Source organism: Eleutherodactylus coqui, chromosome 7, assembly GCF_035609145.1.
Source record: "Eleutherodactylus coqui strain aEleCoq1 chromosome 7, aEleCoq1.hap1, whole genome shotgun sequence".
In the NCBI taxonomy this organism is placed as follows: Eukaryota; Metazoa; Chordata; class Amphibia; order Anura; family Eleutherodactylidae; genus Eleutherodactylus; species Eleutherodactylus coqui.
In genome coordinates, this window is record NC_089843.1 from 165,019,789 (window position 1) to 165,075,122 (window position 55,334).

General features: G+C 44.9%; 1 pseudogene; it reads left to right on the top strand.

Annotated features, from left to right (window-relative positions):
* Positions 1-1,121: 1,121 nt before the first annotated feature.
* On the top strand, positions 1,122-48,878 carry LOC136572920 (centromere-associated protein E-like; annotated as a pseudogene).
* The last annotated feature ends 6,456 nt before the right edge of the window (positions 48,879-55,334 follow it).

The window sequence follows — 55,334 nt, forward strand, 5'->3', positions numbered from 1 at the left end:
CGTACATTTAATTCACACGTCACTATTTGCCTCCTGTGGCCCCCACGAGCATCACACAGCCCTACGTGTATTTAAAGGGGGATTCTGGGCTTTTACAACCAATGACCTATTCTCTCGGTAGTTCATCAGTAGTTGATTGGTGGAGATCCAATGCTTGGGATCCCCTGCGATCATCCGGCCTGTGCAGCGGAGCCGGATGTGGGTATCAGGGGTTAAGGGGGTATGTGTACAAGCCCATTACAATAAGCGCGAGCACCAGAGGGCTAGTCCTGACAAGCAGGAAGTGTAAGGCCACTCTCACACAGCCTGCTTCTTACCGTGATTAGTGCGTGTTTCAGGCGCCGTGCTGGACACAGTGCAACACCTTTCTAACGACACGATTTTTGAGCGCTGCTTATTTTCAGGCGTTTTAGCGCTTTTTAACGCACCTCAGCACAATGCATGGGTGCGTTACAAAACGCTGTCAGACACAGTAGAATGCGTTCAAAACTATGTGCAAAAAGCACTGTAAACCGCTGCGATTCCGAATGCGGTGTTTTGGCAACGCAGTGTGAGAGTGGCCCAATAGGGGTGCAGTGCGATGAGAGTGATGCTGGCTAGTACACTTACCCCCCTGACCCCTAGACGTCCGGCCCCGCTGCACTGATAGGGGGATGATCAGCTGATCAATGGGTATCCTGAGTGGCAGACCCCTGACAATCTACCAAAGGATAGGTCATCGGCTGTACATGCCTGGAATCCCCCCTGTAGTATCACACAGCTCCCCCTTCACCTCCAGATACTCATCATATGCCCCATAACCCCTACGATATGCATCTGCTGGAAAGCCCAGCGCTGCTAGTCATGTGACTGCAGAAAAGTCACCTGACCTTCTGACGTCAGCAGGTCCTTACGGAATATATGATGGAGCCGTTACTGCTTTTCAATATGGTCGTAACGTTGACCGCTTCGTCCTCCTCACACACTACTTCCGTTGCCCTCCTTCCCCTCTTGATCCCTCTGCAACAGCAGCTTATAATAGGATCTTTCTCTTCTTTCCCTTCCATAGAACGGAATTCGTATTAAGCTCCTCCCCTCTAGTCCGGCCATGTGACCTCAAGACCACGTGACGGTTACGTCGTCAGATCTTTCTTCAAAAATCAGGAGCCAATCCATCCTCGCCTCTACGTGACGTCACTAGGAGGTTGACCAATCTGCGTGTTGGACGAGGGAAAGTCAAATTTGTAGCTGAAGCCGGTGGACAGAGAAGCAGGCGGAGGAGAATCGGCAGGGACATGGCGGAGGGAGACGCCGTCAAAGTGTGTGTGCGGGTCCGCCCGCTCATCCACAGGTAATGTCTCCGGCACAGAGACGTGTGTAATATACTGCGAGGCTCCAACGGTGATTGCGGCTCCCACTACAGGGCCCCCAGTAGTAATGGTACAGCAGGGCACTAGAGCCTCTATGCCCGCCCGTATCACATCTTGTATCCAAGCTAGAGGTGGTACAGCAGGGCACTAGAGCCTCTATGCCCGCCCGTATCACATCTTGTATCCAAGCTAGAGGTGGTACAACAGGGTACTAGAGCCTCCATACCTGCCTGTATCACATCTTGTATCCAAGCTAGAGGCGGTACAACAAGGTACTGGAGCCTCCATGCCCACCTGTATCACATCTTGTATCCAAGCTAGAGGTGGTACAACAGGGTACTGGAGCCTCCATGCCCACCTGTATCACATCTTGTATCCAAGCTAGAGGTGGTACAACAGGGTACTGGAGCCTCCATGCCCACCCGTATCACATCTTGTATCCAAGCTAGAGGTGGTACAACAGGGTACTAGAGCCTCCATGCCCGCCCGTATCACATCTTGTATCCAAGCTAGAGGTGGTACAACAGGGTACTAGAGCATCCATGCCCACCTGTATCACATCTTGTATACAAGCTAGAGGTGGTACAACAGGGTACTAGAGCCTCCATGCCCGCCCGTATCACATCTTGTATCCAAGCTAGAGGTGGTACAACAGGGTACTAGAGCATCCATGCCCGCCCGTATCACATCTTGTATCCCAAGCTAGAGGTGGTACAACAGGGTACTGGAGCCTCCATGCCCGCCCGTATCACATCTTGTATCCAAGCTAGAGGTGGTACAACAGGGTACTAGAGCATCCATGCCCGCCCGTATCACATCTTGTATCCCAAGCTAGAGGTGGTACAACAGGGTACTAGAGCCTCCATGCCAGCCTGTATCACATCTTGTATCCAGGATAAAGGCAGCCCAACAGGGTTTGCTGGGACGTAAGCTTACATTATGGGGTGCGAGGGAAGTGAAGTCCTCTTACTCTGGCGGGTCACCAGGCACAAGTGTCCCTACGAATGCCCGTTCACCTGAACACCGGGCTGTGGAATAGGAGGACTGGTCAGCCGACTAACCAACGCTCATTCGTTGGCTGATTTTGTCATTTGGGTGAGTATGAAGATTCTGGCTGCTCGGCTGTGTATCCCCCTATGTAAATGAACGGGATGATGACAGCTGGATGGGGTCTAATAGTGGGTGGTCCTCCGATCAGTGCCAGTGCTGGCCGACATGCCTGTCAGTCAGTGGTCTTCAGCACAGACAGGTTATAATCTAGGTGGTCACGGCGTATGCATGGGACTTGGGTGACTGGTGTGGGAGATCTCCTCCACCTCAGGGATGGGGTGGCTGGATGTGGCAGGGACTTCTGAATGCTTTTACTTCACCCACTGATTGAGGCTTATTTGGCTGCTGGTGAATATTTGTCGCTGCGTCTTTTATGTTTAATAGAAAAAAATCTAGAGAGAATTTTGAATAATTAACCCTTTCCAATCCACTGTCTGACGTCTGAAGACATTCTGATTGAAGGCTGTACAGCTCCGATGTCGAAAGACGTCCGGCAGGGTATTCTTACTGTAGATTACTGGCCCCTCTGTTGTCAGCTGTCTCTCCAGCATGTCCAATACCGCAGTACTGGCTCTATCCAGCAGATGGCGTCATTCTGTAATGGCAAAAAGAGAAAGCCTTCTAGGAAACTCTGAATCCAAAATTGGATTGTAAAGGGTTAACATTTTAAACTACATTTTCTGTTTTTAAGACAGTTGTATCACAAAAAGTCAATAAGTAACATTTTACCCTGTGTGTACTTTGTTAGTAGTTCTTGTTGTTGTTTTTTTGTTTGTTTCCTTTAAAGACGTTTGAAAACTAATAAGTTGAGCAGCAGTTCTACAAATCTTGAAGAAAACTTCCATAATTCACTTTAATAGGAACCAGCTTTGTCGTGGCTTTCAAAGGAACCTGTACCTCCCAAGGGCACCATAAACTAAGCTATGCTGCCGTTGGGGGAGCTGACTGAGTCCGGTGATGGACTGTTTAATCTTAAAGGGGTTGTCCCGCGCCTAAACGGTTTTTTTTTTTTGCATAGGCCCCCCGTTCAGCGCAGGACAAACCCAAGGGATGTGTTGAAATAAAAAAAAAAAATTTTTTTACTTACCCGAATCCCCTCTCTGCAACTTCTTCCTTCTTTTCCTCCAAGATGGCCACCGGGATCTTCACCCACGATGCACCGTGGGTCTTCTTCCATGGTGCATCGTGGGCTCTGTGCGGTCCATTGCCGATTCCAGCCTCCTGATTGGCTGGAATCGGCACACGTGATGGGGTGGAGCTACGCGATGACGCGTAGAAGGGGGCGGAGCCAGAACACCGCTCGTGCCCGTACCGACCAGAAGGGAGAAGACCCTTCTGCGCAAGCGTGTCCAATCGGGCGATTAGACGCTGAAATTAGCCGGCACCATGGAGACGGGGACGCCAGCGCAGGGAAGGTGAGTGAATAACTTCTGTATGGCACATATTTAATGCACGATGTACATTACAAAGTGCATTAATATGGCCATACAGAAGTGCTGAACCCCACTTGCTTTCGCGGGACAACCCCTTTAACCCCCTGACTCCTGCGCGGTCACCTGCTGAAGATTGCACGGCAGCCGGAAAGCTGACTTTTTTTTTTCTGCTGTCCACAAGCGCTCTCATAGACTTGAAAAATAGTATTTAAGAAGTAAAATCTGTCTTCACTAATGCCGACTCCTCTAACCTGCAGGGAACAAGGAGAACAAGTAAATGTCTTGTGGCAGGCCAACAATAACGTTATATCTCAAGTTGACGGCTCAAGATCTTTCACTTTCGGTAAGCATTCATAACTCCTTACATCTGGTTACTTGGTGCTTCCGAGGCGGCTGTACGCGTGCAGATAGATCGCAGCGGGTGAACGCGGTCGGCCCTCCGACTCAGTTTGTGCCACTGTTGGAGCAAAGCGGGTCAAATCTTTAATATTGAGTCGCTGCAACAAGATGTCAGCTACATGGTTATGTATTGGGGACTCTTTATTCTTCTTGAGCTGACCGTATAAGGCATGGATGGGCCGTGTTCTACCATAGTCTTGGTAACCGGATGGCACCTTGTAATCTCATCGCTGGGGGTTCAGGACCCCCGAACAACAATGTGTGCATTTAGATGCTGCCATCAGAATTGACGGTTGTATTTAGAGCTTTAACAGCCGTGGCGACATCAGCGCTGATCGCAGGTGTTGTGGACGGTGTCCATTGCTATCAGCCAGCACCTGCCTTCTGTGGAGTCTGATTTGGCTTATGATCCCACGCCACATAAACCCCACACAACCAGGATGTAACTGGGGGTCCGATGGTGTTATGGGTTAATAATCACTGTGTACGACCCACATAAGTGATGCTGTCAGATGAGAAGCGAAGCTCTATAATATGTTTATAACACACTAGGTCATGTATCCGTGCAGCTGTTATACGATACTAGGGGATATAACTGTGTGTAATATGTTATTAAGGGATATATCTGTGTTATATGATACTAGGGGATAAATCTGTGCTTTATGATACTAGGGGGTATATCAGTGCGTTGTTTTATGATACTAGGGGGTATATCAGTGCGTTGTTTTATGATACTAGGGGGTATATCAGTGCGTTGTTTTATGATACTAGGGGGTATATCAGTGCGTTGTTTTATGATACTAGGGGGTATATCTCGGTGCGTTGTTTTATGATACTAGGGGGTATATCTCGGCGCGTTGTTTTATGATACTAGGGGGTATATCTCGGCGCGTTGTTTTATGATACTAGGGGGTATATCTCGGCGCGTTGTTTTATGATACTAGGGGGTATATCTCGGCACGTTGTTTTATGATACTAGGGGGTATATCTCGGCGCGTTGTTTTATGATACTAGGGGGTATATCAGTGCGTTGTTTTATGATACTAGGGGGTATATCTCGGTGCGTTGTTTTATGATACTAGGGGATATATCTCGGCGCGTTGTTTTATGATACTAGGGGGTATATCTCGGCGCGTTGTTTTATGATACTAGGGGGTATATCTCGGCGCGTTGTTTTATGATACTAGGGGGTATATCTCGGCGCGTTGTTTTATGATACTAGGGGGTATATCTCGGCGCGTTGTTTTATGATACTAGGGGGTATATCTCGGCGCGTTGTTTTATGATACTAGGGGGTATATCTCGGCACGTTGTTTTATGATACTAGGGGGTATATCTCGGCGCGTTGTTTTATGATACTAGGGGGTATATCTCGGCGCGTTGTTTTATGATACTAGGGGGTATATCTCGGCACGTTGTTTTATGATACTAGGGGGTATATCTCGGCGCGTTGTTTTATGATACTAGGGGGTATATCTCGGCGCGTTGTTTTATGATACTAGGGGGTATATCTCGGCGCGTTGTTTTATGATACTAGGGGGTATATCTCGGCGCGTTGTTTTATGATACTAGGGGGTATATCTCGGCGCGTTGTTTTATGATACTAGGGGGTATATCTCGGCGCGTTGTTTTATGATACTAGGGGGTATATCTCGGCGCGTTGTTTTATGATACTAGGGGGTATATCTCGGCGCGTTGTTTTATGATACTAGGGGGTATATCTCGGCGCGTTGTTTTATGATACTAGGGGGTATATCTCGGCGCGTTGTTTTATGATACTAGGGGGTATATCTCGGTGCGTTGTTTTATGATACTAGGGGGTATATCTCGGCGCGTTGTTTTATGATACTAGGGGGTATATCTCGGCGCGTTGTTTTATGATACTAGGGGGTATATCTCGGCGCGTTGTTTTATGATACTAGGGGGTATATCTCGGCGCGGCTGTTGGGTGATACTAGGGGGTATATCTCGGCGCGGCTGTTGAGTGATACTAGGGGGTATATCTCGGCGCGGCTGTTGGGTGATACTAGGGGGTATATCTCGGCGCGGCTGTTGGGTGATACTAGGGGTATATCTCGGCACGGCTGTTGGGTGATACCAGGGGTTAGATCTGTGCAATTTTGTGATTAGCAGTCCTGGAATCTACAAAGTGGGCTACAAAAATGAGCCCAGCACCGCACTGTTAGGAAAGATGTCCAAAAGAGAATCTGTGTTGCCCATAGCAACCAATCACAGCACAGCCTTCATGGTACCTCAGCTGTGTAAGAAATGAAAGCTGCGCTGTGATTGGTTGCTATTGGTAATAAAATTACCAAAAGTCTGAGGGGTTTTTTTTTTTTTTTTTTTTTTTTTTTATTCTGCCAGTATTCATTGCCTGGTGCTGGAGAACGCTCATGCAAAATTTTACTCAAATCGGACCAGAACTAAGGATTTGTGTACAACACAGGTTTCACGTTTTCCATATAAGATTAAGGACTGGTTTTGGACGGGCCCACTTTATACCCTAATGACCGTCTCATTCCAGGAGCCAGAACTTTTAAACATGTTTCTGTTGACATGGCGTATGGGGGCTCGTTGTTGTTTTTCCCTGGATGAGTTGTATCTCTTAATGGCATCATTTTGGGGCGCATTTAATGTATTGTAATGGAGGCTCAGTACAGCGGTTTTAGCTGGCGATCTAAACGCTCTAGAAACCGCCTGTGAGAGCGGCCTTAGGGGTACTGCCGCTGGCTAGGCAGGAAAATGACACAATGGCCCCTACGTACAGCTGCCGGAGCAGCGGGAATCGGCAGTAGGTGAGTTACAGGCTGTTTTGTGCGGTTTTTCTACATGGCCAGCTGGTTTAAAACTTGTATTAACTTTTTAAAGTTTCTTCCTTTTTATTTGTACCTGTCTTTTATAGATCGTGTCTTTCCGTTGCATGAAACAACGGCTGAAGTTTACCGAGATGCAGCCGTTCCCATCATTCGTTCTGTTCTCCAGGGGTACAACGGTGAGGGTCTTGGGAATTCGCCAGCAATGAGTTAACTTTCAGTAACTTTCAGTATGTTGGAACTTTGTGTTTGAGGCTTTATTTTCACCATTAGGCACAATCTTTGCATACGGGCAGACGTCATCTGGGAAAACCTTCACTATGATGGGTACGAAAGACAACCCGGGAATCATTTCTCTAGCAATTCAGGAGGTGTTCAGAATCATTCAGGAGGTAGGTTTATGTACCTGCTATGTTATACACTCTGGCCAATACAGGGGCATCCAAAGAGCAGTCACATCTATTACCTCCATATTCCCCACGTCCCTCTTCCCACACGGACTTCAAATCCCATGCTGGATATTGATTCAAACTAATAGCTTGCTTGAAGGTTTTGGAATCTATTGAGTTCACCGTGAGAATATACCCTCAGGCTGCATGCACTTTGTGGTGTGTTTAAAGTTGTACCCGAGAGGCTTGGGTGCAGCTCTCATTAGACACCGCACGGATAAAAGCCCACGTGCTGTTCGATGATCGTAGAGGCAACTCATTGATGTACATTGGCATGTCCTATTTCACGTCCATAGTACAGACAGGAATAGGACCTGCCATGAGGGTTTTTAAAAGAAAACAAAAATCCACCTATGTCATTGGGGACATGGCTGAGGACCATGTGTACAGCTACTGCTACTAGAGGTGGACACTAAGCAAAAGTGTTGGCTCCTCCTACCAGCTATACTTCTCCTGCAAACACCGAGCTAATTGATTTTAGGTTGGTGTCTGTGGGAGGCGGATCTCTTCCTTCGTCGGTTTTTAACTGGCGCTTTTTTTCTGGATTGGCAATGCAGGTCTGGCAAGAGACCCTCTCAAAACCAGAAAAAGTCCAACACTTGTTACAATAAAGAGGAGTTGTGACGATTCTATAAAAGTATGACAGTTCCCATCAGCACAGTAAGATGCCATTGCATTTCAAAGCGACTAAAGTGTTCTTAATCACAAGCCATAAATAAAGGCACCCTCTCAGGCTATCATGTCTGCCCAGGACTGGGGAGGGGCTTCTCTTCCTCCCCTCCAATCAGGGCCTTGAGCACCTTATCGCTGCGGTCCTCCACCTTACCTCCCTGTTCCTTTTCGTTCCTGTGCTCGCCCTATGCCGTGCCCACCTCCAGTTGAGGTGTATGTCCTGGTAGGCATATAATTGGTTGTGTGCTGTCTGGATTGGAGGGCTCCAAGGTCTCCTGCACAAATATGCTAGTGTGCAGAGGGCCTTAGAGAGCGCAGAGTGTAGCGCATTGATGACTTTATGTATGTAACATTATATAATCTTTACTTTCTTAAGGACCCTACTAGAGAGTTCTTGTTGCGTGTCTCTTATATGGAAATTTACAATGAAACGGTCACAGATCTTCTGTGTGATGACCGACGAAGGAAACCTTTGGACGTAAGAGAAGATATTAATGTAAGTGGAAACTTAAAATCTTTTGCCTACCCTTCTAGAAGCTAAACTTTTGGATGTATTTAACTCCTTAGGGACATGGCCTATTTTGACTGTTTTTTGGCGGGGGATTTTCATCTCCGCTTTTCAAAAGCCATTATTTTTTTATTTTTCTGTCGATATGGCCGTATATAAGGGCTTGTTTTTTTGCATGGCAAACTATAGTTTTTATTGGTAGCATTTTTGGGTGCATATAATGTATTATAAAAAGTGCGAGAAAACATTAATTATGCCATTATGTTTTTTATTTCTACTTTTCTCTACAGCCGCAATCGCACAGCATAAATGACACTACATTTTTTTTTTCTGCGGGTCAGTACGATTGCGATACTAAAAATATAATTTCTTTTAGGTTTCTCCACTTTTGCCCAATAAAACTTTTTTTTTGGAAACTATAATTATTATTACATCGTTCCATTCAAAGTTGCATGCCTTTTTCTTTTTTTTTTCCTCTTTTGGGTCACGAGCTGTAAGAATTTCACCTTTTTTTGCATAGTTTGTTGTGCAGGATTTTCTTAGATTTGGAAAAAAAATTCATACAAATATGGGAAAATTAGCAAAAGTTTTTTTTCTAAACGTGTTTTTTACACTTTTTTTTTCTTGTTTCTTACACTCTGTCTCTGTAGGGGAATTGATGCTTAACCACTATGATCGTTCTAGTAAGGCATTGCAGGACTTCTGTACTGTAATGCCTTATCGCTTGTAATAGCAATCATGGGCAATGGGAAAGCAGGACGCCAGTATCTCACGCCCTGTTACCATGACAGCCCATATGTGTTCCACGATTACATCGCAGAGGTTCGATGACAACACAGAGGGAGTGCCCTCCCTATGTGAATCCTTTACATACCGTGATCTACATAGTCATTGTCCTTGTGTACCCCTGCTGTTGTAGCGGGAGGCCAGCTATCTGTAACTCCTGATCCCGCACCATCTATAGGCTTACGTCCTGTTGCGTTAAGGGGTTAAAACCAGTCTACTTAGTGTTGTGTCCATAAAATTGCTAAAACCTTTTTTTTTTTGTTTTCTTTGCAGCGTAATGTATACGTCGCCGACTTGACTGACGAACTCGTCATGACTCCAGAGCATGTTATGCAATGGATCAAAAGAGGCGAGAGTAAGTCTTTCATTGCTTGTTAGTATTGCGGTGCATGGCACCATGGGTATAGAGCCTTCCACAATGAGGCTGACACTGGGTAGAGAAGCGGTTTGCCCCTTGTATGCAGGTTTATATCCCCCCTACAGGACCAGGCTAGTTGGCTTTTATCTCTTACTTGGTGCATCTTAACCAAACACTGAACGTCATGTTGTACGTGGGCTTTTAAAGGGAGTTTGTCATCTACTTTTAGCCCTATAAGCTAAGTTTATGGACTTAAAGTTGGTCAGCCGTGGGGTCCGGGGATGTAAGTTTTAGACCTTACTCCCTGGCTGTGAGTGCTGAATGTATTACATTGCTAAGTAGTCCGCCCATCTTTAAAGGGGTTGTCCCGCAGCAGCAAGTGGGTCTATACACTTCTGTATGGCCATAATAATGCACTTTGTAATGTACATTGTGCATTAATTATGAGCCATACAGAAGTTATCAAAAGTTTTATACTTACCTGCTCCGTTGCTGGCGTCCTCGTCTCCATGGTGCCGACTAATTTTCGGCCTCCGATGGCCAAATTAGCCGCGCTTGCGCAGTCCGGGTCTTCTGCTGTCTTCAATGGGGCCGCTCGTGCAGAATGCCGGCTCCGTGTAGCTCCGCCCCGTCACGTGCCGATTCCAGCCAATCAGGAGGCTGGAATCGGCAATGGACCGCACAGAAGCCCTGCGGTCCACAGAGAGACAGGATCCCGGCAGCCATCTTCAGCAGGTGAGTATGAAGACGCCGGGATTCGGGTAAGTACTACCCGGTGTGTTTTTTTAACCCCTGCATCGGGGTTGTCTCGCGCCGAACGGGGGGGGGGGGGGGGGGTTAAAAAAAAAAAAAACCGTTTCGGCGCGGGACAACCCCTTTAAGTTAAAGCGCACTGCTCAATGCATTCAGCGGTGGCTTTCAGTGCTCACACCGGGGAAGATAAAACTTTACATCCCCAGACTCAACGGGTCAGTTACTTCAGGCCCATAAACTAAACTTATAGGGCTAATACTAGGGAACACTCCCTTTTTAAATGACCATTGCATATTAAGAACTGGGAACACCAGTGATACCCTCATAAACACACGGGGATACAAATCACATGGTCCTGTCTGTGGGCAGTAGAACACTGCAGACTTTGAATTTACCATGAAGAGTAGTAGAATATTCTATGTTAACCATATTCATCACTTTCCAAGCAGTTCGGTAGGTTTCAAAATATTCACTGTTCCCTTCTATGTTGCAGAAAACCGGCATTACGGAGAGACAAAAATGAATGATCGCAGCAACCGCTCTCATGCTATATTCAGAATGGTAAGTGATTTTGTATTTTTATTTTTTTTTTGGTGGGGGCGGGGTCGTTCTTTTTTTAGTGTGTCTTAACAAACATTTGTCTGAGTAGATTATTGAAAGCCGTGAGAGGATTGAATCAGGAAATGCAGAGAACTGTGATGGAGCCGTTATGGTATCTCATCTGGTAAGTAATATCCCCATTTTTAAACCTAATATGATAAGGATGTTTCTGGAAAGTCTAAAAATCTAATCTGTTTTTAGACACATTTAAAATGTTTTATTTCGTTTTTCTTGCCTCTCCCCTCTTCAGAATCTTGTTGATTTGGCTGGCAGTGAAAGAGCAAGCCAGACCGCCGCAGAGGGTGTGAGACTTAAAGAAGGATGTAATATCAACCGCAGTTTGTTTGTCCTTGGCCAAGTTATTAAAAAACTTAGTGATGGCCAAGTTGGGTAAGTGTGTATTAGCTTAAAATATTTTCTTTTTCTTTGTTTATTTTGAGTTCTTTAACCCCTTAAAACTGCAGGCTGTACAGTTGCATCCTGCAGGTTCGGTATGGAGGGGAATCGTGGGTTGTTCCCGCTCCATACAACATGTGTGCCTGCTGTTTCTTACAGCCGACACCCACCAGCAACAGCTCCGATAAGCCGCACTGCTCATCGGAGCTGTTAAGCTTCTAAATGCTGCCGTCAATTCTGAGAGCGGCATTTAAATGCTATGATCAACGTTGGGGAAGGATGGGGGGGGATTCTCACACTGCCCCCTGCAATAAGATCGCAGGTTTCTGTGCAGTTGCCATGGCAACTGGGGACCTTCTAAAAGGCAGATTGCCTATCAAGCCATGCCCCCCCCCCCCCCTCCCAACTGTCGACGTATACGCCGGGAATACGGTGTTCAAAAAAAAAAAAAAATACGCCCCTCCCGCGGTGCTGCTGCAGGCTGTCGCTCCCTCCTCCGCGCCGCCACAGCATTGCTTTCGGGATGCGGGGCTTGAATGAAAGCCAGCGCTGCGTTAGCCAATCAGTCATTCAATGATGTCACTAAAAATCCTGTTATGGCTGTCAGAAGATAGCGGAAGAAAGTTTAAAAAAAACTAAATTTCTCGTCTGTTACCGTTGGGGGACACAGCAAAGACCTTGGGTATAGCTTCTGCCACTAGGAGGCGACACTAAGCATGAAAGTGTTAACTCCTTCCACTAGCCCAACCCCCCACCCCCCCACCCCCCGCAAGCATCGTGCTAGCTCAGTTTTTTGCTTAGTGTCCAGGAGGCAGGACTGTCTCTCCTACAGAGACTAATACCAGGGAATAACGGAGAGGCAGGACTCTCCCCGTTAACCCCCCGAGGACAGCAAACAGAGGTGAACCCAACCCTCTGTTGTCGGCCGGGTCCCTGAGAAGACAAAGAGGCACACTGTGACCCGCCAGCCATAGAGCCCCCCCCCCCCCCCCCCCACACTCTTTCTAATGGTCCGGCATCCCCTGCCCCATCAAAGGCAGGCGATGGTGGGGAGAAGCTCTGCTGGAGCCGGGAAGCGACCCTATCTTGGTCAAGAGGTAAGTATGTGAGTTTATTTTGTTAGTCTGCCGCTGTGCAGACCATAATGGTTGTCGCCAGGCTTGTTTTTGCCAACCCCTCCGCTGCTAGTTGTGCCGCCTGCAGTGCTGCTTCGCCTGCTGCGATTTGTTACTGCCCCCGTGGCGCTGCTGGGTCGGCTCTAACTGATAGGCCGGCCGCGGCTTGTGTACTTGCTGCCCGGGGCGGGTTAATGCCGCCCGTGGCTGATTTGTGTTGCCGCAGTGTGCGCGCCTAGTTCTGCCATGCATCTACTGCCGAAGCCTGTGGCTCGTTTTGAGGCCCGCGATGGGGCTGCCTCGGCTGGTCACCTGGAGACAGCTTGCCCTCGGCAGGGCATGCGAACAAGTGCTGCCGTGCGGGCACTGTGATTTTCCCGCCGTGCGGGCACTGTGATTTTCCCGCCGTGCGGGCACTGTGATTTTCCCGCCGTGCGGGCACTGTCATTTTCCCGCCGTGCGGGCACTGTGATTTTCCCGCCGTGCGGGCACTGTGATTTTCCCGCCGTGCGGGCACTGTGATTTTCCCGCCGTGCGGGCACTGTGATTTTCCCGCCGTGCGGGCACTGTGATTTTCCCGCCGTGCGGGCACTGTGATTTTCCCGCCGTGCGGGCACTGTGATTTTCCCGCCGTGCGGGCACTGTGATTTTCCCGCCGTGCGGGCACTGTGATTTTCCCGCCGTGCGGGCACTGTGATTTATTGCTTCGCTGCCGCGCGGGCAGCACGATCACGTGCTTCACGAACTCCCTCCCTTTTCCTTGAAGACGCCCCGGCCATGTAAAATTGCGGCCACGGGTGTTTGCAGGGAGATGCAGTTCCTCTTGCTGCAAGCACTGAATGTTGCTGCCATGCGACCATTGATTGACCAGTGCACGGCTACGTGTCATGGGTGCGGTCGCAGTTAGAAGGCGCCCGCAGTTTTCTATCGTTACGCGGCTACAGTCTCTGGTGGTGCAGCTGGCCAGCGTGCAGATCACACCGGGTACTCAGCTATACTGTGCTCCAGACCGGCTTGAGCCTTGCTTGGTAGCTCCCCTATTGCTCTCCTGCAGTTCCCTGCAGCCAAGCGGACCGCAACGTCTCTGCCCAGGATGACACGGGGACGACCAGAGCCACTGCCAAGTGTGCTCTCGCTGCAGTACAACATACTTCCAGCAAAGGATAATCTCGTCTTACTGACAACAGCGTTCAAACCGATTATCAGCATTTCCCAGGCATGTTGAGTCCTGTAGCACCTTCCATACCCAAGGAGTGCTCATACAGGGAGTCCCTGGACTCATGGCTCCTCTTGTCTGCCCCGCCTGGGTTGAACATTGGCTGCCTACTAGCCCCCCGGTTATTGCAGCCTACAACAGTGTCCGCATCCAGGATGACATGCGGACGGATCTGTCAGGGCCACATATTATATGCACTCTCGCTACAGCACGAGAGTACAGCCAACAGACAAAATCTCGTCCTACTGACAGCAGTATTCAAACTGGTTGTCAGCACTATCCCGGGCGTGCTGAGTCCTGTAGTACCTTCCATACAGAAGGAGCACTTACACAGGGACTCGCTGGACGCAGCGCCCCTGCCTGTCCGCCCCACACCGGGTTGAGTCTTCACTAACTGTAGTTCCCCGGTGCTCCTCCTGCAATCCAGGATGACACGCAGACAGGACCGGCCAGAGCTACGTACGAGATTACACCCAGTCGTACAATATCTCATCTGCGACAACAGTGCCAAACTCTTGTCAGCATTATTCCGGGCTCCTGAGACCTGTGGTACCTCTCTGCGGAAGGAATACTGTGATCAGGGAATTATCCGAACTCGTCGCTCCTCGTGTATGTGCTTGGTTGAGCCATCCCTATTGTCAGGCTCTCCAGGTGCCCCCTGCAGTTCCCTGCAGCCAGACGTGCCGCGGTGTCTGAGTCCAGGGGCGTCCAGAGCCACGTTCCATGTGCGCTCTTGCTACATTACGAGAGTCCCATTCAGCCGGAGGATATATCGTCCTATGAAGGGCTCGAACTGATAGTCAGCATGCTCCAGGCTTGCTGACACATGTGGTACCTTCCATCTGAAAGGAGCTCTCCTACTCAGGGATCCTCCGGACACATCCCCTCATGTCTGGTCCGGACCCGGTCGAGACCTCCCTAGCGGCAGCTCTCTGCACCCTCCTGCACTCCCCTGCAGGCAACATATTGCAGTATCCGTGACCAGGATGACACGTGGACAGGGGGTGACCAGAGTCACTGGCTATGTGTGCGGTCCCTGCAATTCGAGTTTTACCTCCAGCGGAAAATATCTTGCTCACAGGCAATGACTCTATTTGACGGTCAGCTGTATTCTGACCTCGATGGGACCTGGGGTACCTTCCTTATGGAAGAAGTACCGGCACGGGAATACCCTGCAGGCATCACTCATCATGCCGGTCCGGGATGGGCCGGTCCTAACGGCTAGCTACCCGGTTGTTGCCGCCGGCGGTTTCCTGCAGCACAGCCAAGTATTATGGGCGCTCACTACAGTGGGGAGACGCCCAGAATACGTCCTATGAACAAGGTCAACGGCCTGTTGGCGTCCTCCAACCTGCTGAGACCGGCGGTACCTTCCAGATGGAAAGAGTACTATTCATAGGAACTCGTCAAACGCATTGCGCCTCCTCTTTGCCCTGCAGCCAGTGAGCCTTTGTGATTCAGCCGCGTACGTTCGGACGTGGATAGCCTACAGCCATGATACCCTGCTGCCCCCTGATGGGTGCAGAACAGCCCACGTTTCCCCTATATTGTGACTGGGCAGATGCGGGACATAAGGTGAACTGTAAGTCAGAGTAGTCTCTAATTTAGCTGCTCGAGCATTCACCACAGATCGCATAAGGAGGTTAACACGTCCAACGGAGTTAAGTTGGACGGATCCAGGAGCAAGCTGTGACCCAACCGCGCCCTGCCTGCATTATTGCTTTGCAGGAAACCGTGTGACATTCTATACTTGTACTGTTGGCAACCCCTGGGGATCGTCCCTTTACACTTAGGTTACCTCCCTTTACTTAGGTTACCTCAAAAGGGACCAGCGAGATTTCCGTACCAGTGTGCCAGTACTGTATTTCCAACGTCCTGTGTCTACTGGTTTCATGCGGTGGCACGGATATGTCGGTACAGGACCAGCCCTAGTTAACCAATCCGTCAGTCCCTGTCCAAAGCTACACTTTTTCGGGAGCTCAAGATCACATGCTAAGGAGAATGCTGCGGCCATTCACAGGATATGGGGTTAAAGGATCTTTGGACACAAGTCCTTCTCAATCTACAGCTAACCAGGTTTCTAACAACATGGATGGGCCGTAGGGATATGCAGCATTAGAGCAATGCTGCGCTTCAGCTATGCGGCCTGGGACCAGAGTTCAGCCCTGGGCTCCTTGGGTCTCCCACATTCGGTGGCAGTCAGCTGCAAAGATGACTCCTTCAGATACTTAAAAGGTAACCGGGAACCTTCCGTCACAAGCTTCTTCGACCAGTAGCGGTTAGGGACTACAAGGGATCACGCCCTCGCAGCGGGACTGGCAAGGTGATATTGACAACCTGACGTTATGGAAGCTGATGTACAACTAGGTCGGATGTTGGAAGGCATGCAACTCCCCGGAGTGTCGACATAGATGGCTCCGCAGTCTTGTTTTGGACGCTGTACCAAAGGTCATCATCAGGAGACGGTTGTTATTGACCTGTCGAATATTCTCCCGCTGCAGTTGGTATGGGGATCCACTTCAGTGAAGTATCCAGTGGGCACCCTTCTCGGTAGTGCCTCTGCCAAGGAGCGCTCCGGTGGCAAGTGGGCGCGGTCTGACTACACAAGAGTACCTCTCTCAGGTAGCATCTTTATCGCGCGGGCACGCTGATGGTAGTTTCGGCAAATCCGAGGGGACTTCTTGCACGGACTCTGCCTCACTGCAGTACACGGTGACAGTACCAGGCAGTTATATTCTCAGGCCGGGTTACGGCTCACAGTACTTGGACAACGGGTACCTGGTTGAAAGCTTCTTATCAGGAGTTTTTTTTTCTCCAAAAGATGGTTGTGGCCGTCACTTAGGCTCTTTACACTCCGTTCGGAGTATGCTGGGTAACTAGTCATTCATTAAGGTTAAAGAGAAGATTTGCCTCCTTACTCATGCAACTTCTTATTTTTTCCTGCCCCCTTGGGTACTGCTGTAGAACGTCCCAAGGTCTTTGCTGTCCCCCAATGATACAGACGAGAAAACTAGATTTTGTAAGAACTTACCGTAAAATCTCTTTCTCGTCTTGTTCATTGGGGGACACAGCACCCACCCAGTCTGGTATTGGGTCTGTAACATATCCTGAGTGGGAGGATTCTCGGTGCAGTCGCACACGGGTTGGAATGAGTTACAGTTCGTGAGTATGGTTTTGTACTATGTATTATTGTCGTATCCTACTGGCTGCTCCTGCTAGCTGTTTGTATGCAAGCAGTATGATGCTTGCAGGGGAAGTATAGCTAGTGGGAGGAGTTAACACTTTTATGCTTAGTGTCGCCTCCTAGTGGCAGAAGCTATACCCAAAGTCAGAGCTGTGTCCCCCAATGAACAAGACGAGAAAGAGATTTTATGGTAACTTCTTACAAAATCTAGTTATTTTTAGAAAAAATAAAGGTAATACAGCAAAAAAATTTTTTTATAAATTTGGGATTGTAGTAATTGTGCTGACCCATGGAATAAAGTTAGGTCATTTTTGCAGTATGTGCACCATACCAACAAGATGCACCCAAAGATGGCGGAATTCTGTTTTTGTTATTTCTTCCATTTCACTCCACTTAGAATTTTTTACGCTTTTCAGTATATTATATACTACCAATAAAAAAGACAACTCGTCCTGCAAAAAAACAGGCCCTCATACGACTAGGTTGATGCGTTTTTTTTTAAAGGAGAGGGGCGGGGGAAGGGCCGCGTCCATAAGGGGGTAATGTAAACCCTTCTGTTCTGTTTAAAACCCTCATGAAAGTATTGCTATAGCTTATGTTTCAGCAGTTAACCTTTATCTTATTTATTTCTTTAAACAGCGGCTTTATAAACTATCGTGATAGTAAGCTCACCCGGATTCTGCAAAATTCATTTGGTGGCAATACAAAGACTGTAGTAATTTGTACTGTGACACCCGTTTCATTGGATGAGACCCTCAGTACTCTGCAGGTAATTAGTAGTAGCCTCTTTATCCTTTTTTCGTTGTCCTAGTCTTACAAAATGTGACTACTACATGTGCTGCCAAACTTCTAACATGATTGCAAGTTGCTATACTGTACCTGCTAGGGGTGGTTTATAGGGCCAGAAGTAGGTGACGGTCTGTTAGTACTGAAACTTACAGATTGGGTCACTGCAAACGTAATGCACAGCACAAAACTTACTAGAACACTTGGCTCATTCACATAACCGTATTTTCATGGCGTAATATACGTTCGTGTGATGCGCAGTGAATAGAGTCAATGTAATGAAGTAAATGGATTTTTGTCGATCCATTCTCCTTAGCATGTAAACATAGTGTGTAGATACATGCGAGATGATCGCAACATCCTCTTTCTCCGCATACCACGCAGCGTGAGCCCTATTCTGTTCTGTGGGCAGCGTATGCAACGATGTCCGTGTGTAATACATGGCCTATAGGAGGCGATGCATACGCCACCCCGCTATGATTTTCCCAATTTGAAACCCTCCTAACTCCTGTTTTAATGACCATCTAATATATAAACTTGATATTAATGGAAACAATCTCACAATGTTCCTTTAGCGAGGCTGTCTTTGCCCATAGCAACCAATTACAGCACAGCTTTTATTTTACCTCAACAGCTAGAGAAATGAAAGCTGCGCTGTGATTGGCTGCTATGGGTAACAAGGATGATCTTATGTTAGACAGTTATGCTAAGTGAGGCTCAAAAACCTATTCTGTCATCGTCGCTAGAGGAATACAAGACCGCTTTTTGTCCTTGCTTTTCACGTCTACCAGTCTGTTAGTGCGCAATGTCATTTTCGAACAGTTTGGTGATGATCCACCCAGCGGATGTGCAATTTTGTAAGTGGTGACCCAATCTTAAGGAGAAAAGTCTGTAAGTGAAAATCATCTGGTCGTCCACCAGTAGGCGTGGAAACAGCGGCGCATCTGTGCAAGTTTCGTACAAAGTGCTCATAAATCCACCGTCGCAGCAAGCGGAGAATTGGAAGCCCTGCCGATTGTCTGACTGTGCGGAAGATTCTGCGCAAACGTTTGCAATGTTATTCCTACCAACTGCAATTGTTACGCTAAAACCAAAGGAGAAAGGTAGGCGACGTTCTGTCTGCGAGAGGATGCAAACTAATGGAAACTGATGATTTTTAGTGATGAAGCCGCCTTCCAGCTTTCAATTGGTTAACAAATATGTCAGAATCTGGGGTGGTGGGGGAGCCCACCTGTTTACATGGAGCGTATGTGTGACTCCCCAAGGTGAATGTGTTCTGCACTATAACCTGTAGAAGAGCATATGGCTGCTTCTTAATCCATGAGGAAACAGTCCCGGGTATTTTGTACCTGGACGCTACAGATATAGCTTCTACCGCAGCCGGAACAGGGAATCCCAGGTTTCGTCTTCCAATAGGATCGGCATCCCTTCAGCAAAACTGCACCCAAATAGGAATGGTTTTGCAGTTGGTGCCCAGACAATCTCTTATCTTTCCTAACTAATTCTTTTCTAATCTTACTGGTATCCTTGTCACTGTTGGTAGCATGAGTCTAATCAGGTAGTCCTGGTCCTCCATAGTGGCATATCCATGCGTGCCGTCTTGAGTTTGCTGTATCTCCCAGCACAGTCTCCAGAACGTGGAGCAGATATCGGGATGCGGGCTGTTAAACAATGAGAGTTAGACAGAAGTGTGTCAGGACTGGTATCTGCTCCTTTGTGCCAGAAGGAACAGGAAGAGCACTGCCAGAGCTCTACAAAATAATCTCCAGTGGATTACTGGTCTGCGTGTTTCTGACCAAGCTGCCAGAAAGATTCCCTGAGGGCCCAGCGTCCTATAGTGGAACCAATGCTCACAGCCCAGCGCCAGGCAGGTCTACCATTAGCGCCTCGCTCACTTCAGATGAGAGCAGGTTCACACTACGCACATGTGGAAGAGTCCATTTAAATCTTTTGTTCATCTTTATTTTTTTTTTTTCTCCCCAGTTTGCAAGTACAGCGAAGCACGTCCGAAACACTCCGCATGTTAATGAAGTGTTGGATGACCAAGCTCTACTTAAGAGATATCAGAAGCAAATCCTCGACTTGAAGAAGCAGGTTGAAAACGTAAGAGGATTTCCCTGTATAGTTGTTCCCTTGGTTCTTGGTTGCAGAATGTACATTTATGTTTATATCTCTAAATACTGTAGTAGAGCACTTCTTCTTTCTCCCTCCCTCCCCTCTTATAAAGGCATCCTCTGAGATAAGAGCCCAGGCCATGGCTAAAGAAGAACACTCCCAATTGCTAGCAGAAATTAAACAACTTCTAAAAGAAAAGGAAGACCGGATCTGGAATTTAAGCAACGTAGTTATTGGATCTTCACAACAGGCCCGTGAAGACCAAAGGGTAGCATTTCCTTTTTTCCTCTTTTTTTTTTTTATTGAATTTCAACACGGTTTTCAAGATTTCGTTGAACTATATATAACATGACACTCTTTCTGCAATTCTTATTTTAAAGGTTAAATTGAAAAGGAGGGTTACATGGGCTCCTGGAAAGATCCAAGCTAGCTTGTGTTCTGCTGGGGATTCATCGTTTCAGATGGGATCTACATTAACCATGAGCTTTGCAAAGTGACCCAAGATGTCTGAACCTTTATCGATCCCGGAGATTGACGATTGTATGTGTACACTGTAATCTAGCAGTAAGGTCTTCATGCTCCTTTTTGAAAGGGATTTATTGAGCATATTTAATGTGTGGGATTTTTTTTTCCTCTTCACTCAGCTATTTGTGCAGAGACTTCAGTCTTTGAAGGTGCTGGCTGCGCACTCGATAACTCCGCTCAAGACCCAACCTGGAATTTTGAAAGCGGAGTCACTAGCAGGGAGAAGATGACGGCTCTGTCTCATTCCATGATCGACTTCTCATCCGAAAGTACCAGGTCTGTTATTTAGTGTGTGTTTTGCAGTGCTCAAAAGTCCTGCCTAATGATAGATTTTGAAGGTTTTATTGCTTTTAAACCAAATGTAAGTTGGGAAAATAAAAACTTGGCAGCAATATTATATACAATTAAAAAAATTTAAGTGAACCAATCATGACCTTTTTTGTGCCCCATAAACTACATTATGGTGCTCAAAGGTCAGACAACGGGGAGCTGTGTTTGATACTCATTGGCACTCTGTGAAGTTGCGTGAATACTTGGGTTATAACTTTATTTTTGTTTTTTGTTTTTTTGTATACAGCCTCGCATTCCTGTATTCTAATTTCACGCACTTTTGCCTAAAAAACAAGAATTAAATTTTTTTGTGTATGTATAATGTATATATATAGTGTGTGTGTGTGTGTGTGTGTGTGTGTGTGTGTGTGTGTGTGTGTGTGTGTGTGTGTGTGCGCATATATAATAATTTCTTCTTTTCCAAAAAAAAAAGTCACCCCAAAATCATGTCACTGGATATATGGATGTCTAGAGACTTCCGTGTATATAATTATTTGATTTCAGAAGATACTGTGCTCCCCTTAACCTCTGAAGTCTTTGCACTCTTGGCGCATCCTTCACTACTCGGAGGCCTCTAGTGAGTGCAGTGCCACTGTTCAGGTGATGCAAAGTGACTAGCACTGCGCTCACTAGCGGCCTCCAGGTGTCCGCTGAAAGAAGCACGCGGTACCTTCAGAAATCTGCTATGGAAGTCCCGTGGATGTTGACTGTTTTTGATGCAGAAATACTGTAGAATTTGATGTGCAAATTCTACAGCATTTCTGCTACCTGTGAACGTACACTAAGGGAAATGATTTTTTTTCATTTAGAGCATTTCATAAGTCTGAAGTGTGCTGTGAAGGAGAGCTGATAGGGGCAAAGTACCTGCCAAAGAAATATTTGGTGCTTTTTGTTCTAATTGGCCATAATAAGCAGCGTCTAATTGTTTACATTTCATCTTATTCCTACAGACTAGATGTGTTTTTGTTTAGTTGGTTTTTGTAACTATTGGCTTTTAAAAGCTATTAAGTAAAAGCCTGAAATCTACATGTAAGTACAAATAAAACAATAAACTATAAAATATACTGTACTTATTAAGAAGACTTTGTTAAAAGGGGTTGTGTGGTTTCAAATTTTAAAACTTATTTTTATATGGGCATGGGCTAAAATTTAAAAAAAAACTCATCTGTGATCATGCGTGTTTTTTTTTTGTTTTTTTTTTTATTATTTTTCTTTCATATTCCCCAAGAATAGGCTCCACCGCTGGAAGTCAGTTGACCACCAATTGGAGGCTGCAACATCACCTTCCAAAACTCCTGAAATGGTGACTAGGATGTGAGTGCTGATGCCAAGGATTCAGTAGTGGTCATCTGACTTCCAATGGAGACAAAGCATTGGAGCCAGTTAATGGTGTCCTGGGGGGATGAAGACAGGTGAATATACTTTTTATTTTAACCCATGTGCAGCTGGTAATTATTTTTAATTTGAAACCACACAATCCCTTTTATACATTAAATATCAACACTTTTTTGTAACTGACAGCAGTGTTTTTATAAAAAATATATGTATAACTTTTTTTTTTTTTTGCACTGCAGATTTCAAATCTGCTTTTGGAAAATGTGTATGAGCTGCAGCACGGCTTCCCGTTGTACTCAATGGGTTGGTAATGACGTGGCTCTCTACACTGAATTCTTGCAAGAAAGTGCGAGAACAGCGTCTTGTACGGAATTTATTTACTCTCTGAAGCTCTTCTGTTTCCAGTAAAATGATGATTCTCCTTTTTGTATAGTGCTCTGACAAAAGACTCTTCCCTTCAAAAATGTAAAGAGCTGGAGCAGAAAGTGGCGGAGTTAGAAGAGGAGTTAAAGAGACGGAATGAGGAATATGAAGCAGTAGTTCGGAAAAGAGATTGTCTTGTAAATGTGACTGCAGATTTGGAAGAGAAACTTCACTCAGAAGATAAAGATGAGCTGCAAATAACCAGTTTAAGTGACCGGAGTGAATCTGTGCCTGATGGTAACGAACAAAATCCTATGCCAGAAGGAAGCTTGGAGATGCCTGGAAAACTGTCCCCTCTGAAAACTGATGAACAAGAGCTGGAAAAACTGAACGATTCCCCTCTCAGCAATCGGACAGATGGTGTGGACCAGGATCCAGTTCTAGGACTACTTGCAAGCCCCATTCATGATCTCTGCCGGGAACAAATCCAAATGCTGGAACAAAAAATAGCAGATTTGGAAGGAAATGAGAGTCCAGTAAATGTGAGGGTCAACACATTGTCTTTTTTTTTCTAGTTATTTAACCGCTTTTACCTGTAAAATAAGTCCTTGAGAGACACGTCCTCCTGTGTCTCTCCAAACTCTTAGAAAGCTGGCTGACCACTGATGTGGGCTCGGAAGAGCTGCAATGGAGGTGGTTGACAACTGGCTTGTGGCTTGATTTTGCAGTACGACAGCATGGAATGTACCTTTTGCATAATTGGTCACAAACTTTAAGCCACTTCCTCAGACTGTATTCAAACGGCCTAGAGCAAGTTGCACCCGAAGATCTCAGGCGCAACTTGCAGAGCACACAGACCCCCTTTCCGTGTGCTGTCTGAGGTGTGTTGTGCTGCACATTACATGTGCTAACGTCGTCCGAGAATCAGAACACAATAGAACATGCAGCAACTTTTCAAACTCTGACTGAGTGAAAAATTGCTGTGTAAGTGATGTCCAAATCTTGTCACACAGACATATTTGTAGGTCAAAAGCAGGAGTACAGAAACGTGAACAGAAAAGGTATAATGGTAAGATTTGTGCCTCTTCTGGGTTTTAAATTTAAAAAAAAATCTTATTTGTATAGCGGCAACTTATTCTGCAGCGTTTTCAAGTAATTTATTTATTACCCCTACCAAGCTGGATACTCATTTTCGACCTTGGTTGGCTGAGTTGACCTTGAGCCGGCTACCTGAATCATGCAGGATTGAACTCGCAACCTTCAGGTCATGAGTGAGAGCTGAGGACTGCATTTCTTTTACTTGCACTCCTGGTTATGGCTTACAAATGCTGAACTTTGTACACTTGTGTAAAAGTTGCGGAAACGCTGCTGATAAACCGCAGCAGAATCCTTTATTAAAGTGACTGGGATTAAAACAAATCCTGTTGACATGTAGAGGTGGTTAAAAAAAAGCTGTAGATTTTCTGCTATGTACTGTAACCTGCATAAATGTGTAAACTCGCTTTAAAGGAGTTTTCTGGTCCATAACTATTGATCTGGCGATCCACGAAAGAGCAGCTGGCCAAAAGGCTCAAAACTCTACATTTTCTGCAGCGGCCTGGTAAAGCCATCTTCAAAGTAACTAAATTTTAAAGGGGTTCTGTCATTTAAAAAAAAAAAAAAATACTTGCCTATTCCCCTATTCCTCCCCAGGCAGTCGTCTTACAGCATTTTCTCCTGGCTGATCTTATTCGGTCCCTCGGGTTACCTCACCGCAAGCCAGCCAGATGCGCTTATTATGGAGTGTCCATTCCTGGTATTCTTCTTCCGGCAGGTCAGTGTAGGTTACATCACTAGTGACGTAACTTTCATTGCCTAGGCATTCCTTTCTATCTATTGCTGAGACTGCGCATGCGTGCTGGCTCTCCGCGCAGAGCTCATATACTGTTGCAGAGCAAACATGCGCAGTCTCTACAATAACCTGGCAGGGAGAAGATCTGGTAAGAAGACTGATGGGGGAGGAATAAACAAGTATAGAATTCTTGTTTTCTATTGTCAGAACCCCTTTTAATGCAAACATCAAAGGAAAAAAAATTGCTACGGTTCATTAGAGGAGTTGGTAATCTAGTCAAAGAAAAGACATCTGTCTACAAGATGCAGCTGACGGATGTATGAAATTAGGTTAAACAGTAATGCTGCTAAAGCACCAAATGAGGAAGAAATGGCCAAACCCTAAGGAGGGGAATAAAGTTGTATTTGGGTGTTTTAGTGACAAGAAAAACTGTGCGATTGCAAAAATTAAAAATGTGGTTAACGATAAACGGAGATAAGGCTGTCACTGACCACTTGAATGGCTACTTTAGTTGTGTTGTCAGAAGAAAATGATTGGGCCTGGTATTAACGCTAGTTGCAGGCGCTCTGAAACATGGTTTTTGGATACTGGGAACTTGAAGGCCTCATATCCACTAGAAAAATACAATCCGCCCAGAATCTGCTGCAGATTTCCACAGCAGATTCCGCGCGGATTTGCTTTAAATGGGTTTTTTTTTTTTTCATGTGGATATCCGCACCCATTGCTAGCAATGTGGCCGATCCGCGTGGAATCCGCGGTAAAATGGAGCATGCCACGTTTTTCCTCCTGCACGGAAAAAAACGCAAATCTATTAAAATGTTATCCGCAGGTGCAAAATTCAATTAAATTGACTGCGGATGGCCAATGATTCCCTATGGGCAAAATTGAATGCGGATCCAATGAATAACAGTGATCATTTAAAGTAAAAAAAAAAAGTGTAAAAAAAAAAAAGCCAGGCGAAAAAAAAGTTTAAAAAGCTTACATTTCATCTCCCCTCATGGATCATATCCGCGAGGGAGGATGAAATGACGTACCTAAGGCCCCTGGATTTTTCTGCGGACCTTACCCCAGCTTCTGCGCGCACACCCTTCACCAAAATGGCAGACTCATGCGCAAAATCCGTGGATTGCCAGGGTAATTTAAATTTTCCCTGCTCCTGGCTAGAAAGCTTAGCCAAGAGCCTGGAGATTTCACGGGGGGCCGCGGTAAGCGGTTCCTGATCACGTGTTCACCGTTATCCAATGGATAACGGCAATCACTTAAAAGTAAAAAAAAAAATTTGAAATTTCAGCTCCCCTCACCAATGCGATCGGTGAGAGGAGATGAAACTTTTTACCGGAGGCCTCCGTATTTGATCCCCGACATGATCCTCCTCCGTGAACCTTCCTAGATTCCTTTAAAAACTGTGGGATCAAAATACGCAGTACACCCCAAGATAAATTCGTTAAGGAGTCTAGTTTTCAAAATGGGGTAATTTTGTGGGGGTTCTCTATGGTTTTGGCCGCTCAAGAGCTCTGCAAGTGTGCTATGGAGCCTAAAAGGTCTTCAAGCAAAATTTCTGTTCTGAAAGACACAGACTACTCCTTTCATGTTCGGCACCCGACATAAGATTAGGGCCATAATGGGTATGTTTCTGAACACAGGACAAACAAGAGTATCCATTTTGGGGTGTAAATCCTCATTTTCATGTGCCCTATAGAAAAAAAAAGTCTTTTAAATTGACATATTTGCAAAAATATGAAATTTTACTTTTTCCTCTCTAAATTGAATTAATTCCTGAAAAAAAACCTGTGGCGTTAATACTCCCGACCCCCCCCCCCCCCCCTTCCTCAGTGAATACATTAAGGGGGTGTAGTTTTTAAAATCAGGTCATTTGTGGGGGTATCTATCATTCTGACACCTATGAGCCTTTACAATCTTGGCTTGGTGTAGGAAAACAAAGTTTTCCTCAAAATGCTGAAAAGTAATGTTACATTTGTACGTCTCCTAAATGGTTAAAAAAAACACACGTTTTTCAAATGTGCATTCAGAATAAAGTAAACCTATGGAAATATATAACTTAGCAAAAATCTGTACAGCATGTTTGCACATATTTGATATATTACAATTGAATGTGAAAAAAATATTTTTTTTCAAAATTTTCCCAATATTGGCACTTTTCATAAATATACACAAATTCTATCAGACTATTTTCACCACCTAAATGAAGTACAATATGTGGCGAAAAAACAATGTCAGAATCACTTGGATATACAAAACCTTTACAGAGTTATGATAGGTTAAGTGACACATGTCAGATTTCCAAAATTTGGCCTGGTCATTAAGGCGCAAACAGGCTTGGTCACTAAGGGGTTAAACAGAAATGTTAAATTCTTCCTATAATTGATTCATTAGTTCGTGCTCTAGACCCCCAAGTAATGTGTTTTTTAAATGGTTACTTAGGAATCTGATGTCACATGCCATTTCTATGTAGGTTTAAAGCTGTCGCTTTCTTTGAGGGAAAGGAAACTGTCAGACCGTATGGCATATTTATTATAGATGTACAAATGGGTCACTGTCATTTGCTAAAACACTTTTTTGAGTTTTGGCTTTTTTTAAAAATCCAAACTAGCATCACCGCTTCTTGCTTTCTGAACCACCATGAGTCCTAGCTCATGGATTCCAACTAGAGTTCATCTTCAAATTAAATTGAAGGTGGAATCCCTTCCTGAGTTATAAAGACGGGCAACATTCCCACTGTATATAGCTTGTTACTGAAATAACTATTTTGTTGTAGAACATGGAGGAGAATCGTCAAAGGATACTTGAGAATGAAGAGACTACGCAAACCCAACTCATGTGTAATGATGTGTTTGATAACTTGCAGGACATGGAAGCAGAGCTTTGCTCCTTGCGTCATGAGAAATTAAACCTTGAGGAGAAGCTTTTCAGCCTACAACAACACATTGACAAGATGACAAGTGAAAGCGATGAGCTGAAGACTACACTTCAGAGCCTAGTGTCAGAAAGGGACCAGATGAAGGAAGACCTTAGAGAGAACGTAGAGATGGTAACTAGGAAATCCTTAGGTTTTCTTCTTTTGGAAGTTACCGCATGGAATTATAAACAGTTTTTGAATGAATGTTCTTAATTCTTCCTCTTTGTAGTCTATTGAAACTCAAGATCACCTTAGAGAGGCACAACATGACCTTCAGCAGCAGAAACTGAGCATAGAAGAGTTAACATGTCAGATTGCATCTTTAGAACAAAAAGTATGTTATTTTGGACGATCAATGTTGCATTTTATCTTGAACCATCCAAATTCCACAGATCTTATGTTTATTTTTTTTTTCTTTTCCCTTCAACCAGTCGTCTATACTAAATCACGAATTGCAGGAAACTATTGCAGTTTTGAAGGAATCCAACAATGAGCGAGATCTTCTTGAGCAGATGAAGCAGAAACTGGTATTAGAACTAGAACATCTTCATAATGATATTAAGAACAAAGAACTGACCATAGGAGAATCTGAAAAAGAGCGGACTGAAGCTGAACAAAAAGTCCTTGCCCTGACTGTACAGCTGAAGTCTATGTTAGAGGAGAGGGAAGAGTTGCAGAAGCAGGTAACTCAGGAGGAACTTGGTAAAGGTTTTATAGCTACAGGTCATAGATCTATATTCTTTTACAGATTCATGTAAAAGTACTTGACAGGAGTCCATCATGTTTGGTTAAGAAAAAAAGTAACCTTTTTCTACATATCATCAGAACTAAACAAACCAAAACTCCATCCAGTTGCCAGTAAACATGTCAGGGTTGAGAAATGTCCTGAATGAGTGTGTAACTGGTCATCTTCTTGCTCTTTTAGTAGAAGGAAAAAACCATCCCTAAATGTGATTGTTCTATGATCCATCACATGGGTGGTGATAACATGACGTCATGTTCCTGTAGTCTCTGGAGACTGTACAAGGGGAGAGATGAATTGCCACCTGTGATCTTTCTTTTTGATGTTACGTTCAACTTACACCTTCACATAATATTGGCTGGAAAACTCTACATACTCTTTAGGGATCAGATTGGTTTTGACTTGATTTAAGAAGTTGTTTAAGTTTCCATTAGTCTATTGGTAATGCCACTTTTATCGCACACTAGTCTGCTGAAACTGAAGAGGAGCTTAAAAGGACTCAAGAAGAACTTGATCAGCAGAAGCAGGGGGTTGAAAAGCTGGCAAATGAAATTTCTTTGCTTGAAGAAAAGGTATACATTTAGCTATATTGATAACTCTATGATCTATCATTCCCCGTATGGAATATAGAGAACTGTCCAGGGATGTGCTCACTCTTGTTTGTTTTTTTTCCTTCAAAAAGTCCTCCGAGCTAGAAAGAGAGTTGCAAGAAAAGAGTCACATCCTGAACAAAGCTGTTGAAGACAGACACATTTTTGACCAGTCTAAACAAGGTCTCGTCTCTGAAATGGAACAGGTTATGGAGGACTTAAAGAACAAGGACTCTGACTTGAAACAAGCGGAGAAGGAAAAAGAAGCAGTGTCTCAGAAAATACTTGAACTTACCAACAAAATGCAAAGTATTGCACAAGAAAGGGATGACCTGGTGCATTCCAAGAAGAAGCTGGAAGAAGAGGTACATTATATTGTGGACAGAAGAAAACTACTTCCTTTACCGTAACTGTCCGGTTTAAACCGTTACCCTGAGTACTGCACTCTGTCAATCTCCCTTATGTGGGGTCACTATGGAGCAAAGGGCGTCTGAGGACTGCCTCACACTTAGCAATGCTATGGCCACAGCCTTGGAACCTTGAGGTGCTCTTCTCAGGCAGTTACTATAAAATCAGTGTGATTCTGGAATTAAAAAAAAGACCACCCCAAAGTTGCATTGGTTATAGACCTCTTAATGCTGTTGAACAGTTGGGTTTCCCAATAGATGAATCCTCTGTTTCACTTGTAAGCCATAAAAGTTTTACAAGCATCTTTTTCTACTAATTCCTGTTTTTGTTAGTAGGGCACTTAGTTGTACCAATTGGCTTCCAATAATTTGAATCTGTGAAATTTGCCATATTTATCGCTGAGTATTCTGCAAACACCCAAGATGCAGCAGCTTGACTTTACTAGGATTCAGAACTTTTATATGACTTTTGTCTCTTATGTTTTTTTTTTGTTTTTTTTTTAAGGGTAAATTTGTTGTATTTTAAATAGAGATGAGCGAACGTACTCGGATAGGCACTACTCGTCCGAGTAATGTGCCTTATCCGAGTACCTCCCCGCTCGTGCTGAAAGATTCGGGACGCGCTGCGGAGCGGGGAGCTGCAGGGGAGAGCGGGGAGGAACGGAGGGGAGATCTTTCTCTCCTTCTCTCCCGCCCGCTCTGCCCCGCTCCCCGCCGCAACTCACCTGTCAGCAGCGGAGCGCCCCGAATCTTTCAGCACGAGTAGAGCGGTACTCGGATAAGGCACATTACTCGGACGAGTAGTGCCTATCCGAGTACGTTCGCTCATCTCTAATTTTAAACAAATGTTATGTACCTTATCACGAGAGTCACATCAGTTGTGCTCAACTTCTGTAAGGTCATAGAAACCTATCAGAGGTTGTGGTCTGTAGGGGACCTAGGCATTAAGATCTCGTCGGTGGCTAATATAACTTGGTTGTGGCACTTGAGTTGCAGTCTCCTTTAACTCTTCTGTGTTATCCTTTGGTGGTTCTTTAATGTAAAAATTTAGTTACATTTTTTTCCTGACCGCTAACCCATTTCTTTTCCCTGTTTTTTAAATCAGGCGGAGAAATTAAGGGAGGAATTTCAGCAGCTAAAGCATGAGCATAACCTCTTAGCCGACCAACAAACTAGGAAGACTAGCCAAATAGATGAACTAGAAACCGAGCTCCAACAAATGCAAGAGAAGATGCGCCTCAGTGACACTTCCATTAAACAACTGGGGAACGAGAAAGTTGCTCTACAAAAGCAGCTGCAACAATGTGAGCTGAAGGTGGCGTCCCTTCACCAAGAACAGGAGCAGATGCAGCAGCTGCTCGAGAGAGTGCGAAGCGAGAAACAAACTATATATGCCAGTCTGCAAGACCAAGAGAAAGCGGTAGGTATACCATAGATCTATATAGTAGTGCCGTGTGGGAGAAAATAGATTGTGCAGTCCCACTGGCAGGCTGGTGATTGCCAAGACTCACGCGGACTTAGAAAAGTGCCTCTAACAGAGAAAAAATTGCAATACTTGGATTACCTTTTATATTTTCCCAAGATCTTAGAGTGATTTTCAGCTTTTTCAACAATTCAGTGTTCAGCTTACATAACTTAAAGGGGTATTCTGGTTGGGAAGCGAAGTTTAAAAAATTCCAGATATGAATAGTGTTGGCGCCATGTTTATGTACAACTGGTTATGGGTATAAATTGTGCAGCCTTTCCCAGCTTAGCCTGTCCTCTGCGGTTTTTCGGCTATTTTCCAAGGTGGCCGCCACATCCCTGTCGATATGCAGCTTGAAAGTACATTTTTCACAGTTCCCAGCTCTGTACTCCCTTTGTGTATGTATACCCCCACTAAGCGCTGCCCTTTAGTGGTCAGCAAATCCAATCTTGAGAGCTGCAGAGAAAGTCAGCCCGGTCATTCCTGCTGAGCAACCTCGACCTGTAGCTCTCGAATACTTACAGGTCGTATCCAAGGTAACCTGGGAATAAACACTTCTGGAGAGCCGGGAGAAGGTGAGGGTTTATAGATCTACCGACACAAAATCCAGAACAGAAGCACATTGCAAACTTTAATGGTTTAGCATTCATTTGAGAGCAGTTTTGTGCAACAGGAATATCCCTCTAGGTTTGTGCAGGGTTTTTTGGATCATTTTGTCTTGATATACATAAATTTTGAAAATTGTGCTAGTCACACTTAGAAACTGACTGTAAAGTGGAGTCAAACTCCTCCTGCACTGCCTCCTGGTGGAAGCAAACCAGCGCTCCTCATATGTCCCCAACTCCAGTCCTCAGGGACCACCAACAGGTCATGTTTTTAGGATCTGTTATGGTAAGAACATCTGTGGCAATGCCTGAGGCACCGGCAATTACATCACCTGTGCAAACTGAGGAAATCCTGGAAACATGACCTGTTGGTGGTCCCTGAGGACTGGAATTGGAACACTGGTCTAGTGGATTTGGTTATGTAATTGCTGCCTCTTGAGAACCCCATTCCAATGTGCCCAAATATAAAAGGAAAACACATGTTACAAGCCAGGTAAAGGAGCATCACATGGGGAATTAAAGGTGTGTGGGTGCTAACCATTTCTGGGTCACAGTGGAGGTGGTTGGTACCCGTAGCAACAAGGGGTAAAAAACGTGAAAGAACACTACAGCTTTTCAAGAAAAGGAGGCTTTTTTTTTTTTTTTGAAACTTGCATTTAATGGGTGAGTGCTTTATTTTCACATTGGAAGCGCATTGGATTGGGGTTCCTGAGATGAGACTACTACTTAATACTTAGCAGTTGTAGTAAATGCCCTGAGTTGTCTGGTTGTTTTACTAGGTTGCTCAGCTACAAGACGAACTGATCACTTCTCAGACAAAACTTGAGACTGTGAAAGAGGAGTGTAATGAGAGAAACGCCCAACTAGCTGAGAAAGTTAATGAAGTAACGGAACTGTTAAAGGAGAAGGCTTCTGTGGAAGAGGAGAACGAACAATGGGTGGTGGTAAGTCTGTTAGCCATGCAGATCGGCCACCATGTGATATTTAACTTCTATGTATCTCTTGCATTTGTGCTTGCATATAAACCTAGGTTTTCAGAATACAAATTCCTAAACTACTGGGATTTGTTTCTGTGAGGGGAATAGATTGCCTCTCTTGTGCTGAACATGGATGTTGGTGCATTTATTCCAGAAAGTGTCAGATGCAATGGTGAAGAACTATAAACTGGAGAAAAAGATCTCTTCTCTGGAAAGTTTGGTTACTCTTTTGCGCTCAACACGGAATGAAACTTCTGAAGAAGTAGATCAACTAGCAGTATGTACTGAATCTTTAGAAAGAAAGAATCAAGAATGGAAGGTAATATTGATGTTTACAGTTGTAGAACAGGATTTCCTATTGGCTGGCTAAATGAAATATGACAATCTCTAAGAAATGTCCTTCTTTTTTTTTTTTTTTTCTTTTTATAGGATCTTGTGGAAAATGTTTCCACCATTTATACAAATCATCACAGTTTGCTGAAAAACCTCTCTAGGGATCTCAAAAGAGAAACTGAAGCTCAAAAACAATCGATGAGTGCGATAAAAGAAGGTCTTTCATCAACACTCTCCAAGACTTTTGGAAATCTGGAAACTGAACATACCAAGCTAAATTCTCAAATCGAAAATCTGCTGCATAAGTTTAAGGTATAATTCTGGTCTGGGTGACATAAAGGGGTTGCACCAGAATTATCACCTACTCGTAGGGTAGGTGATAAGTTTGATCGGTGGGAGTCTCACTGCTGAGGCCTCCACCAAGATGGGAAATGCATCTCTTCTGGTCACTGTTGGCTCATTGCACCCACCCTCGGTGATGTGGATCTTCAATGGAATAACAACCACTCTTGTACGCCACTCATTTCAATGGGGCTGGCGTAGATGGCCAAGCACTTTGTACTCTGCCATCTCCCGAAGTGTCATGAAAAATGAAAGGGTGGTACAGCACATGCGCTACTGTCTCCCCATTCAATCTCCATATCGCTGTAATGGGTGCAGTGAGCCTGCGGAAAGGAGAAGGGGAGCACAGGACCTCCATTCTCAGGATCAGTGGGGGTCTCGGCAGTGAGACTCCCACTAATCAGACCTATCGTTTGGATAAGTGATTGATTAAGTCAATTGCCGTGCCAACCCCCCCAAATATATGATATATATATTATACTATACTAAAGGTTATGTAATCCAGGTGTCAGAAGGTACTAATCATCCCTGCAGAGATCTAGCAGGTTCAAAGTGGTGAAGGTAATGCTTCCAGGTAAAAAAAAACAACTCCTTTTTACAGGCAATTCAAATATTCAGTTCAGGGTCTACATTGTTGACGTCCAGTTTTTTCTTGCCTGTATCATTGAAAGACACAGCTGAAGACCTTGGATATAGCTACTGGCAGGCAGACACTAAGCAGAAAGTGTTCTCTCCTCCCACTAGCTACACCCCTTCTGTGGGCACCGCTCCTAGTTTTAGCTTAAGCCCCATTTAGACACACAGATTATTGCTTGAAATTCATTATAATGATAAAAGTGAGCAATGGTTTTGCTTTTAAAGACGGACATTTTTTCCCTAATTAAAAAGTCGTTTCAGTCGTTTTATTATCGTTGTGTGATGTTTGCATTGAAAAGTCCTGTAAAATCACTGAATGACGTCATTTTGACCAAACGAAAAGCAAACGGCCGAACGATGGATTTTAAGCGGACTGAAAGACAACGATAAGCGAATCTTTAACGATAACTGCACGATGGGCGCAAGATAGACGCAATGATTATCGCCTAAATGTTGGCTTTTGAGAGAATTTTGAGCGATAATCGTTGTCTAAATGGGCCTTTAGCGTCTGTAAGGGGCAGATATTGTTCTTGCTGGACTCCAACTAGCTCTTGGGTTCAGGGAATACAGGCATGCAGGACTTTCCCTGTTGACCCATCAAGGAGGAATAACCATGGAGTTAACTGTGCAGTTGTCTGTCATAACCTTGAAAGAAAAAGGGGTACATCAAAGTCCTTTTCAGGGGAGTTATGAGCTTCTCTTCCCTGGCAGCGGCTCCTGTAACTCTTGACCCGCTAGGTCCTTTTTTTTCCTTTTATTGGTGCAGAAAGTCAGAAGCTGCGTGTGTGAAGCTGTAAATTGTGCCCGATGACGTAGCTCTGTGCAATGGGCGGATTCGTTTGCGCCGCGCTTTGCCGCTGGCTACTACTTTCATCACTGGTTCTTCACTACCAACATCAAAAATTTAGGTCCCAGGTTCAGGCCTAGGCAGGGCACTCTAAGGGTGTGTTCGCCGTGGTAGGTGGTGAGGACTCGCTATGCCGGCAGCAGTTTCTCTTTTCACAAGAAGCTACAACTCTCACAGCAAGGAATCCTGGGATCATTATCCCACACCTCTGCTCTGCCTGGTGGCTGGCTGTCCTGTGCTTCTGTCTCTTCTGCAGTACATCTTGCAATTGTCTATAATACAGTAAATTGTATAATTGCTGCTTTAGCGCCATGTCCGACTCCAGACAAGGGCCATCCAGAGCTTTGTTCTAACTGCGTTCCATTGCGACAAGCAGATGTAGAACAAATTACCGCCACCATTTTGCCCAGCCTATACAAATACACAAATCGATACCCAAAATATTGATGCCAATAAAAACCTACATTCGGAAGCACAAAAATCAAGTCCTCATATGGTCATGTTGACGGAAAAATAAAGTTATGGCTTTGAAAAGTAGAGATGGAGATAAAAAAATATTCCTTCCCCCCCCCCCCCCTAAAATTTTTTCCTTATTGCCAAAAATGGTCATGTCTTTAAAGGGTTTAGGAGCCATGGCCCCTTCACTGCTTACACAGGCGCATTGGCTCATCCATATAGATATCTGTCTATTATTGCAGCTCTGAATCTTGACCATATTTTAATGTCCTAACGATGGTTCTAAAAATTGTTTTGTAGGCTATCGATAGGTCTTCAGCAGTGAAAGATAAAAATTACGAGTTGGTCCAGGACTATGAGAGTGAATTATGTGAGGTGCAAAAGAAAAACCAGGAGTTGCTGCTTCAGTGTCGGTCTCTTGAACAGCATGGCACGAGATGGTCTAAGGAGGCAGCAAAGGAGCTTAAGAGCCGTCAAGCTGAATATATGAACCAACTGATAATTAAAAAAACGGATATGATGACGGTATGTATGCCACGTGACCCCACACTACTAATAAAGTAAGGTTTGTCACTGGAGGATTTTAACGTAATTTTTCTTATGTGTAGCTTGTTGTAGATGACCTGTCTGAGGCCCAAGTGGAGCTAAATGGTATAGAAACTGATCTGAAAAAAGAAATGCAATGCAAAAAAGAATTCACGGTGTGGCTGGAAGAGTTTAAAGACCTGCACTGTGATACCACAAGGCTGAGCGACCGAGTACTTGGGGAAAACAGGCGCATTGCTGGACTCATCGAACATCTAACAAGGAGACTGAAGGTAAATAAAATGGACTGTGGGTTCCCTACTTGTTTTTGGTGATAAAGTAGCTTAGTAAATTGCACACAGAAAAGCGAATTATAAGCTTTTATGATTGTATATAAAATAAAATAATGCATTTCTGTAGGTTATACAGTGGGGCAAAAAAGTATTTAGTCAGATACCAATTGTACAAGTTCTCCCACTTAAAAAGATGAGGCCTGTAATTGACATCATAGGTAGACCTCAACTATGAGAGACAACATGAGAAAACACATCCAGAGAATCACATTGTCTGATTTTTAACAAATTTATTTGCAAGTTATGGTGGAAAATAGGTATTTTGTCACCTACAAACAAGCAAGATTTCTGGGTCTCACCTGTGGGTAGGCCACATGCTTTTTGTGGCTGCGTGTTCTCTTCTTTCAGAGTGGTGTTCACGGCATCCGTGGGTGCAGATCGCCACTGGGTATTGTCAGGGATGGCCGCTGACAGTGGTATATTCCGGGCCTCAAGCCTTACTTTAGTCCCTGGCTTTGGTGTAGCACACGTGGTGGGTGGGCTTGGACAGGGGAGGGCTCTTTCTCCTGGCCTCCACTCAGTTTACTGTGGCCAGGGGCGGGCTTCCTTTACTTGGTTCCTTCTCATCTAATCACCTTCATGATGCCTGCATTTCAGTGAAAAACTTGCGCCCCCCCCCCCCCCCCCACAAGGGTGTCTATATTTATTTATTTTTGACTGGTTATTGACTGATATGTATGCCAGTCTTGAGCGGCAGATAGTTGATATTATGACCACCCATGCTCTGCTAATGTGCCCACAACCTCTAACAGCAGAGAGCGTCAACATCGCTGAACGTTTCCTTTTAAAGGCTTGAGTGCTGCCATCAACACTGATTACATCATGCATAATGTATGAGTTTTATTGTGCAAACGTTTTAGGCAGGTGTGGGAAAAAAAGTAACTAAAAACGTTCTATTTTTAAAAACCCTCTAACAAAAACTAATGTTGCAGAGTCAATTAGCACAGTGGGTGAAGAGAGAATTCTAAATCAAAGCAATATTTGGTGTGACTATCCTTTTGCGTTCAGAACAGTATCAATTCTTTGTATGCTTGCACACAGTTTTTGAAGGAACGTGGCAGGGAGTTTGGTCCTAACACCTCCCAATAATCTGGTCAGAACGGCCCGGGTGACAGGTAATTTGTCCATATAGCCATCCTGCTTCTTACTACTGGTGCCTACGCCTCAGATCATCTTATTTCAAAAGGACCCCTCTTCCATCCCAGTATGTCCATACTTTAGTCAACGGCATGGCTGTTGAGGCTGTCATGTTAAGAACTTGTGGCTTCTTGGAACAAGTCATTCAGACTGTTAGCCAAGAAATCTTCCTCATGTATATACCACAGTGTCTGGAAGTCTTTCTTCTACTGGTGCGAACGGAAGAAATTTCACCCTTTGCTTTAGTTCGCAGAGACAAAATTATATTCCTTAATGCCAAAAGTCGAGCCATCCTCAAAGAGTTCAAATACATATGGAAACAATCGTGGTTGCTTGGTTGTTTCCATGTCTCACGTTCATGGTGAGTGTTTGGTCAGACCACCACAGATAAATTTTTTATGGTAGATCTAGTTGTTTTAAAAAAAAACCTTAATCCGTTTCATGCACGACATCTACTTTTCAGAAAAGGACTAGTAATTAGGAAATTATAGTACCAGTGTTCCTGGTGGCGCAATGCACTACACAGCTGTGCTACATGGTACATCCATTATGATCACACAACACACAAACAGCTCTACTACATCCATCTTGTCTCTCACGCAAGACAGTTTGGCTCCTCCCACAGCAGTGACATCACTGCAGGTCATTCAGGCCCCTGGATCTCTGGGTGGGGGGGCAGTAGGTCGGTGTCTCCTGTCAGGACCGCTGAGTTGTCTGAGATAACATCAGAGTTGTATTCTCATTTGTAGTTTTTGTCATCACCTTTAAGAGCCCTAACTGTGTTGTTCTTCTTCTGTCGGTCAGACTCTGTGTTTTATATATGTTGTAGGACCTTCGATGATGGAGGGCGGAGCATGAAAAAGCACTCGCATACATACCTACTGACAAGTTGTCGTTAGTAGTTTGATAGAACAAGCTGATGTAATTTCTTTCTGGCCATATTGTTCCAGTGAGCTCCACCTTCTGCTGAGCACTTCTAAAGGGTGTCATTAAATGTTGATGCACCAACAAATATTTGTTAAAGCGTATGACTGAAAACATTTAGTTTCTGTTTTGATACCTTTTTAACACTTGGAAGATATCATGGAAATTCTGTAATGTTTGTTCACAGATAATCTTTCAGCCTAAAATAAAGCGAGACACGGTGACGTATCTCAAGAGTTTAGATGCCGACTTGGAAAAGAAGAAAAAAGAAAATAAGGAACTGCTGCAAAAGATACAACAAATTGCACCATCTGTCAATTCTGACATCTTAGAAGAAGAAAATGTACGATTGCGTGAAACTCTGAAAGATGTCCAGGCGGAATTAAAGGTATAGTAGTTCAACATGCATTAAGAATCTGTTTCTATGCTTTTACTGGACTGTGCTAGGGTCAGATAGGTCATCGATGTTGACCTAAATTATACAATCCTCCGGACTCTTACGTAGTCCTTGCCTGCACCATTTAAGGCTTAATCAAGTGCAGCTGAAATATTATTGCTACTTGGTTTATGTAATGGGGAGTTGCTGCATGTCGGGTTTTTTTTTTTTTTTTTTTTTTTTTTTTTTTTTTTTTTAGCCAACACAAGTAACTTTTCATTTGCTTAGAACTTTTTATGAAGCCATACCATTCAAATAAAGGGTAGGAATATAGATTTTGTGGCTTGACCTTGATATACTTTTTACCTCGGTAAAAGTACCGTATTTTCCGCTTTATAAGACGCACCGGTCTATATCACAGCGGTGCGTCTTTGACGCAGGAGGAAGGAAGGAAGCCGTTTGGTGGAGGCGGGGAGCAGCAGTAGTACCCACCGGCGCTCACCACCAATCACAGGTATGTATGGGCAGCAGTGGGGAGGAGACTGGTTGCACATTTGTTTGTGTGATCGCGAGTTTAACACACAATCGCGCGAACTACATCGCGTTCGCGCTGTAAATTCGCGATCGCGCTAAAATGGCGATCGGAACGAAGTTTTTGGCATATTTGCTTTAGAAGACTTAGCAACTCCTCCCCCCCCCCCCCCTCCCCACCCTGCTTTGGAGGGGTAAAAAGTGCATCTTATAAAGTGCAAAATACGTACGGTATGCGGTTCAAGGGAGTAGTAACTTTATACACCTGAGCATCTTCTTAGTTGTGGGCAGAAGCCTCTTGTCCACTCCCAAATGTTATGGGAAATCATCAATCTCCATATGTGTAACATACATATTTCACCCCTCTGCATTGTAAGGGCTGAAATGAATTGATGTGCTGCAGAGTTGAGAAATCCAAATAGTCAATTTGTGTGTTCAAATCTCATAAACGGAGCTGCTGTTGTATCCTCTGGGGATGTTCCATGTGGATTTGTGCACAAACACAAGGATTCACTCTGATATGCTGTTGTCCTATCTGGCTTATTTGTTTTGCTCTGACATGCAGGGTCTACTCTTTTACACATGGCAAAACTAATCGTATAAATTCAGTATCTATTACACTTTGTTTCCTAAAAAAAAAAACAAAGTTCTCTACTGCCACTTGTATAATGTGCCTTAGTTGAAAGTTTAAAGTTCATGATTTCTCATTTGCCTTTTTTATAATTCAGAAGTAGAAGCTGTATTCAAATGATCTTACAGCTGAGCTGCTCTAATCTAGCGGACTATTGTTTTGTAGCCCTGCAGTTATTGTTGGACGGCTTCCTAGTCTTTCCTCCCCTCACTTGGCAGTTTAAGTAATCTTGGGAGCTTTACAATGCTAACTGTTCTGTGCCAGTGTATAGTCTATGCAAGCCTAGCAGAAGGCATCCTTTCAACCAATTACATGCATTAATGTCCTAGAGATGACTCGTGTCTACTGGTGTTTTGCAGGAAAAGCAGCGTCTGGTCCAGAGTCTGGAAAATGAGCTGAGCTCTGCCAAAGCAGATGCCAAAGAAAAAGCGGAGAAGGCATTACTGCTGGAAGAGCAGCTGCGCTCCAACACCGCAGAGTCCGCGCTTTCTGAGATGGAGGTTAAGATGAATGAAAAGGAAAAGCATTTCCAGGCAGCGCTGGAGGAAATACAGGTTCTCCAGGTAAAATAGGCAATGCCAAAATACACTGCTCTACTAACCATTTAGCTGTAGGCGCTTCCTGCATGAAACTTGGCCGGTACTTTGCGTCTTGGTAGTGGTAAAGTAAGGAGGGCCAGGTAGAAGTTTGTGTAAGGAGAGGAGGAGGCAGGGCTTTTCATGGTAGAAAGTAATCCAGGTTCGTTTCCAGGTAGCAACAGATTTTTTTTCTCCACCTCTCTAGAAGTAATCTGTTGGGGAGCATTCACGTAGGCATCTTTTTTCCATCTGTGAGCTGTCCATGGACCCATTAAAGACTGTTTGTGCAAGATCGCTTGATTGAAAAATCGCAGCATGCCCTCCTGAGTACTACAGTAGTGCTCCAGAGCGCTATATAGTCCTCTGTCCACTTCTTGCACTCGTGAGTACAGAAAACAAATGGGAAGCGGAATCCTCATCGTTCACCCTTCTATTCCAGCCAAGATAACGATGGGACCTAGAGAGGGGGATATCCTACTGGACCTCGGGGATGTAGCATTAGCCTTTAGACTGCTCTCTCTCAGATCTCTGTACTCTTGGAATCGATGGTAGTGGTAGAAAAAAGTGAAGCAGCTGATTTTTGTACAGGTTAGGTTATATTTAGAGATGAGTGAGTATACTTGCTAAGGCACATTACTCGAGCGAGTAGTGCCTTAGCCGAGTATCTCCCCGCTCATCTCTAAAGATTCGGAGGCTGGCGGCGGAGAGCGGGGAGGAACGGAGGGGAGATCTCTCTCTCCCGCCCCCCCCCCCCCCCTCCCGGTCCTTCCTGCTCCCCGCCGCAACTCACCTGTCACCCGCGCCGGCCCCCAAATCTTTAGAGACGAGCGGGGAGATACTCGGCTAAGGCACTACTCGCTCGAGTAATGTGCCTTAGTGAGTATACTCGCTCATCTCTAGTTATATTCTTTTAATATGGGTCGATTCTCAGCCCCATGTTATGATTGTCGATCTTCAAGCATTGACAAGATCAACACTGTTTTACTTTCCTTATTACATGATCCGGCTATAGATGTCTCAGTTCAGACGGGGAGTTATGTGGCTGACCAGCAAACCTTTTTATGAAGAGCAACGATCAGCTGACAAATGAGCGTTCACTAGTTCGTCGGCGGATTGTCTGTGCCTTTTTACACTGCCCAAGCAAAGAACGTTATGTGCAACAATCAGGCCGTGTAAAAGGGCATTAAGACAATGCATCTCTATGAATGTTATTCCATGAGTCGTCTTTAACGGATTCAGTGCTGCCTTTTATGGGTTAATGGCTACTTTGCTGTTTACTCCTAAGATTGCAATATGTAAGTATTCAGATGATTGGGAAGTCTTCCCCTCTGTACATGTAGTCTTGTGTATGGTAATATTTGCGCACTATTTGTTGTAGGGCTCGTTGTAGGCCCTTAAACACTTTCAGCTGTTTTCACAAATCTGATAAAACTTGGTTTTGACTTTGGGGCTTAACTTATTCCTTTCTTAAACAAGGAAAAGGTTTCCAAAGGTGCAGCACCCTACAAGAATGAAATAGAGCGCCTCAGAGATCAAGTCGTGAAGGGCGAGATGGACAGAATGAAGCTGACCAAATCTACAGAGCAGCAGTAAGTATGTCCGGTTTAGCTGTGTGTGATATAAAAAGTATGCATCATGAATAAAATCCACTTCATCAATCCCCCGAAAAGCCCTTTTACTCTCGTTGATCTGCTTTTCCTTAGACCAAATGGTACAATGATGGTGTTTAAATCGATTCTTTAAATATTCTATCTGTCATAACATACAAAAGAGTTAACCTCCTAACTATAGCCCTTTTTAGACCTCAGACATCCGCAGTACAGATTTTTATGTATTCTTTTAAAATCCTCTGCTTTCCCACGGCATTCGCAGCCCGTCCGCAGTGTCAGCTGTGGGTGGGCCGCAAATCGGACAGCTTCCATTGACTTCAATGGAAGCCGTCCTTGCGGGAACCATACTGAAATGGAGCATGCTGTGATTTGTTTTCCGGACCAAAAGATCTGCAAAGCAAATCCGCAAGCTTTACTTCCATTGCGGACACCCATGCTTCCTTATGGGCGGCTTGAATTTCGGATCCTCTGCAATTCAAATCCACCCATGGACATTGGGCCTTAGGGAACCTCTTCCCCACACATATGATGTGATGAAGAATGCTATAATGGACTGCCTATAGGGAAGAAAAGTAAAGGTGCATTAGTGCCAACAAGCTCAATGGCAGAACGCAGTATATGGCTTGTGCTGGGGAATGCACCATCTAGGAAGTCCAGCATGGTAAAGCAGTAGGGAACCAGTTTAACAATCTGTCCTCGTCCACACAAAACAGGGAAAAAAACAAAGTGAGGGGGGGGGGGGGGGGGAGAGGCATCCTTTCTAAAGGGTCAGGGGGCTGTAGTTGGATGGAATTTTAATGAAACCAGTTAAAACCCCATCTTAATAGTATACAGGGAGAATTAACCCTCCTCATTGTGCTGCTATGTAGACTGTAAGGGGAAATATAGTAAGCTTGATCTGGAAGGAAATAAAAATTCACATGTCTGCAGAGATTTTGCAGCCCTCCAGGCAATTCAGCAGCTCTAGAGCCCTTGGGAGATGCTTTTTTTTTGTTGTAGGACCACAGAACGTTGTGACTAGTCACTGGAGGGGATTTTTCTTGATACTCTCAATAAGCCACACTAAAATGTATTTCTTCATGCTCCCTAGAATTTCATCCTTGAAAGCTTGTGTAGAGGACAAAGAAGAACGCTTACGAAAATTAAGAGAGCAGCTCAGAAGATCACAAAAAGACCTAGATGATACAGGCATGTAAATGAGGCTTCAATCCTTAGAGGAGGGTGTTCCTTGATCATATCAGAAAAATTAAAAATATTTCTTATGTTTTTCCTTAGTTGGTCCTGGAAGCTCCAGCGCCCCAGCGTACCCTCTGACTTGCGGCGATGGTAGTGGCATCGTGCAGAGCACGGCTATGCTTGTGCTACAGTCAAAGAATGCTGAGCTGAAAAGGGAAATTGCGCAGTACAAGAGAAAATGCCATCAGTTGTCAAGGTATGGCTGCCATCTCTCCTGCCTTAGCTTCTCTAAACTATGCGGTAAGAGTAGGGCATTTCTAGGAAGTGTTATAAAGCACTTGGGGATGACAAACTCCACCTCTTACCATACGTCAGAGAAAAGGGGGGTCTTAAATGCAAAAAAGCTTCTCCTTCTATACAGCTCACAAATGGCCTCTTATGGTATATGCTGCATACTGCAGCAGAGCCACATTTCAGGCTCCTTCCCACAGGGGTGGATCACAGCATTTTACCACCGTGGGAGACGGCGGTGAGCGGTCTATGGATGCAATAGTGTATTATGTTTTTTGTTTAGTTTTTCTATGGTGGTGGGGGAATGCCAAACCTTATGCTACATTTGAAGAAAAGAAACACCATTGACCAAAATGTCTTTGTTAAACTACAAGTAATGTCCAACTGCAGCAGGACCCCTGCTGAACGGGGCAATGGTAAGTACATGTGACCAGCGCTCTATTCATTGTGTACAGATAGCTGAGTGATACATTGTTACCTCAGTTGGTCCTATAGAAGTGAATGGCGCAGCAGTCACACATGCACACTACCACTCTGTTCAGTAGGGGGGCTTCAAATGCACCATTCTCGTGATCACTGGGAGTTTATCCTGAGGATGTCCTGAATGGCTTTTGGTTGGAAACCCCCTTCTAACTTGTCCATCTTCTAATGATGGGATGATTTTCTGACCATATATTTATTTTAAGCCTTTGCAATCCAATTTTGGATTCAGGGTTTCCTAGGGGGCTTTCTCTTTCTGCCATTATCCAATGGCGCCATCTGCTGGCTAAAGCCAGTACTGCGGTATGGGACATGCTGGAGAGGCCCCTGACAACAGAGCAGCCAGTAATCTACAGTAAGAATACCCTGCCAGATATCTTTTTGACATTGACGTCTGAAGACATTCTGATTGAAGGCTGTACAGCTCCAGACTGGATTGGAAAGGGTTAAATGTTGATCAGCGGCATTGTGGTTTTCCTAGGAAATACAACCTGTTACTGTTTTGACTTTTTTTCTCTCCTCCTCTCTGCTTTTCCTAGTAACATATCCTCTTATGAAGAAGAGCTTAAACAGCTGAAGAAACAGTCTCCTAAGACCCCTACTACACTCCTTAGTTCATTGCATGATGACATGATGTCTCATAGCAATACAGACCTTTGCAGCGCCACAGAGGTTTCTCCAAGGAAGTCCGAGATGTCGTCTTGCTATATAACTTCACTGGGCAAAACTGGGCTACAGAGAAAGCGGGACTTGTCTCAAAGTAAGACCGTAACTCACAAACCTCCACCAATGTCCCCAAATAGGGAGCGACACAGCGTTCCTGCTAGCTCTCCGGGAAATACTGATCATTACAGAAAGCATCCAGCTTCTCCACACAAGACAGATGGGCCTTTGTTCAGCACTTTAACTGCATCACCTTGCAAAAAGCAAAAGTTGTCAGTGAAAACCGATTCGCCTAAAGAGAAATTCTTTGACGTGAGATCGAAATCTTTACCTTACTGGCCGGACAAGTTTTTTGATAACTCCAACCTTGGCACTTTATCAGGTAATTAAAAGGTGTATTTCTGTATCACAGGGTTGTATGGGCAGTAGACCGTTGTGGAATGTCCTATGTATTCTCTCCAGAGACGTTGAGTTAGATCCTAAATCGTTGCCAGCATGGAGGCAGAGCAGCTCGAGGAGCGGTCTACACGGCTTTTAAGCTTTTGGCTTTTGAGCGATCATTTTGCATGTGAGCCGCTGGGAACTGTATTCAGGGAACAGACCACCCGCTGTTCTCTGACTAAGTTCTCTTTTAGCTGTCAGCCCCGCAGCAGAACAGACTATGTAATCCGCGCTCCCCGGGCAGAACACAGCGTGCAGTCTTTATCAGCTGTTCTGCTGAATGATGGATTTTATGCCAAACTGAAAATCCTCTTTTGGCAGAAAAGTGAAAGATGGGCACATTTACATGCAACTATTATCGCTCAAAAGATGGCTTTTGAGCGAAAAGCGTTGTCTAAATGGGCCTTTAGTGTTAGGTAAACTAGAGAAACGCATGGAAAAGACTAGTTGTTTGACAGTCTAGTTGCTATAGACACACTGCCTGACGGCTATTTAGGCTAAAAGCGAGTGTCACAAAAACTTTTGGAGCTTGTTGACAGGTAGGTACAATAGTGTGTCCACGACTGAACTGGAAGAGTCTGCTGTGGTGTATTTTACTAGGGTTTCAGTGGGAGGCCAGGATTATACAATACACAGAGGTGCTTAAAAGCTATTTGATCAAGGGGTATGGGATATTTTATTCAACATGCATTTACTATATCATTGACAGATCTAAGTACAGAACCTGCCGATGGGAATCCTAGAGGAGAATTGGGTAACCGTCAGATGTTTTGTTTTACACGCTTTATGACAAGACCTCCTATACATTAAACCACTTTTGCCCCCCCCCCCCCTCCCCCCCCGTCTGCAATGCCGGCGTGAAGGGCACGGAGATGCAGGAGCACAACTTGCTTCCCAATACTGATTGGTGCAATGATGTGCTTTTTTGACCAAAAGCGAATTCCCTGTAAATATGTAACTAGCATATTGCGATACCTTATTTGAATGAGTCTGTTATGTGTATTTGCTTTGGAAGGTTTGGTCTTGACATAAAGAATGTGATCACTTTGCACGTTTGGGGTGTGAAATACAGTTGGAGTGGGTTATATTACACTCTTGATGCACGCTATGCCTCTTCACACTCCCTGCAGTTCACCTGATTGCAGTACATGCCGGACTACACTTTTTACCATCAATGCTTGCTGAAGGGAACTCCTTCAGTAGAGCTCTACACAAGGCCACAGTCACACAGTTCAAGAGGCCAGGGCAGCAGATCATCACCCATAGGGTCCACGGGTCAATATTGGGCTTGCTAAACCCACTTCCAGTTTTCGCAGTCTGTCATACTCCAATAACTGCCAGTAGCACAGTTCAGTCTACATGTACCTAATGCGGGCGGTGGGAGGGGTTGCAGTTATGGTGGCACCATCAATTACCCTAGAACATGAGTACGTGTAGAAGTGATTAATTTGGCCCAAGCATAGAAAGTCCTTTAGCCAAGTAGAGCAATCCAAAAAAATGCAGTTTTACCATCTTACATTTTATACTATTATTTTGGTGCAATATACGGGGTGATGCAAAAACAATGGTGCAAAAGTAAACCAATTTATTTTATTCCATACTTGAATTTGCATAACTGCTAGAATGGCATGAAAAGATAGAAAGGCTCTTCACATTGACGTACCTTACAGATGTTTGATGTAGGTGCCATTGGTGACATAGCAGATGTCAAGTTGATGGTCCTGGTCTGCCCAGATGTATCCTGGCGTATCTACTGTTGCTTTCACGTGGGCAACATTTCTCTCCATTATGTGCCGCAACACAGAGATGATTCTGGTGCTGCAGAAAAACGTACCAAAACCCACAGGTATACCTGTAGATTCTGATGTGGAATACAAAATGGTTCAGTTCCGCTGCAATATCCACATGGCGGCATGCAGCTCTTGGCGCAGAATCTGCCATATGTAATGCAGCACATTTCTGTCGCTGTGAAAGCACCCGTATTGAATCCACTGCAGTCGAGATGCCTTGTTTTAGGTCGTCTAGTATTACAAATGACTGAGTTGTTGTCTTTTCATGTCTTTCTGGCTGTTGTGTCTGTTCGTGTATGACTAAATCTGCCTGACTTTTACACCATTCTTCTTGAATCGCCCTGCATATTGCAGTATAACTCCGAGAGGGTAAGACAAGTGCGCCATGTTTTGGATTATATAAACTGGCTTTGCTTTTGCACCATTGTTTTTGCATTACCCTGCGTTTATAGTTCTCTTTACAATGTAAACCCTGGAAACCCCATCTAGTTGGGCTCGCATAGAGATGTATGGAGCAGTTAGTTGCACTGAAAGCATCAGTTAGTACAAAATTACATGTGGATTTAAGTGTTCGAATCTCCTAGATGGTTCAGGGGACTTAATTTTCAACTAAGATATATATTCTGTTGAAATCACAAGAGTTTAGAAATGGAAACTGATAAATTGTCACTTCACATGTAACTACAAACTATTGGCTATTCTTGTATGTGGGATTTAGCTAAAAGGGAAGTGGTCACTTCCCCACAGCATCACATGTGGAGACGTGGCAGGTTACCTTTAAACAAGAGAAAACCATAAAAACTCCATGAAACCCGGCCCTGATACTCTGGCGCATTACAGTAATTACTTACTATTCGTTTAACCCCTTAGTGACAGCTCTATCGTAAAACTACGTCCTGCTGTTGCAGCACGTGTATGGAGGGAGGTAGCGGCGCTATCTCCCTCCATACAGCGCGGGCATCAGCTGTTTATTACAGCTGACACCCGCGGGCAATAGCTGCGCTCGGCCGTTCGGCCAGCGCGGCTATTAACCCTTTAAATGCCGCTGTCAATTCTGACAGCGGCATTTAAATCCCCCAAACGCTGTTCGGGGGTCCCGCCCGGCCCCCTTCCCCCGCGGTGAGATTGGGGAAGCCGTGCAGGTGTCATGGCAGCCGGGGGCCTAATGAATTGCCCCAGGGCTGCCTTAGCAGACTGCCTCCCAAGCCATCCACACAGGGTGGCTTGAAAGACTGCCTGTAAAAAAGCAGTATGACGTAATGCTATAGCATTACGTCATACTGCAGGAGCGATGAAAGCATCGCATGTTAAAGTCCCCCAGGGGGACTTCAAAGTAATGTAAAAAAAATATTCAAAGTTTTTTTTAATTGTTAAAAAAAAAAAAAGATATAAAAGTTTAAATCACCCCCCTTTTGCCATATCCTTATTAAAAAATCAAAATCATAAAATAAAAATATGTACTTGATATCGCCGCGTCCGTAAAAGTCCGATCTATCAAAGTAGTGCATTATTTTTCCTGCACGGTGAACGTCGTCTGAAAAAAAAATAAAGAACGCCAGAAATACACTTTTTTGGTTACCCTGTCTCCCAGAAAAAAACGCAATAAAAAGCGATCAAAAAGTCATATGTATTCCAAATTGATACTATCGGAAACTACAGGACATCCTGCAAAAAATGAGCCCTTTCTCAACTACGTCGACGAAAAAATAAAAAAGGTATTGCGCGCACAAACTGACCGCAGAAAATAATTGAAAAAAATTAAATATCTTAAATAAATAAATAAATAAAAGTACTACAGCAAAAAAAATACTATACAAGTTTGGTATCGTAGCAATCGTACTGACCCATAGAATAAAAATATCAGGTCGTTTTTGTTGCAATTTGTGTGGTGTAGAAACGGGACGCACCGAAAGATGGTGGAATGTCGGGTTTTTTTTCCATTTCTCTCCGCTAAGAATTTTTTAAAAGTTTTTCAGTAAATAATATGGTACAATAAATAGTGCCATTTGAAAAACACAACTCATCCCGCAAAAAACAAGCCCACTTACAGCGACGTCGATGGATAAATTAAGGAGCTACGATTTTTTTAAAAGGGAGTAGGAAAAAACAAAAATGGAAAAAAGCAAAAAAGCTCCGTCACTAAGGGGTTAAAGTTGCAATACCAAACGCTTCCCACAAATAACAGAAAAATAGATTGAATCTATTCAAACTTTATAGGAAAAGGCCATATGGAGGTACCTGGGCGCGTACAACCGCCTATTCCCAGCAGCGTGTGGAAAGGCAAAATACCCTACACATGCCTCGAACATGATTGGTGCCGTCTCTGGTGAAATAACACCTGTATTTTTTTTTTTTTTTTTTTCCGTCCTTGTAAATATTTGTGGGCTGACAAGTTTTTCTCTCTTGCAGATAAAACTTTGCACACTGGAGCAACCGAAACAACTAGTGATGTCAATAACTGGTGGGATAAAGCACCAACGGATAAACCCAATGAATGCAAAGCCTCCTGAGCTTCTCCATACACAATATACGAGGCTCCCTCATCTTAGTCTGTACAGTAAAAAAAATGCAATGTGAAAAGAAAAAATTTGAATTCTGCAAAGCCGGATATTGTTCCTTCCAGCTCCAAAAGATAATGATTTTTAGTTTACATTTTAGAATATATTTAATAAAAGGTAACGTTTTAAGTTTCACGTTCCTTCAGTCAATCTACTAAACCAGTAACCATGTTAAATGTGGCGCTAGATAGTACGCCTATTTACATCATTTACCACTTATTCTAAATCGTCTTGTGTGTTTTGTTTTCGAATTTGAGTTTGATGTCTTTATTAATAAAGTCCAATATTTATTGCTGATACAATAAAAGAAGGTAGTTTATTTAAAAGGTATTGCCATCAGCATATTATTCCAAAGGGAAGTATGTACAGGAGCCATGAGGCCTCTAGTTGAGTGCTTAAACCCCCTGTTCGTGTTATTCGGGCTGCTGGGGATGGGATTTTTAAAAATCTACGTAATCCACTTGCTGTGCTTATTTTCAAGCTGCTGTATGTGCTTCCCCCTGGCATCTGTGTATTTTCTTCTCCATTGGCTTTAGTGGGCAGAAACGTTAAGTGGAAGAAGAAACCTGTCTGATGGGCTCAAAAAACTAATGTCAAATATGTCATAGATCCTTTAAAAAAATTACACCAGTGAGAACAAAGCCTTCGCGTGTTTTTGGCCTATTGCTCTTTCTGGACATGCAGCACTTAGTGGGGGAGCCTTCAAAGCTTCCTAGGCATAGTATGCAAAATGGCGCTTCTCGGGAAAGAGGAAAACTTTCTTGCTAGTCTGAATTCTGCTTGCAGATTTTGCCCATTGATGGGGCTAAATCCACGCGTGGATCCACAACATTTACATGTGTGTGACATGTACCAAAATACACTCTATCTATGAAAAATGAACCAATCCAACAGTAAGCAGGTTCATATAGTTGTGGCAAAAAAAAAATCCCACACGTGGACTAAAAGGTTGCTAAATGCCTACACAATTCTATCCCTGTAGTATTAATGCCGGGTGCAATGGTCTGCACAGCCGGTTTTGAGAAAAAAAAAAAATATGCAACACTGCTAACAGCAGCCTGGACAGTACTGCACACGGATAGATGTGGCCCTAGAAAGGACCGTTGGTGTTCTTGAAGCCTACACTCACTGCTAACACTCTCCCTGCCTAACCACCACTTCTGTCCCTATTGCAGGGCGCAATGCTCTGCAGATCCAATTTTGAAAAAAATAATAATAATACAGTGCTAACACAGTACTGCACACTATTAGATGTGGCCCTGAGAAGGACCGTTGGGGTTCTTGAAGCCTACACTAACTCCGAACGCTCTCCCTACAGCAGCACCAGCACGATACCACTGTCCCTCAGCTAACTCACAAGGCATCTGAGCCGAGCCGCGGGAGGGGCCGATTTTTATACTCGGGTGACATCTGATCGCCCCAGCCACTCACAGCAGGGGGGTGGTATAGGGCTTGAACGTCACAGGGGGAAGTTGTAATGCCTTCCCTGTCTTTCAATTGGCCAGAAAAGCGCGCTAACGTCTCAGAGAGGAAACTTAAAGTAACCGGAACACCGTTTGATTTTTGTACGTTCTCCACGCAGCACACACGTACACGGAGACCTTAGGACTGACACAGGCAGGCCAAATATAATTTTTTCTCAAATTTGCAAAGGGAGGGCCCCACTGCGGATATTCAATGAACAATAACTGTGTTGTGGCCCTGCCTACACAATTCTGTCCCTGTAGTATCAATGGAGGGTGCAATGCTCTGCACAGACGATTTTTTGAAAAAAAAAAATATGCAACACTGCTAACAGCAGCCAGCACAGTACTGCACACGGTTAAATTTGGCCCTAGAAAGGACCGTTGAGGTTCTTGAAGGCTACACTCACTCCTAACACTCTCCCTGCCTAAGCACCACTTCTGTCCCTAATACCGGGTGCAATGCTCTGCACTGCCGATTTTGAGAAAGAAAAAAAATTTTTTTCCACTGCTAACAGCAGCCTGCACACACGTAGATGTGGCCCTAAGAAGGACCGTTGGGGTTCTTGAAGCCTACACTCGCTACAAACACTCTCCCTACAGCAACTCCAATAGAACAGCACTTTCCCTCACTAACTCACACGGCATCTGAGCCGAGCCGCGGGAGGGGCCGACTTTTATACTCGGGTGACATCTGATCGCCCCAGCCACTCACTGCAGGGGGGTGGTATAGGGCTTGAACGTCACAGGGGGAAGTAGTAATGCCTTCCCTGTCTTTCAATTGGCCAGAAAAGCGCGCTAACGTCTCAGAGAGGAAACTGAAAGTAACCAGAACACCGCGTGGTACTCGTTACGAGTAACGAGCATCCCGAACACCCTAATATTCGCACGAATATCAAGCTCGGACGAGTACGTTCGCTCATCTCTAGCTGTTACGTATACTGTAAAATACATATACAGAACAGCTTCCGACATTGGAACGCTGTCCTGCATACTGTAATGTATATTTGCAGAACAAACTCTACTATCAGAGCTCTGTCCTGCATACTGTTAGAAGCATGTGTCTGCCCTCATCCGGCATCAGAGCTTTGTAGGGAAATCTTAATGTCAGATGCGGGCCAACACTGGGTTGGAAAGTGTTAACCGACCATGCAATATTGCCAGTCCTTTAGGGTCCAGTTAGTAACCTTACAAGCCCAGGTGAGACGCTGTGTCCAGTGTCATGACAGTAACAGAAGCACTCTGGTGGGTCTTCTGCTCCAGTATCCAATGACAGTAAAAGAACACAGCATGATGAGCCTCCTGAATTGAATATGGGTGTAATTTCTGCCAAAAGCAATTGTCTGTTCACATGGACAAACCAAGCCAGACATTGCAATCATGGTTGCAATCATTAAGCACCTGTGGGCAACCATTCTGCTGCCCATACTGCCTGGTAATGTCTTCTATGATGTATTCTCGGTACACACGTTACACTGTGAACCAAAGAATATTAAATACCCGCACAACTTCGGAAAAGCAATGTCCTACCCGTCTGGCATTCATTATTATACTTCATTCGAACTCCAATAATTCATGTCACCTTGCCATGAGCACGCTGGCCGGTGTTCAACTTCACAACTTATATGGGTGTGGGCATTCCCAAGCCGTCAGCTGAGGGAACAACAATTCATAACTAATTTATATACTGCTATTCCATGACATTTCCCATGTACGTGTTTACAAACACTGCATGCTACACACAGCATGCCCTGCAGACACACTACTTATGCACGCACACCACAATCCTCTGCAGTACTTTGGTGCAGGACCTTGACCATGTGATTGTGATGTCACTAACTGTGCTGCACCTCTCCTAGTCAGATAAAAAAGGTAGGGACTGGCAAGATATTGTACAGCAGCACAGAAAAGAAGACCGTTAACCTGGCCATCACTATCCCTGACAGTCTGCCCTCTGCAGCTAGCTAACATGCTGAGTGCTAACATAGTAATGCCCTTATCATGGAAGATTGATATGCCCCATACATTTGACCCCGTTTAATAAAAAAAAAAAAGTTTTGGCACAGTGTTAGCCAGTAGAGCAAAATGTGATTGTTCTCAGTAATAAAAACCAAAATGATCAAAAATGATGTTATAGCAAGCTTTCCAATCTACTTAGGATCCTTGCTCAGGCCAAAAGCTCGCTATAACATCATGTAGTTTTGTTATTCAGCGGCAGTGATGTGTGTGTGCAATGTCAGGAGACCCGGCTGTCAGAAGTCCCGGGGGGAGGGGGGTGCTGTTAGTGTACTTGTGTGTGGGCACTGTAAAGGGGGACTCTGTGGGGGAGGTCACGGGGGGGGGCACTGTATAGGGACGCTGTGGATGGGGGGCATGTGGAGGGGGGCTACTTTGGAGTGCAGTGGGGGGGACTCTGGGGGGGGTGGCATGTGTAGGGGGGGTACTGCGGAGGGCACTGTGGGGGGGAATACTGGGGGGGCACTGTTGAGGGGGGACTGTGGAGAATGCTGTGGTTGGGGGGAATGAGGGGGGCTACTTTGGAGGGCACTGTAGGGGTGACACTGGGGGGCATGTGTAGGGGGTACTGTAGAGGGCACTGTTTGTGGCACTGTGGGGGATCATTAGGGGGGCACTGTGGAAGAGTGCACTGTAGGGGGGGGGGTCATTGTGAGGGGGGGTCGCTGTGGGAGGGGCACTATGAGGGCATGTGAGTGTGGGGAAATGTTTTGTTTTACTTTAGCAGGGTGGGGGGCAGTAGGTAGCTTTGCAGTGGGGGGCTGCAGGAGAGTTCTCTCTGGGCTCTCCCCTGCCCCTCTCCATTCACTATGCACAGTAATGCTGTTTACAGTCATGGCAGGATTTTATCCTGACATGAGTGTATACTGCAGTCTCCCCTGGCCACACCCCCTCTGATTATAGTATGCAGCAGGGGGCGGGGCGAGACTGTAGAGCAGTTCAGTAGAGGTGGGCGTGTCATGGGCGGGGCTAGGACGTGAGCTGAGGGAAATCCTGCCTTTTCATGTCTCTTACTACCATCGGGAGCGCGCACACAGAAGAGGGAGAGCGCAGAGAGGCGCCATCTTTGAAAGCTGCAGTGAAGATCAGAATCTAAGGTAAGAAACTGACATTGCAGCTGATCTGCTGGCCGGTTTGAGCCCCTGTATGCTGTCTGTTACTATCCTTACTGAAAGGAAAGCAGCAGCATTATAAAAATTTTTACCCTGTGTGGCCGGACAACCCCTTTAAGTTTCTCTTGCTGAGAACAACTACATGTTACCCCGTTAGGGCTTTTTCCCACGAGCGTATATCGGCCGGCATTTTCACGCTACCATCTGGGGCATAGAAGCTCGTGAATGGGTGCACAATTCTAACGTTTGTGTGCGCGTTCACACGGCATGGGCCCCGGCTCATATGCACCGAGGTCACCATGCTGTCGCCCCTTTCCTACCCTCCCCATCAAAGGCTCACCTCTGCTCTCCTCCCTGCTCGTTCTTTGCAATGGGATGGGCCGGGGGCAGAGCTAAGCGTCGGCCCATCCAGCCTCCTCCCAATAATGACTATGGACAAGGGGCAGGGATAGGGCAGGAGCCTAGCTCTGCCCACATTCCGCCCCTTGTCCTCAGCCAGTAATGGGGGAAGGCCGGACGGGGCAGCGCTTAGCACTGCCCCTGTCTTGCCCCCCCTCCCACTGCAAAGAGCCAGCAGGGAGGAGAGCAGAGGTGAGCCTGCATGGGGGAAGAAGAGCAGACGGAGGGAGTTTAGCAGCCACTGGCCTAAGGCCGGCTTCACACGAGCGTGACGGGCTCCGCCGCGGAGTAGTAGGTAAGATATAGACGAATAAGGACAGGATTCAATTAATACCTGGTGCACAACAACTTTCAAAATCAAATAACCGAAGAATAAATAAAAATGAAATCGAACATATTCTTCTGTTGCATATGTATAATTTTTGCGGCGCGGCGGTGGGTTAATTGAATCAAGTCAAGCAGGGGATGTTTAAATGGTTTTGCATATATATATAATTTCGTATTAACTGATTAAAAAAAAAATTATTATATGTGCATTTTAAAAAATGAAAATACTGTATATACTCAAGTATAAGCCTAGTTTTTCAGCACATTTTTTTGTGCTGAAAAAGCCCCCCTCGGCTTATACTCGAGTCAGGGAAGGTTTAAAAAAAAAAAAAAAAACCTCCATACTCACCTCTCAGACGGCGCCTGTGTCTCTGGCGGCGGTGTGGCAGGCTGCTTGAATCCTCTCCGCTGTCATCCCCCACCATCCTCTTTGCTCGGCTGCGTCATCCCCAGCCGTCAGTGCTGTGTAAGCAAGAGCTGTGACTGGATCGAGCGTCAGCCAATCACAGCTGGTGATCGATTATTTACAGCCAATCAAGCTGCTATAGAATTTCCCCCGCTCACATCTCCCTGCTCGGCTTTCAAATCCCCCGCTGTCAGTGCTGTGTAAGTAAGCTCTGTGATTGGATCGAGCGCCAGCTGTGATTGGCTGGCGCTCAATCCAATCACGGCGCTTACTTACACAGCACTGACAGAGCCAAGCAGAGAGGACAGGGGGGGGATAACAGCGTGGAGAATTCAAGCAGCATGTCGCACAGACACAGACACCGGCTGGGAGGTGAGTATGGAGGTTTTTATTTTACCTAGTATATACTCGAGTATAGCTCGGCTTATACTTGAGTTAATAAGTTTTTCCTGTTTTTTGTGGTTAACTCTTATTGTCTCGGCTTATACTTGGGTCAGCTAATACTCGAATATATACGGTAATAATACACTGATCTTGCACAGGAGGGGAGACGGTGGAGAATGGATGGGGTACTTATTGTGCCTGTCATCTTTTCTACCACAGGGGTTGGACCACATACACTACATAAAAGTCTACAAACTTTATATCTACATAAAAAAGTATTCATGTTGCTGCAGAAAGCAGCCGTACTAAATCCATGTCACCTCATCAGGAAGTTCCTAGACCCGGACACACACACAAACACACAGGTTTACATTTTTGCTTTGCTCTAGTCGCTCTGCCTTGACCGGTGTCCGGCTTAGCACTTAATACCGAATTAAACATTTAACACACTATAATAATGAAGAAAGGTACGGAGTATGT